This window comes from Artibeus jamaicensis, unplaced genomic scaffold (genome assembly GCF_021234435.1).
Source record: "Artibeus jamaicensis isolate MK-2021 breed Jamaican fruit bat unplaced genomic scaffold, CSHL_Jam_final contig_354, whole genome shotgun sequence".
Classification (NCBI taxonomy): Eukaryota; Metazoa; Chordata; class Mammalia; order Chiroptera; family Phyllostomidae; genus Artibeus; species Artibeus jamaicensis.
In genome coordinates, this window is record NW_026521803.1 from 39,453,585 (window position 1) to 39,524,549 (window position 70,965).

The 70,965-nt window shown below is 43.4% G+C and overlaps 3 protein-coding genes across 5 annotated transcripts in view; all 3 read left to right on the forward strand.

The window, feature by feature from the left end:
* Positions 1 to 4,664, forward strand: part of SERPINB2 (serpin family B member 2) — an 11,480-nt gene extending 6,816 nt beyond the window's left edge. For both annotated transcript variants that reach the window (XM_037156390.2, XM_037156391.2), the window contains exons 4-8: positions 1,123 to 1,251; positions 1,759 to 1,876; positions 2,564 to 2,706; positions 3,297 to 3,461; positions 3,782 to 4,664. In XM_037156390.2, the coding sequence (XP_037012285.2) occupies positions 1,123 to 1,251; positions 1,759 to 1,876; positions 2,564 to 2,706; positions 3,297 to 3,461; positions 3,782 to 4,186 (960 nt within the window). In that variant the 3' untranslated portion in view covers positions 4,187 to 4,664. The remainder of the gene's footprint in view (positions 1 to 1,122; positions 1,252 to 1,758; positions 1,877 to 2,563; positions 2,707 to 3,296; positions 3,462 to 3,781) is intronic.
* Positions 4,665 to 11,413: 6,749 nt separating this feature from the next.
* Positions 11,414 to 26,462, forward strand: SERPINB10 (serpin family B member 10). 2 transcript variants are annotated; one of them, XM_037156431.2, is made up of 9 exons: positions 11,414 to 11,552; positions 11,715 to 11,802; positions 15,227 to 15,403; positions 16,710 to 16,775; positions 17,395 to 17,532; positions 18,508 to 18,625; positions 22,153 to 22,295; positions 23,937 to 24,092; positions 25,920 to 26,462. In XM_037156431.2, the coding sequence occupies exons 3-9, from the start codon at positions 15,236 to 15,238 to the stop codon at positions 26,322 to 26,324; spliced, it is 1,194 nt and encodes a 397-aa protein (XP_037012326.2). In that variant the 5' UTR covers positions 11,414 to 11,552; positions 11,715 to 11,802; positions 15,227 to 15,235; the 3' UTR covers positions 26,325 to 26,462. The 2 variants fall into 2 exon arrangements, with proteins under 2 accessions (XP_037012326.2, XP_037012325.2); XM_037156430.2 differs by having other exon boundaries at positions 11,414 to 11,802.
* A 2,656-nt stretch (positions 26,463 to 29,118) lies between these two features.
* Positions 29,119 to 42,836, forward strand: SERPINB8 (serpin family B member 8). Its single transcript, XM_037156433.2, has 7 exons — positions 29,119 to 29,244; positions 33,727 to 33,904; positions 35,174 to 35,311; positions 36,740 to 36,857; positions 38,631 to 38,773; positions 40,627 to 40,779; positions 42,313 to 42,836. The coding sequence occupies exons 2-7, from the start codon at positions 33,737 to 33,739 to the stop codon at positions 42,715 to 42,717; spliced, it is 1,125 nt and encodes a 374-aa protein (XP_037012328.2). The 5' UTR covers positions 29,119 to 29,244; positions 33,727 to 33,736; the 3' UTR covers positions 42,718 to 42,836.
* Positions 42,837 to 70,965: the final 28,129 nt, after the last annotated feature.

Below are 70,965 nucleotides of genomic sequence, written 5' to 3' on the forward strand. Positions count from 1 at the left end.
TCAATATTCTGTGGCCCCACCACTAAGAAAGCACAAAGCCAGAGCAGAATCTAGACTTCCTGACTTCTAGGCCAAGACACTTCCAAAATTCCATTAACCCCTCTGCCGCTAGTTGGGTTTGTGTAATTTATTCTAAAGCCATGGCAGAGGAGACCCCAGGAGTACACTTGCATGAAGGCAGACTTCCAGAGGGGTAGGGTAAGGAGTGACAAATAGCTGAGGAATGGAGAAAGTCAGGCTCAACGACTTCCTGAGAGGCCAATGACCTTTGGATATCCCTCCCATAGCCCTCTGTCTATCCATTTATTATCTATCTTTCTGGCTGTCTATCCATCTATCTCAAGTAGCATTATGTTTTCTCAATACTGCATTCCTTAAATACCAGCTACGCAGCTAAATTATAGGAACTGGACATAGGTATTCTTCTCCTGGGGACACCTCCCATAATTACACTCCTGAGTAAGGTTATGGGAGGGTATCTCCTGCAGCTTCATTCTTGGGACCACTGATGCTTCATCCAGCTGTTACCCAGGGGATTATGGGTGGAGGTGGAAAGGGCCCATATATGGACGTTCACCAGGTGTCTGGAGACAGCTGGCAGTCATCTGCAGGGCTCTGTCTTCGGCTGTGACTGAGCCCCATGTCTGTCATCAAGTTCACAAACATTAGGCTATAGACTGGAATTCCCCTTTACTTTCGTGGTTTTCTAAAACCCGTGTTTCCCACTGCCTTGACCACTCCCTTCATTATAAAAGAAGTCCTCTTCAAAGTCATATGAATTTTTAAAGAACATTTGTAAAGGAACATTTTAATATAATAAAAGTTCCTTAGAGACCTTCAAGTTTAGGAGACAGTAACAGGAGCTTCCCTTTCTTCTAGGATGTTGGCTACTTCATGGTCAAATCCAATCAATCCATAGGTGAAATATGAAACAAATAAAACATTACCTTGTTAGTTTTGCACCATTCCCACATCAAGAGTATTTCCTCAGGGATTCCTCTAAAGTACCAGAAAAAAAAGTATATAGTAATACAGCATTTTATTGTTGCATAGGAAAAAATGCCATTGCTTGAGAAATGCCTTCCTGTGTCACATAAAGAGGATTCTTCCCTTCTGTTCAAGGCACAGGAGGAAGACACGATCCACTCCGGCTTCAGCACTCTCATCTCTGCCATCAACACACCCACGGAGGGTTACATGTTGGAAAGTGTCAATAAGCTGTTCGGAGAGAAGTCTGCAAGATTCAGGAAAGTAAGTAAACCCCGTCAATGAAACAGCAGGGCCCGGAACCTGCAGTGAGGTCACTTTCAAAGCTGTTGTCTAGGATTCACACCCACTGGGAGAGTCAGAATTGCACAGGGCTCCCTAAGGCCCCCTAGGGCCCTGGTCGTGGCAGGTGACCCTGTGCTTCTCCCTGTTGGTGCTGCTACAAAAGCCCCACTTGCAGGGTTGTAAGTCAAGATGAACAAAACTGACTCCCAGAGCCACTACCTGCAGCCAGCTCCCTCTGACTTAGTGTCTATAATGAGAAGCGCGCTGGGGGCAAAGAGAGTTGGAGCTTCCATGTACGTGTAGGGAACGGGATCCACTGAGGGTGTTTAACCTGTACCATCTCCTCTTTCAACACACGATCCAGCTTCCACCCCTGCCCTGACCTCAGATGCCCCAGTCTTGACAGGAAGCCCATAATTTACACTCACACCAAGGCATGTTCAATAGACCTTCTACGTAACCTTCTGCACTTTTCTTGCTTTAAAGGAATACATGCAGCTCTCTAAGAAATATTACTCTGCAGAACCCCAGGAGGTTGACTTCCTAGAATGTGCTGAAGGAGCCAGAAAAAAGATTAATTTCTGGGTCGAGACACAAACCAAAGGTAAAACCAAGGAAATGTTTTCTGTTCTTCTTTCCACTTAGAAAACTCTGATCTATTTTTTAAACCATCCTTGAAGTTAGCCCTTCATCCCTTCAAATTCACTCAAACTGAGTTATTTTAGTTAATGCAACCTTATTCTTGTTTAGCTCAGTGGTGTTTTAATTGAGGTCTACTAATAGAAGACTTGTGTTCAGTACTCAAATAATTGGATTTTGTGTATCTCATCAGTAAAGAATGTGAGAGATGGCAGCTGTTTTCAAACATAGGAAATATTGGTATTGAAATAACTGTGACACTTGGTCCACCGTAGACCAAAAAAACCACAATTTTCTTAACTTCTGGGATTCAAACACCATTTCAAGCAATAGTTTTGTGTCTTGATTTCTTAACTCCCAAAATGAAAAAAAAAAAAAAGCACATGAACTAAGTTCTATAGAATTTAGAAAGATTTTTGCTCCTTTGAAAGCAGTTAAACTATTTATATCACTTCTTCATTTCCGTTCTGCATTTTTAAACCACTATTGTAAAATACCCACACAGTGCTGCCACAAAAGAGGCAGGAAAAGGGAAAATTAACAGAAGTGAAAGTAAAAACAAAGCGCCTAACTAGAGCACACGCGAAGGTTCTCTTTCCGCATTGCGTGGAATGGCCATAAATGAAACCTAAACATGTCATTTTTATTGTAGGTAAAATTTCAAACTTGTTACCAGAAGGTTCCGTGGATTCAGGGACCAAGATGGTCCTGGTGAATGCTGTGTACTTCAAAGGAAAATGGAAAACTGCATTTGAGAAGAAATTAAATGGGCTCTATCCGTTCCGTGTGAACTCGGTATGAGACCAGGCAGATTCTCCCAACGTGTATTGTAGGCTCTTAGACAAGACAGAGAAACAATGACTGGAGACCACTCATTGATGCTGCTATGGGATGTGCTAGTTATAAGTTATGGATATCAAATAGTTGATTGACTCTTTTAAGCGACTGAGTATCACTCAGTAATTTTATGAGGTCATATGAGTAATGGTGAAAAACCATGGACCCTGTGCTTAAATTCTAGACTCCAGTGTAGGCTCTACCACTTACAAGCTACAACCTTCTGCATGTTCCATGAATTCCATTTTTTAATCAATAAGACTTGGTTAATAATGATACCCAACTCAAAAGGTTGTTGTAAGGATTTGGTGAGATTTAGCAGAGTTCTTGGCCCACGATAGGTACTAAGCAAATGTTTTAGGGGTATTATTATTGTCCATAATGGGCGTAATATTGAAAAGGATGATAAGGATGGAGTACTGTATACAAATAATTTATTTTGTTGATTTTTTAAACACAAAAGCAGAACCTCTTCTCTTTCATGTCTAATTGTAAATCTCTTGACATCTTAGTATTAACTTTTCTATTTTACTCTTTGATCACTTTAGACTCAGCAGAAGCCGGTACGGATGATGTACTTGCGTGAGACGCTGAACATTGGGTACATAGAGGACCTAAAGGCTCAGATTCTGGAGCTCCCTTACGCTGGAGATGTCAGCATGTTCCTGCTGCTTCCAGATGGAATTGCGAATGTGTCAACTGGCTTGGAGTCGGTGAGCCATTCCAACTCTAAGTGTTCTAGACTTCTGGGCCTAAACCTACCTTTTGCGATGAACATGTCTACACCTTAGGGAATGGTGTACAATTATTTACAGATATTTGTGTGAATTAGTTGATAGTAAGTGTGGCATGTCTGAAACTTTCATTCAAAATCTTAAACAAACATGTTCCCTTCTTGCCACAAGTTGACCAGTCTTTTAAATTTTTGTATCACCCACTGTGCCGTCACTGATTTTAAACATTACATGTAGAAGTTGTTTGCCTTCTCTTCTAAACACTCACTGGTTATTTTTTTTAATTTTTGGACTTGTAGCTGGAACGTGAAATAACGTATGACAAACTCAACACGTGGACCAGCAAGGACAGGATGGCCGAGGATGACGTTGAGGTCTACCTCCCACAGTTCAGATTAGAAGAGCAGTATGAACTCAAGCCCATTCTCAGAAGCATGGGCATGAACGATGCCTTCGTCAAGGGCCAGGCCAATTTCTTGGGAATGTCAGAAGAGGATGACCTATTTCTGTCCGAAGTGTTTCATCAAGCCACCGTGGATGTCAACGAGGAGGGCACTGAAGCAACTGCTGGCACCGGGGCCATCATCTCAGGGAGAACTGGCCACGGAGGCCCACAGTTTGTGGCGGATCATCCTTTCCTTTTCTTTATAATGCACAAACCGACCAGGACCATCCTCTTCTTCGGCAGATTCGCCTCACCGTAAAGTTGGAAGGTTCTGTTTTTATACAGGATTTTGCAGTGGGAGCTATAAGCCTCAGAATTGCTATTAGCACCAACAACTTAGGGACTTTTTCTATGTATTCTGTCTTCCTCAACAGCCTACACTATGCACTATACAGAAATAGCCAGACAGCTGTCAATCATAACATTATACCCCTATTAATTATCTGGTCTCCTAAAATGGGAACTTGTATTATTTAGTACTCCCTCTTAGTTTATCTTATAGCACTAAGTGCTGTTGTATTATTTATTATTTTATATAGTTTTTTTTTTATTATTGCTAATAGTCTATTTAATGTGATTGAGAGAGACAGGTGATTGGTTGTTTCTTTCTAAGGAAGTGCATTTATTTGTTTTAATGAGGAAGGATATTTAGGTGTTTTTCTATCCCCTTATAAGATAAAAACCCAGAAAAAAAACATTGAACAATAAACAAATATATATCATGTAAATTTATAACATTATGCATCACACAGATGTGTCTGTAACTGATGTGAAATTGCAAATATATAATAAATAAACATGTTTCCATGCAACCATTTGTTTGCTGTCATTCCAGTAGGTCTTTGGATCACAAGACCTATTATAGCTTGGTCCCCAGGAAGCAGGCACTGGGCTCATTTGTCTGAAGCAAGAAAACAAGTCAGAACAAAACAGCCAAGGGGATGAGTGCCCCTCCTACAAGGAGCCCCACCATTGGGGTAGAATTGGGCTCTTGTGAAGTGGTTTAGAGCTACCTTGCATGGCTGCAGAGGGTGTAGCAATTCTCAAGGACAGTCTGAGTCAGCTTCCTCTGCACACTGGTGTTTAAACCTTAAGAACATCAGGAATGAATGGCAAATCCAGTGGTCTGGACACAGAATCAAGGTCATAGTCGTTGATTGGAGAGTTCAGAGGAATGAAATGGACTGGTAACACAGCAGGAGGGTGTTTACTTCAAATTGCACTCTACGCTTTGAGTGGGTCAGAGGCAGACAGAACATAATTTAAGACCTAGGAACTAAGACACCCCAAGTTTGGGGGGTGACTGAACTGGCTGGAGAGTTGGGCTGCAGAAGCGTGGTTGGATCCTGGCAATGGGTCGCAGGCACCAGCCTCCCTGTGAGGAAAGGAAGGCAGGGGTGGATGACCTACAGAGCTTAGTGGCTAAGTAGGCGGCCTCAGGACTTTGAGCATCTGCATCCAAGTCTCAGTTCTGACACTTACTTGTCATCTAACCACGGGTGAGGAGTGGTGCTTCTTTATGCTTCTTCTCAGCATAAACTAGAGAAAACAATGCTCTTTTCATAAGGCTGCTATGATGGGTAAGTGAATTCGTGCATAACAAGCAATTACAAGAATTCTTGACATATACAGTATTTAAAAATACTAGTGATTATGATTATTATCTTTGTAAGTAATAAACTACCTCTAGTTTTATTTTCTTACTGTCAGCTGGCGAAACATAAAATCCCAGAAAATTATTCAGTGGAAATTTTTAAGGCTTGAACTGTGGTTTATTTTCTCTAACTGAGACATTCTTGAAAATTAGGGGTTCTTGCTTCATGCATTCCCCACTTACTTTGTAGGTTCATTTGTCGATGTACTTCCATAATTCATTCAGGAAGGCAAAGAGAAGCAGCTTCCTGAACTGTTGTTTGTTACCAAACAGCCAGTGGGGCCCTGTTGCCCACCGGCAAAATTCTGGAGGCATAGGTTTGGTGATAAAGGAAAGAACTCTTCTTTCAAAAGCTAGGCAACTTTGGAGTAACAGCTTTCCTCGAGCATTAGTTAGTTAAGCCTATTAATTAAGGTTAAACTCTTTAACTCAGAAGTTCCCCTATCATTCCATTAGTTTTTAATTATCTTGTTTCTATTGGATTAGTTTACAAACTAAAACATAAGATACAAAAGCTGCACAATTTTGGAAGAATGGCAGGCTTCTGCCTCTGAGCCTGTCCCCCTAGAACACCCAAAGGAACATAATCCTGCCAGGCCAGCCCGATCCTAGGCTGCACCCAGAGTTTCTTCTCCCACCCAGATTACCATCCTTTGGGAGACACAGGCAGCTGCAGCCCGATCTCCCAGGAGTCCTCGAGGAAGCGAGCAAAGAGCCAGTCCCTGCCCTCCTTTCATTTTAAATCTTCTGGACTGTTTTCCTTGCACTCTGGAGGCGTTCAGCTTCTTAGCTTGTTTACCATTGCCTTGGGTAATCTCCTCCTACGGCCCCTCCCTTTGCCTCCCCAGTGATCCGATCAGATGTCTCTGTATCACTGTGAGTCTTTTTTTGAGGGTGGGGGAAGCTTTCTCTATGTATGTAGGTATTTACTTTTTTTTTATTGTATTTTCTCCATTACCATTTGTTCCCCTTCTATTGCCCCCCATAATCACCACTCTGTTGTCAAAGTTCACGAGTCCCTTTTTTTTTTACTTAATCCCTCCACCTTCTAAACAATGCCCCCCACCCCAGAAATGTCAGCCTGCTGTCTATGTGTCTATCTCTATTTTGCTTGTTCTTTCAGTTTGTTTATTAGATTCCACATATGAGTGAAATCATATATTATTTGTCTTTCTCTGACTGGCCTATTTCACTTAACATAATGTTCTCCAGGTCCATCCATACTATCACAAGAATAAAATTTTCCTCCTTTTTATGGCTAAGTAGTATTCCACTGTATAAATGTCCATAGTTGTTTTATCCACTCATCTGAGAATGGGCACTTTGGCTGCTTCCATATGTTGCTGATTGTAAATAATGCTGCAATGAACGTAAGGGCGCTTATGTTCTTTCAAATTTGTGTTTTGGGTTTCTTCCGGTAAATTCCCAGAGGTAGAATTGCTGGGTAATTAGGCAGTTCCAGTTTTAAATTTTTGACATATCTCTGTACTGCTTTCCACAGTGGCTGTGTTGCAGAGCTCACCGAGACTAAGCGAGCAGACCCGGGCCCATCCACGTAGTGCCTTGGTGAAAGATCCAACAATGAATGCGGGAACGAGCAAGTCTTTATTCACAACATTTCAACCCTGGTGGGGCTCAGAGCACCTCGGCTCGGAGCCCTCTTTTCCCAGGAGACCCATCACTTTCCATGCTCCCCACCAGGCCATGAGCCAGAAATTGCATAAGTTTCCCAGGTCCTTATCTTCAGCCAGCTGCGCAAACAGTTCTCCAGTCTCTCTGGATCGAAGTCACCATCCCTACACAGAAGCTGTCTCCTTCAGGGTCTGGGATACGTGACCATCAGCCTCCATTTTAACAGTCTAGGAAGGCATGTGTTGTGTTACTCTGGATCATGGTGAAGCTCAGGAAAGGCACAATTCTTAACCGTCCGGGTAAAATCCAGGTGTAGAAGGATAGGATCTTGCAAGGAAGTCCTTTGTAGCTCCCCAGGCTGCCTGGCCTCCTTCCTCACTATAAACTACATCCTGCTTTTCTTCCCCTTTCTAAATTGAGTGGCCAGGACTGCTTCTCCTTCCCAGGCCACATGGACAAAGAGACTTTTCCTTCCCCAGCTGCATGGTTAAGAGCCCACCGCTGCGCTGCCCTGCTCTTGAGTTTAAATCTTCACCCTGCTTCTTCTCAGTAACCCCATTTCCGACTCTTCCCACAGTTGGCTACCTGTGTTAGTACTCTGGTTTCTTTAGCCTTTCTCCACTGCCATTGTTAGTCTGGGCAAGCGAGGCCCCATGATGTAGCGGAATTGTCTCCCTGTTCTCCTTCAGGCACAGCAAGCCCCTCCAGCTACCTCACGGGTCCAAGTCATGCCCATCTCCCTGGCTCCGAGCATCTGCCACAGCTACTTAATTTAACCCGTCTATAAAGCTAGCCAGCTGTTACTGATATGCAAAGTAACTTTTAAGGGCTATCCTCCACTTCTCCCTCCCCCAAGCAACAGCTGTTGGGGGGGGTTGGGGCTTCTCGGCCTTCACCCTGTCCTGAACCTCCGTCTATACCCATTACAGCTGCACCAATTTGCATTGCCACCAACGGTGCAAAAGGGTTCCCCTTTTCCCACATTCTCACCAGCACTTGTTGTTTGTTGATTACTGATGATGGCCATTCTGACTGGTGTGACTGGTGTGAGGTGCTATCTCATTGTGGTTTTAATTTGCATTTCTCTGATGATTAGTGAGGTTAAGCATAGTTTTGTATGCCTATTGGCCATCTGGATGTCCCCTTTGGAGAAGTTCCTATTCAGGTCCTTTGCCTATTTTTTAATTGGATAGATTTTTTTTTTTTGGTGTTGAGTTTTATAAGTCTTTAGAGATTTTGGATAGTAACCCTTTGTCAGATGTGTAGGTGAATATGTGCTCCCATTTGGTGGGTTTTCTTTTTATTTTGTTGATAGCTTCCTTGGCTATGCAAAAACTTTCTAGTTTGATGTGGCTCCATTTGTTAATTTTTTCTTTTGTGTCCCCTGCCTAAGGAGATATATCAGATAAACTATTGCTACAAGCCATTCCGAGACATTACTACTTATGTTTTCTTTTAGGTTATGGTTTCATGTCTAACATTTAAGTCTTTGGTCCATTTTGAATTTATTCTTGTGCATGGTGTAAAAAGTTGGTATAGTTTTCATTTTTCTGCATGTATCTGCTCAATTTTTCCAACACTATTTATTGAATAAACTGTCTTTGGCCCATTATATATGTTTGCTCCCTCCACCGAGTATCAACAGATTCTGTTAGGCTGGATCTCTGCAACAGCCTCCAGCTCGCCCCATGGGTAGCCAGGCTTACGCTCCCCAGGCTGAGGCAGAGTAATTCCTGAGGACAAGGTTCTGGCTTCTTCTCAGGCTGCTGCCATTTGGAGAAGTGTGCTCTGCCCTGGTTTCTGCAGTATGAGGAGTGAGTCAGCACAGGGGTCCTGGTGGCTGACCTTACAGCTCTCTCCCCAGGGCCTCCAGCCCCAGGCTGACCTCAAGCACTTCTAGTCCAGTTTGTCCTCCTTTTTGCTGGAGCCCAGGTAAGTGGCTGTGAACAACATTCTGAGTGTTGGCCCTTTAAAAGGCTCTCAGTCTCCAGCTGTCTCTCTCTGGCAGACAGAAACCCTACTGCATCACACAGGGGGATGTCATTTGGGTTCCCTTTTTAGTTCTGGTGCTCTAGGTAAGGGAGCCTAGCTTGGTGTTAGATCCTACACTTTTCAGGGGGAACCCATGGGCTGCTCAGGTATCCCTCTGGAACTTCAGCTGCCACATATGGGAGCCCGGCCAGCCCTCTCGAGTCTCTGTACTCCCTACCAGTACTTGTGGTGGTGAAGTGGTTTCTTCTGTAAGTCCTTTTCTCTCCAGCTAGAGTGCAATTGCTTATTTGGGATGATTTTTCTATAATTCAGTTGTAATTATGTTTTGGTCCTGAGAGGAGGTTAGTGTAGCTTCCACCTACTCCACTGGCAACTTGGTTTCCCTGTTGTGACTCTGAAAATAGCCATATTTCATTGATTATTGAGTTAGAATATGCTGTCAGGGTCATTCTTGCTTCTTTCTTTCTTTTTTATTAAATAGTGTTTTTTGAAATGTCTTTGCATTGAGCACTTTTTAAAATGGTTTTGAGAAATTAATCTTGTTCATGGGTAGATGTTCCCCATCTGGAAACTTGAGTCTTCCTTTCAGGTCCGAGAAGCACTCAGTCATTGCTACAGACCAAATGTTTGGGTCTCCCCTGCCCCTCATCCGTATGCTGAAACTCTAATCTGCAGTGGGCAGTGGTACATGTGGGCAGGGCCTTTGGGAGTTAGGGTTAGGTTAAGTCATAAGGGTGAGTCCCTATGATGTAATTAGTGCCCTTATAAGGAGATGAAGGGAACAGCTCCCTCTCTCTACCAGGTGAGGACTCAGAGAGGGGGGGCAGCCATCTGTGAGCTGAGAAGAGAGCTCTCACCAAGAACCCAGCCACGCCAGCACCCTAATGGCAGACTTACAGGTTCCAGGACTGTCAAAAATACATGTGTGTTGTTTAAGCCTCCGAGTCAATGGTAAGCTGTTATAGCAACCCAAACTAAGTAAGACCACTATGATCCATTCACTCAGTTGTCTCTGCCCCACCCTACCTACTTCCTTTTTTTGGATTCCTTTTAGAATAGTATCAGTTCACCTGGAGTCCCTTTGTTTCACATTTTTTGCATACTTAATAAATAAATTCATGTAGTATAAACCACAAATATCATAGAGAGATTAGAACAAAAACTCTCCCTCCTCTTCCCCATTCATTTAGTGCTTCTGCTGAAATCTCCTCTAGTAAGTAGACATAGGGGATGCCATAAATAACAATATCAGACAAACAAATTTATGCTAATAATATTGTATTGTTAACTTGGAATACTATTACCTGCCCCACCCACCCAAAACAGGCATCAAAATAATGCACAATCATGTTTTTCTCTACGTAGGTAAACTATCTTTTTGTAAGGGTTTTAATCAAGAGATAAATGGGAAGGAATCTGCAGAAGGTTTGAGGGAAATGAATAAAACTTAGTCAGTGACTTTAAAGAAGATGAACCAATTTCTTGGCTGGTTCAGCAGCATCTACCTTGAAGCATTTAATGCATGATGACCAGAGTGTCTTCACGCCCTGCAGAGTTGCAGCTCAAGTCACCCTCTGCGGGACTGCGGCCTGTCACCATGAACAGGCCCTCTGTTTAGAGCTTCCTGTAATACTTTCAGCTAATAATAGGCCGAGGCATCCATGGATAATATCTGCTCAGCACATGTCTGGCAGGCACCATAGAATTTCCGACCACAAGTCACAGTCCCTAGTGAAATCCAGATGAACGTTCTGCTCTGGGCTCCACACCAACCTTCAGATATTAAACTCTGAGCCAGTACATGAGAACGTATGTGTGTCTTTCTTTACACATGTTAGAGGAAATTGGCAGTTATTTTAAAACATAGCACAGCACTCAGGGAATGACTTGTTTATGACTTGTTTTGTTGTTGTTGTTTTTTCCTTTGCCTCTGTAAGCTGCTTCTTGCTTTTGCACCAGAAGTAAGGGTATAAGTGACAGACCACCCCTCACCCTATGTAAGCAATTGCTCCCCGCTGATCGGGGTCCAGAATTTGGAGACTGCCTCCTCTGGATCGGCACGCGTAAATAAAGGAAACAATCACTTCCCTTCCTCCAGTGTTCGGCCTGAGTTCTTCCCGTAACACACAGAGAAAAATAAGAGCCGCACAAAGGGAAACATACTGATAGTATTTACTTTCATTGACCAATGTTACCCCACTCATTGGAAGCTTTCTATTTTTTTCTTTTTAAGGGCAAGCACTCTAATCGCTGCCAGCTGGCAGCCTAGAGAAGTGATTGAGCAAGGAAACTGTGAGTTATAATTTGTCAGAATTCAGGTCTCCACATGTGGACAGACATGGAAAATGTGGGTATTAAAGAATTCAGGCAAAACCTTTATTAACTGTCTCTCTTTGGATTCGAGGTTCTGGCCAAGATAAACCAGAAAGGCAGAGTGTCCCGGCCTGTAACAGGGAATCAAAAGGGTGGGGCTTGGAAGAGGGAGGTGCTACTTTTTTTTGTTTTTTAGGTTTCTACAGTTACAAGTTACTTAACTCCACCACCATTTCTTACTTGAGGAACGATTTTCCAATTCTGCTCCAGGGGAAGAAAACAAGGTATTTAAATACTTTTTTTTTGTTTAAAAATGTTTACTTATGTTTTTTTTCTTTGTTGCAGTGCTTAGCTAAATAATAAATGATCGAGACTCCCTGAAACAGAAAAAATAGATAGAGCTCCATCCCCCAAGAATTCTGTGCAAGTCAGAGAGATTTAACCCTTGGCTGGTTCAGAGTTTCTACTGGAAAGATGGCTAAGGGAGGGGAGAACATTCATTTCCAAAGAAGTTAGAGAAATACATAGTTTTACTAGGATTGCAAAATTATGAATGGAGTTTTTTCTAGTTACATTTCTAAATCTGTCAACATAGGTAAACAGAAATAGAATGTTCTCGGAATAACTGAGCCCAAAGCTTTTGCTTGAATTTGTTTCCAGTCATTAACGTGTAGATATAATAGCTCGACTCTCTATACCCTGTCCCACCCAGCACCCTGTTCTGGCCACCATTCCATGAGCCATTAACTTGCTTCTCTTTCATGGAACAATCTAAGTCCCTACAGCCCCCCAACCTTACACTAGGTGCTTGTTATAAAACACCCCAAACTATTACTTCCCTCAGAAAGTGGCGTGAGGTGACTATAGACATGCTGGGGGTGGGGAGATGTCACATTCTGATGCGTGCCCCTCCGTGAGGTCAGTGACAGCATCAGGGTCATCGGGAATTTGAGGAGCTTTGGGTATCCTCTTCTGGAAAAGGGCAGGGGACTCCTTCCTCTGCCCTCCTCCTCCTCCTTCCTCTTGCTCCCTCCCCCTGTCCACCCTCTTCCATAACCCAGTTCCTCTTTTTTACTGTTAAAATCTTAGTGACAATGATATCCAATGACAAAAGCTATTGTATTCAGAGTCCAGAGAATGGGATTGCAGGGATGTCTGCTGCTGGGTTGCTGGGCATTTGAGTCAACTCCTTGAACCTCTCTGGGCCTTGGTTTTGCAGCTGATAATATGAGGCAATTGCCATAGAGGCGCTCTGAGGTTCTTTCACATTCTGATATTGCAGGAGTGTGTGTCTCTACACCGAGGCATTTTGTTGAAAGGCACGATCATTTTCTTATTTCCATAGTTCTCCATCTTTACTCCTAAACCCCTTTGCAGATTGAGCAAAGGAGCATTTCATCCTGGAAATGGCACCGTAGGCTTCTACTTTAGGGATTTATAGTCTTCCCTTAAGAAAAAAAATTGTTCAGCCTTTATACAGACAAATTATATCCTGTTAAATTTCATCCTAAGATATTGCATCCTTAAGGAAACCCTTTCCACTGTTGGGTTAAATTTTACTAATGGCTGTCTCGGCACTTCTGTAAATTTCTTTAAAAAAAAAAAAGGAAAATTTTCTGTTTGTATGTGGGCTAATATATCTGGGCTACATCTGATATGTTAATGATGGTATTAGTGAAAAAATTAATGAAGCAAAAGACCACTGCTTCATAACTTTCCATAAAGAAAACTGTATGGAAAAAGTTTTAACTTCACTTTCTATAAGAACTTAGTTCTTTCACTAGAGAGAATTATCGTTTTCAGGGATTTGTTAGGAGTAACTAAATTCCAAAATAATTGCAAATAGAAAGATAAAAATCCCAGACTCAGAGATAGTAGTTTCTCCTCTTCTTCCTTCATGGTAAGTATGGTTTGGCTAAAGACCCAAGAATTTTCCATATGAATGTAATTCATGAGTTCTAAAAAGATAAAGTTTTAATAAATAGGTAGCAAACAAAGTATTATTTGAATGAATATCACCCCAAAAGAAATAAGGAAGTTATTTTCGAGATGGCATGAATCTGATAAGAAAAAAATATTCACAGGCAAGTTCATTTTATAAGGATATAGAAGTACTACTACACAGACTTGTTTTTTCCTCTTTAATCAAACAGTGTCAGCCTAGGATTAGCATCAGCTTCTGGAATAGCCAGAGGCTGTAACAAGGGCATGAGTTAGAGGCTGGGAAGCTATTTTGTTAAGTATGAGCCTGTGGCTAGAAGGGGCTTCAGCTGTATCACTTAATCCCCATCGTGATGAAATCAAGGCTTTGTCTACGCATGCCTCTCCCTTGATTCAACTATTGGACTAGAGAGAAGTCCTCCTGGCTTTTCTTAAGTTCGAATTCTAGTTTTCTCAGACGGTCAGGTGAGGCCAGTGGAAGGCCCAGTTCTAGACAACTCTGGCACTAATAGGAGGTTCTAGGCCTCCTATTTGATTTACTTTTCATCATTTAACCAAGTTGAGAAATTATTTGGCTATAAAATGACAATAAATTGAACTTTTTTTTTGTTTGTTTAAAGTAGAGACCTGGTCTTAAAAGACTTAAATGAAAATGTCAAGGTAACTAAAGTTGCCATTTAGAAGTTGAATATGATATCAGAGAGAAAGGGGGGGCGTGCTTTGAGTTCTCTTGTGTATGAAGACCAGTTTCAGAGGGTCTCGAGTGAGTGAAAATAGAAACAGAAGAGTCTTGGTTTCTCTATTTCTCTGAAAGGATTTCCCACTAAATTGTGCATGATTTTGAGTTTAAGTAGATTAAGAAACGGTGGCTAGAGCCTAAACAATGAATGTGATAACCAAGTATTTACAGGGCTTTCATTTTGTGTGCAGTGCTGAGCTAGGCTCTGGGAGACGTTTGAAGTAGTGTGAAGAACTTTTGCTCTGGAGGAACTTACCCTGCAGTTGGGAAGATACAGCCATATCAGAAGAGAACAGAACTTGTGGTGTGATAACCACAAGTACATGGCAAACACTGTGTCAGGGGACTTCAGTGGCAGACAAGTTCCTGTGTACCCAACGGGTCAGGAAAAGCTTCCAGAGAAGAAGAGAAACTTGGTCAGAGTTTGATTTCAATAGAATAAAGCTCCATAAAAGCATTCCAGAATCCAAGAATATTGTATGTAAAGGTGTAAGGCAATAAATAAGGTTAAAAATGGAAATATGGATGAAAAAGTGAGTGAGAAAAAGTATGAAGTTGAAAAGATGCACACTTATTTCTCACTTACCCTGTCGAGTCAGTGGCTGTGTGGTGTGTTGAACAGAAGCACTGGCTGTAAGAGTGAGGGGCCCTGGTCCCACTGCCATTTCTACTGTGACATTGTGACACCTCATCATGACCTGCTGAATGACTGGAACCCAACTATTCTCTGATGTGCATTAGCACTCAGGCTTGAAGCAATTCTCTTAAACTCTCTTAACTTGACTTTTCTAATACGTGAAATATAATGTTGGACTAAATTTTTTTAAAGCCCCTAACTCCATTCAGTTCTTTTGAATCTAAATGGGCTAAGATATATTTTTGTGATTTCATTGAAGGATAATTAAAAAATAATATATAAGCTAACTAACTCTTTTACAAAAGTAAAATGAATGGAAAAGATTATTAACATCTTCTCTCTTTCTCTCTGCACCGCACCCCCCCCCCCCCCCCCCCGTTATTTTTCTTAGATTTTCCCAATGGATTCTTTAACAAAATCAATCAACCAATTTGCTCTGGAATTTAGCAAAAAGCTAGCTGAATCTGCTGAGGGTAAAAATATTTTCTTTTCTCCCTGGGGCATCTCAACCTGCTTGGCTATGGTGTATCTGGGCACCAGAGGTACCACTGCAGACCAAATAGCCCAGGTGAGTGGCAAAGCTGTCACCCCTATTGCCTAAAAGCAAAATGTCTTCTTTATCTTTTATTTTCACTTTTCTCCCAAACTCCAAATAGCTCACATGTTGCAACCATATTCTCTGAAATAAAAGGTACACTGAAAAAACACTCAAAAAAAGTTTTCTAGGCCATAAAAAGGAGTCTGGGAAAGGAAGTCAATTTGCTAGGAAAATCATTAAGGACCTGTGTTACAATTTGCTGTAAGTATCCTAAAGCATCCCCCAAACACAGCATCCTGAAAACACGATGCGTGTATGTGTAGCTGTAGACAAAGTGCATAATAAAATAGCAAAACACGTGTCTCTGTATGCTTGTGTAAACATAGCATATATATGTGTGTGTTTTAAATAAAAATAAACACAAACAAATAACTCCAGCCCTAAATCATATGACAATGGGAAGAGCAAATAACAGAATTTCCACCCAAGAAGGGGTCTTCTCTGCCAGAGATGGAAAGGGGAACAGCGCATAATTCTGAGTGAGATAAGCAGAATATCAATTCTGTGAGTTTAGGCCCAGGATATCACCCTTATTCTTGTCAGTCACAAGATGGTTTAAAACAGCAACGACAGAAACCTGGCTAAAAATTAATTCTTAAGAAGCTTAATTACTTACATATTAGACTTAATTTTAGATGATTCCAGTTGGAAGCTATTCCCAAGTGTTATAAATATAACGCTTGCCCGCATTTGATTGAATATTTATTTGAACGCGGACAGTTTCATTTTAACCTGAGACTGAGGAGTGGCCTATGCACCCCTTTTCCCACGGCCAATGGTCCCTGTTCCGTCACCACGGGGCAGCACAGCTTTGGTCGAACACACTGTATTCTTCACTGCCAGGTGGGTCCAGGGTGTGCAAGGGGGAATTATTGCCTTATCTTCTACTGTTGTGCAGTTCAGGGGAAGCAGGGATGCCCACATCCTTCCTGTTAACTTGCAAATGCCATGCTGGGGTGAAAACAGAGGACATGTGTCCACATGTCAAGTGGTGAATATCCTCTTTCCCAACATTATCCTAAATGTCCCATAAAAAGTATTAAAATAAGGAGTAACTTAAATCAGACTTTAAAAAATTTATTTCAAAACACCTCTTGACTTGCTGTCCTAGGTTCAGCTACCACACCATTAGATCAAATCAGAGCCCCTTGGGCTCACCCATTACACGTTCTGTCGCTATAGGAATGACTGACTTGTATTTATTGAGCCGTGTTCCACACGATTTGTTGTCTGCCAGTGTGCTCACATGTTGTCTTTTTTGGGGGGGAAATTACAGGTACTTCAGTTTTACAGAGATCAGGACATCAAATCTTATCCTGAAAGTGAAAAGAAAAGGAAAACGGTATGTGTCCACCTTTTGGCATCTCTGGGCCACGCTGGAAGGAGAAGAGTTGTCTTGGGCCACACGTTAAATGCACTGCAACGTGTAATCACCCAAAAAATCTCACGATGTTTTAAGTAAATTTAGGATTTTGTGCTGGGCCACATGTGGCCCATGGCCATGGGTCGGACACCCCTGCTTTCTATCTTAATATCCATTTGATGATTAAGGAGAAACTGCTTTCAGCACCTGCAGGATTGTGGTTAATTTAAGCAACTTTTACTGGGTAACTATTCTTAGAAACATACATGAAAATTATAGAAGCATTTTTTCATAATACAAAATAGCTACACTTTTTGGAAGGGTCTTTTTTTCCCCCTGTGTTTTACTTTTGTGTAAAGAGAATTTTGCTTCCCTTTCAAAGCTTTCAAAATTGTTTCTGCTTTTGCAAACTAAATGGAGAGAAACTGAAACCCTCAATTACCTTTATGTTTAACATTAGAGAAAACATTTTTATCTACCTTAGAATTGATTCCAGCATTTGTTTACAGTACACCAAATCATTTGGTTTAGGTTATAGGTTGTGCTGATATAAGTAGCTTTTGTTCAAAGTCTGTATTTGACTGATCCCTTTTCTTAGGACTGCAACTTGGGGAAGGTTGAAGAAATACACTCGGATTTCCGGACACTCATCTCTGAAGTCAATAGTCCCAGTGATGCCTATATACTTAAAACAGCCAACGGGATATACGGAGAGAAAACTTATCCATTTTATGATGTAAGTGCAAATATGTTATTTAAAATTGATGGGAAAGAAAGAACCATGTGAGACCATTCAATTAACTCTTTGCATGTTTCTCTAGGGATCTCAGGGTCAACATTAACAAGGTCAGCATTTCTGGTAAACAGTCATTTAGACTAACCAATATGTCTAATAATGAAAATCGATAATCGGTTTCAAACCAGGTCTAGGATCAGATTTTTATACAAAGTGATAATATATAAGTTTGGTTTATATGTTCTCTATGTCAACATGTGTTTCATGGGCAGTGGAGCAGGACATGGGAGCGTGGACATGGGGTACGTCTGAAGGAGCAGAGGGCGGTGTTGGTCCTGGGACTGTGCCCGAAGATGGTGTAATTGAGAGTAAAGCCAACCTTGGAATCAGACAAGGCATTTCCCATCATGACTTTAGAGACTTTGAAAAGACTCTTAACATGGAATAATATAAACTTTGCCCCCCTTCCCATGATGGGAACCCCATAGTGTCAACCATGACTTCATCCTCAGTTCAGACTCCAGGGCTCCTCAGAGGGGTCCACCCAGGGCCAGGACACTCACTGACTTCCCTCACATCCATCTATCACATTTTTGGCACATCTTAGAAGAAGCAGGAGGACACAGATGTCCAGTGGGCAAAAAGCAAGGACATTGGATAGGATGGAGGGGTAGCAATAGACACAATAAAGTTATCTTCAGACTTCAAGCAGTGAGGGCAGAGACGTGAACAGTAGGCCTATCTTTCATACCTGGATTTCTGCATGGCAAGTCAGTGCCCAGCCAAGTTTAAAGAGGTGTGTGTGTGTGTGTGTGTGGTCTTTGACCAAAGCCCAAGTGGGGGAGAGAGAAAGGAGTATTGGGCATGTGTGTGGCAGCAATTGTTTTTCTACCTAGCTTTTTGATGATCTACATTGACTTGATCTCTCAGTTTTGGAAATGCTCTGCAAAAGGATATTTTGCCTGTATCTTTCAGAAATATTTAGAAGACATGGAAACATACTTTGGTGCAACACCACAGTCTGTTAACTTTTTGGGAGCTTCTGACCAAATCAGAAAGGAGATCAACTCTTGGGTGGAAAGCCAGACTGAGGGTAAGCTTCCCCCGAGGTGTCCAGCAAAGTGCTTTGTCTAGGCATCATTTCATTGCTGACACTGTCCCCTGTTACTGAAATGAGTGCTGATGCTTAATTTCATCTGCCCCTCCCGCCAGACTCAAGGAGCCCAAGCACAAGAGCTCTGTCATATTCCGGTTTTAGCTTTGAATCGCTCACACATCACAGGCCCCCTCACTGTCGTTGTTTGGGACATTAATGTTCATTGGAGTGAATTGAGGAAGTTGGCAGCCCTCAATCCTCAGTTCCCTTTTCATTGAACTAACGACTCAAAAGTCAAGGTGAGGCAGGAATGACCATGTACTTATTCCAGATTTGGATTCATCTGAAAGTAAGTCCTATTTTTTAAGAATTAGAATTAGCTAGCGTTACACTATTCCTGTTGGCATGATGACCAGCTGGGAGTATAGAAGAAAAAGCATATTGTAAAACTCAAATTCCACATGGCGGAGGTGGAAGTAAGAATAGGAAGAAGCTGAACTAGGTCGCTGGGCTCGAATTTTTAGCCCAGTGCCTACTATGTCAACTGAAAAACCCTACCGGGGGGGCAGGCTGGGAGCAAGCATCTAATCTGCTGTCTTCACACCCAGCAAAGGCTTTCAGAGTTGAGAGCAGACCTGCTGTCTGATGCTGAGCGCATAGCTTGGTCCGTGCTTCCCTGGGTAGATGGAAACACACTGGCGCTTGACAATTGTCTACATCCCGATGTCAAACTCATTTTCACCAGGGGCCACATTAACCTCCCAGTTGCCTTCAAAGGGCCAAATGTAATGTTAGGATTGTATAAATGTAACTGCTCCTTAACAGTTAAGAGAGAGCTTGGTGCTGCCGCTGGGTAGAAACAAGGTGCTGAGCGGGATAAAACAAGGTGGAGGGCGGGATCTGGCCCACGGGCCTTGCGTTTGCCACCTGTGGTCTAGATGACAGAGCTGTGCAGGAACTCCTGCTGGATGACCACTGTGCCGTGAATCTGCACTGCCCAATTTGATCCGTGTTCTATCCACATTTGACCAGAGGTGACTAGAAATAAGGCTAACTCGACCGAGGAACTGAACTTTTACCTTTAGTTCATTTTAATTAATTGAAGTGGAAGGAGCCAGGTGTGTCTGGGGACTATCGTATTTGACAGCACAGAAGATCTGTTTTAGACAAAGTGAACAAACACTTTAAGTTATGAGGAATGAGTAAACTCCAGGTTACGGTCACCATACGGTCAAAAGACAGGACGGGTGCCTTTTGAAAAGCCTCTGTTGTCAGCACCCATCAAGGAAGAGTGCCCCCCCACTACACTCACCCTGTCATGGTCAGGGTGCTTTATTAAGGCCCTGTCTTGTGCTTCCCACAATTCATTCCTCCAGCTGGTCCTGCCGACTCTTTCTCAGAGGTGAGCCTTCCAATGAGGGAGAAAGCACGAATCTTCCTGTGTGTTCTTTTACATGTTGGACACACATACCTGCTATTTGGGGCTATGCAACCTCAGTTTAAGTGAAGAACTGATCAGCTGTTTCAGTCACTCTGACTTTGTTGAGGAGAGTTCCACGTGTTCTTATGGAGAAGTTGCTAGCAACTCTTTGGCGTGACTCGGTTCTGTCTGAACTATTCGAAAGAAGCTTCTCTCCTTACTCCTTCAAACAGGTCTCTTTGCAAATCATCCTGTGGACTGCTGGGGGCTTACCTGGCATTCAGAGTTGAATTCTGAGAGATAATACCAGTCACATGCTGTCATGTTTTTTTTTCTGACTTGGTTTTGTCATAGTTTTTAAGTCTCTAAAAAGTGAGGGGTGGAGGAGGCAACTGTCTGCGTATTTTATTCTCAAAGTCTGTCACATGCTGGGTGCGCTGGGCACTCTCAAGCCACAGGGATATGTGGCCCCAGGACTTGACCTGCATGTATGTGAAGAGGGTGTCCAGTAGGTGGCACTGCAACTCTCAAAAGGGTCCTAAGATTTCTGAGAAGAGTCCATTTGCTCTGTGTTACTTTGAAGTTGTACGTAAGTACATTTTATATATACTTTGTCAAAGAAATTAACAGCATGGACGTGAATTCAACAGGCTAGGCTCCCTGAAAACATATGAACCCAGAGAACAGTGCAATAAGACTTCAAACAACTTGATCTCAATCAACTTGGGATCAAGCTGTGTCAACCTCAATCCTCAGTGCATCTCCTACAACTCAATCAAATGATGGAATAATTAACTTAGAACGACACAGAGGTTTAAAAAATAAAACTTCTGTGCAAAGGAAAATATTTTTTAAATGACACAGTGGGACTCTTCATGTTAAATCAGAGAATTTTTAAATGAAATTTAATATACTGTCTTTATTTTTAAAAAAATATTTGATTTATTTATCTTTAGAAAAAGGAGGAAGGAAGGAAGGGAGGGACAGAGAGAAACATCGATGTGTGAGAGATACATTGCTCAGTTGCCTCTCTCATGCCCCCTACTGGGGACCTAGCCCACAACCCAGACATTCGCCCTGACTAGAATTGAATCAGCCACCTGATATACTGCCTTTCAACAGATTAAAAAAGAATACAAAAGATGTTTCAGAAAGTTTTCACATAGGCATTGAAAATCATATTTAAATTTAATTTCTAAAACCAAGAAGTCTGCTTTACGGGGGATGAGTGTTTGTTTTGCTTTGAATAGACATGGTCAAGCCACACCTTAGATCTACTGAAATCTCTAGAAATGCTGCCCTTAGGACTTTTCAGTAAAGCTGCACATCCATGTGCAGTGTGTGGCTCAGTGGGTTTGGTGTCTTCCTGCAAATGGAAAGGTTGAAAATTCAATTCTTGGTCAGAGCACATGCCTGGGTTGCAGGCCAGGTCTCTGGTTGTAGGTGTTTGAGAGGCAACCGATCAGTGTTTCTCTCTCCTATTCATGTTCCTGTCCCTCTCTTTCTCCCTCCCTCCCCTGTCCCTAAAAAATAAATAAAAATCTTAAAAAATAAATAAAGCTGCATAGTGTTTTGTGAGCCACCTGTGTGAAGAATGTAGCAGCTGAGGGGTAAGCTGGAGGGTCACAAGGGCTGGTTCGCATCTCTTCAGGGATTAGGATTTGACATTTTTTTCTTGGAAGACCTACAATAGCAGTACTCTCACAAAAACGCATAACCTAAATATCACCCCAAGGAAACATCAGACCAATGGACTGATGGACATTCTTACAAAACCTTTTCAAAAGCATCAAGGTCATAGAAGACAAAAGTTGACCGAGGAACTGTCCCAGATTAAAGAGGACTAAGAGGAAAGGACAACTAAATGCAACTTGAGATCTTGGGTTGATTTCTGGTCCAGAAAAATAAGTTATTAGAACAACTGATAAAAACTGAATGAGATCAGTGACTAGTATTCTGTCAATGCTAACTGGGTGGTTTGGATTATTTGTGGGTATATATATCATTCAACAGTATTTCACAATCATCACTTTTATAAGTGTGGCATGTCGCTGCAATATAACATTGGAATACTCCATTTGAAACCTGTCTTTTGTTCTTGTAGGAAAAATCCAGAATCTCCTACCTGATGATGCAGTGGATTTTACAACCAGAATGGTTCTGGTGAATGCCCTTTACTTTAAAGGAATCTGGGAACATCAATTCTTAGCCCAAGACACCACGGAGAAGCCTTTCAGAATAAATAAGGTAGGAACCTTGGAATAATCAGTATGAATTTTCACATGGCATTGTAGAAGGGATTCTATGGTAAATTTACCCCTCTTCCTACATATGTGCTCTTATAAAGCATGGCTCTTACTAGAGCATGCATGGCTGAAATGAAAGCCCCTGGTTCCACCCCACCTTGAAATCCCCTTTCCATTGTTTTTCTTTGAAAATAGACTATTCACATACTTTATCACTCAGAACCTGCTACAGCTAGGCTAGAGAAGGTAGGGTAGCTATTGCATTTGTTTCCCAGGTGAGACATTCTGCGTGGTACGTGACTAATTTAGAAGTCTATCATAATCGTAACCCCTAAGTCTTCACTATTGAGTTCCATTCTTAGTTCTACTAAGCCTATACTCTCTTCTACTCCCCACAAAAACAAATAAAAATGTTAAAATCTCACCTCTTTCATGAAGCTTTCTCTCTGTGTTAGAACACAACCACTTGTATTCTTTAGAAACCTACTCCAGCAAAAACAGAGATGGACATAAGACGACAGATATCTCCTAGCAGCCACGGGCTGGAAGGTCATGAGACTTGAGTGGAAACGAGGATTCAAATGTTGTCAGGACTCCTTCTCTATCTTTTCAATGGTTTCTCCCATCATTCTTCTCAGGCTGAAGTCTAACTTCCTCTTCGTCCTGATCTACAATGGCAGAACCCGGCTACTCACAACACTTCCTCCATTCTAGAGACAGTCCGACAGATGTCACTCCAAATTCCTAGGAAAGGAAGTGATAGGCCGAAGTTTGTAAAGGTTGTTTGGTCCTGGGGGGGGTCCGCTCACACAGACAGTGCTGCTGAGGACCGACGGCTGCGATCCCGCAGGCGCGTGGGGTAGGCGGTTCTCCGTCAGTGGGATAACGATGGGGGAGGGATGCGGTGTATAACCCGACAGGCCAACTAGAAATGAGCTGCATGGTCACCTTACTATCGTCACCAGGAATTTTTCAGTTGCAAGCAATAGAAAAGCATTCCAAACTGGCACCAGTACAGTGTGAACTGTGTTAGCTTTGACTTACGTAAATAAGAGCAACTCGCATGTGTTGGAATATGGCACCTGCAGAGTCTCAGAACATAATCTCAGTTCTCTCGCTCTCTCCCAGAAGAGGTTTCTGGTTAGATCATTTGCTTATTTTAAAAACTGGGTGGTCTGTTTCATTACCACCGAGTTTTTTTAGAGTTCTTTATAAATTGTGCATACGTGTCCTTTATCACATGTGTTTTGCAAATATGTTCTCCTAGTCTACTGCTTGTCTCCTCATTCTCAGTGAATTTCCATCTTTATGATACTGAAAATCTTTCTCGAAATGTTTGCATTTGAAGTACACACCTTATTCAGTTCCTGAATCATTTTTACTTACATAGTTTGCATAAGGTTATGTAATTTTTGAAGTATTTGATAGAATTAGCTTGCTATGATATGTACATGTTGCCACAATAATGTTAGAGAATGAAGCTCCCATTTCCCCTGTTACTGGTGTTATCCAGTAGAACACATATTTCCAGAAAATGAGGTCTGAATAACTTTATTCAGCACTTAGCAGGGGCCACCAATTCTGCCCCGGTGCCAGACGCCCGGGGACATTTTCTCAGTGCTCCGCTACTTATTTTCTGTAGACCACAAGCAAACCCGTGCAAATGATGTCGATGAAAGAAAAGCTTCCCGTTTTTCACATAGAAGAGCCACCAGCCACCGGCCTCCAACTCTACTACAAGAGCCGTGACCTCAGCCTGTTCATCCTGCTGCCGGAAGACGTCAGTGGGCTGAAGCAGGTAAGGAGTCTTCTGTCTGCGGTGAAGATGGTCCCGGTGCTTACCTCCGTGTCTCTGTGTAGCAGGGCTGCCCCATTCTCTAATTCCTGTGGAGGAAGGCAACCAGCGTCCTCTCTGCCCTAGGCATTCTACCTTCACAGTGTCATTTCAGCTTTGCAGAACTCCGTGAGGGTGACGTTACTTACTATTCCTTAGAAAGGTTGCGTCCCTGCTAGACACTTGTAGCACGGGGTGGCCACACAAACAGCCATACGAACAATGGATACAGATAGCCTTTGTCAGTCACAAAGCTGAGCGGGCTCATCATAACAGTCTTTCACTGGGTCTGGGTCTTTCCTCTCCCTCTGGGAGGACCTACCTAATGGGAGATGAATTTTGTAATCACTTGCATTGATGTAGCATTAGATATACCTTTTAAAACATTATGTTTACTTCCAAAACCTTCAAAAACTTTTTAAAAATCAAGGGAACCATTTTCAGGAGAAATAGGCGATATAAGCACTATGTAAGTTGCCGGTCTGCCAAATTTCTTTGAAGCCGGACGTAACTTTGGTCAGACGGCATTCCCGACACTCTGCATGTCTGATGGGACTTTGGGCTCCCTGCGGCAGGTGGCCTGTCTTTCTCTGCACGGTGCCTGATGGCTCATGTGCGCCGGACTTTTTATACTTACACGTTTCCGCGGCCTTTCTAGTGTGTGGAAAAAGGTTTCCAATGGTGTCATAAAATTGATGAAACTGGAAGGATAATGAAAATAGGACCGAGTGTGGGCACCAAACCAGCAGAGCCCCACCCGACAAGATAGACCTTCCTTCCCAAGTGAGCAGATTCCTGAGCGGAAGAAGGTGTCACATTGTAAATGCCCATCGTTTACAAGTGTGTCATTGATGGCAGTACTTTGGTCTAGAAAACTCTCCGGGCAGCAACGCACGTGCTTTAAAACAGATTATTCAAAAACTCAAACACTGGGTTTCCCCTCACACGCATATCTGTATAAATACATACATATCTATTTGCTTAAAAATTTTTAAAATAAAAAGAGAAATTACCATCAAAACCAGTATAAAAATGTCGTAACTCTTAAGATTTGGGTGTCTTTTTCTCTTTCTATCTATCATCTATCTATCTATCTATCTATCTATCTATCTATCTATCTATCTATCATCTATCTATCTTTCTGCATTGTTTATGGTTACTAAATTCATATTTTTGTGATTATAGACATCTAATTTTGCCTCAGGTTTTGTTTTCAAAGAACTGTCTCCCATGTTCATTAAAATTAATGGGTTTTGTGCCCTGACATACAACGTGTCCTATAGTGTATACCTTCATGAAGACGTGTAAATTATATTTATTTTGATTCGAGTGCATAGTTGATATTTTGTGTATCATCGTAGAAGTACTTCCATTTTAAATCAAGATGGAATACTCTTGTATCTTGGAAACTGTCCATCTGAAAAACAAAGATTCTATAGGTCCGACCACGTGAGGGATGTTGTGATGCAAAGAATTTCTATACGTGTGTGTTTTGTTACCCTGGGAAACGGGAGCAACCGTAACTCATCTGTGTCATTATGTAGAACTCACTTAAGCAATGCTTGTCCCTCCACTTTTTTTTTTAGTTTTTTATTTAAAAAATTATTTAGTTATTTTTCAAGTACAGTTTTCTGTTTATTTCTCCCATTCTAGCCCACCCCTCCCCTGTGATCCCCACCTCCCTCCCATTTCCATCGCCCTTAGCTATCGTCCCTGTGTCCTTTATACTTGTTCCTCTAAATACCGACTCACTTCGGAATTGCCGGCTCTTCCTTGGTTCCACACCCGCAGCTGGAGAAGGCCGCCACGTTCGAGCAGCTGGGCGAGTGGACCAGCGAAGACATGATGGAGCTGTACCACGTGAAGCTGCACCTTCCCAAGTTCAAGCTGGAGGAGAGCTACGATCTCAAATCAGCCCTGAGCAGCATGGGCATGAGCGACGCCTTTGACCAGAGCAAGGCTGACTTCTCAGGGATGTCGGCAGGGAGACAGCTGTTTCTGTCCGAAGTTTTCCACAAGTCTTTTGTGGAGATAAATGAGCAAGGGACAGAGGCTTCAGCGGGGACCGGGAGTGAGGTGGGGTTTCGATCTAGACCCCTGTCCATTGATTTCAATGCCGACCACCCATTCCTCTTCTTCATCAGGCACAACAAAACCAAGTGCATCCTCTTTTACGGGAGATTCTGCTCCCCCTGAGCCCACATCTGTCTCATGATCCCAGGGATGGGATGTGCTTTTCACATCAGAAGATGAGAAAACAATTCTGATAATAACTAGTGTGTAGTCCAGATCTTTTCCACATTTGAATATTAGCAAATAAATCTTGAAATAATGCATTCTAGTGATGTCATATCATTATACCTAGAGAGTATGACAAATTTTATTTTTATCACAAAACATTTTGTCTTTTTTTAAAAAAGATTTTATTTATTTATTTTTAAAGAGAAAGGAAAGGAAGGAGAAAGAGGGAGAGGGAGAGAAACATCAATGTGTGATTGCTTTTCATGCGCCCCCTACTGGGGACCTGGCCTACAAACCTGGGCACCTGCCCTGACTGGGAATTGAACCAGTGACCCTTTGGTTCACATGCTTGTGCTTAATCCACTGAGCTGTACCAGCCGGGGGTAAACATTTTTCCTTAATGTTACTTTTATTTACATTTCAGAAATACTATATTATTCAATTGAATGCCTATTATAATTCTTGAGCTGTTGGTCATTGTATTGTCACTTACATTTCACATATATTATTTAGTGAAGGGAAATTTTTATGAAGGCAATATATTAATGAACAAGGATTTTTCAGGAGTATAATTTTGATAGTTCATTACTTACCACTGAAAAACGAACTACCCCTTTCCTGTTATCTAAAAAATACTTATTTTGACATTAATGGAAAAACTATTGAAAGGCAAATGAAATCTGGAATTTACTTAACAACGATGTACCAATGTTGTCTTCTCAGTGTGAAGCAGTGTATCATGGTCACGGTAGATGTTACTGTCACCAGAAGGGGCCGGGACCAGGAGCAAGGTCGACCGTGGTGTGTGGGTTCTTGACTTCATGTAAGACAGATTTCACAATAGGAGTCCAGGTGATTTTGAGAGTATGTTTATTAGAGCTGGGAGCAATGAAACAAAGGAAGGTCTTAACATAGAACAGGGGCGTCAAACTCATTTTCACTGGGGGCCATATCCGCCTCGAGGTTGCCTTCCAAGTGCTGAATGTAATTTTAGGACTGTGTGAATGTAACTACTCCTGAACAGTTGAGAACTTGGCGCTCTTGCTGGGTAGAAACAAGGTGCTGGGCCAGATAAAACAAGGTGCAAGGCTGGATTTGGCCTGCAGGCCTTGCATTTGCCACCTGTGGCTTAGGGAAGCAATAGGAGAGGGCCTAGGTAGGGCTGCTTGACTCCCTAGATATTCTGTAGGAAAGAAGTGAGCCCAGGTGGGGCTGCAGTTAGCTCACTGGGAAGTCAGGGGAAATAGGCCTGAGAGGCAGGTTCAGGGGATGAGCCCGGGACAAGCTGCCCCTGCCCACTGCTGCCCTGGCTGCAAGTTTCCTGGGGGCCCTCAGAGTTCAGGAGAATATTATTTTAGAGATCAATTGTGTCACCGTAGGCTGCTCTTTGGGTCTTCATGTAATTAAATGGAAGAGTGGATCTGACCCCAACAGGGCATAAGCGAGTGAGAGACACTGTGTCTTCTGTGTCAAATCGTGGTTCAGTATTGTAGAATTTTTAAAAAATGACTTTATGTCTTAGTTCCAAAGATGAAACTAAGACACGAAGTTCCCCTGTGGGGATTCTGCTGCTGGCGCTTCCCCTCCGTAGGCCAGTTCCAGCTGGCCCACGCCCTTGGGGCAGCCGCTCCTCGGTGAACCAGCTCCGGCAAGTTTCTTTGCCATTGGCCGTGGCACATTCCCGTGTTAGAACCTGTCCAAAGGAGTCTGAACCTCAGCCTCCTGGGTGAGGTTGCTGGAGGTCAAGGAGCCTCTTCTTTGTGAATGAGAAGTCAGCTATGTTTCTGAAAGAGCTGCCTCCCCGTTCACCACTGTATAGGATGATCACTTCAAGAAACTCCATTTGTATATTTTCCCATCGTCAGATGACTTTATGACTCAAAACGATACTAAAATTCTCATGTATTTGCACTTAAACTTGGAAGGATAATTTCGAAACTTCATAAAAATCTCCCAAACAGAAAACATTTGGTGAGCCTCAAACTGTTACAATATTAAAAACACAACACTTACAAAATTGGCTTGCAGAAAGAACTGAGTTTCAAGAGGATAAATAGTTTTTTACTAGTGAGATTTTAAACTGGAAATCTTTCCATAATTGGTATGTGGATTGAAAAAAAACAAGTATCAAGATTGAGTAAGTACAACCAAAGAGAGCTTTATTGCATTTGAATCCACTCATTTCCTGAGAAGCTTTTCCTTCTGAGCCAGCAATACAAGTTTAGAAATAAACTGAGCTTAAAACTGGGCCTTCAGATTAACCCTATTTCAAAGCCTTTAACTAAGGTTAAATCAAACACATGTTGAATTACACTGGTCTCATTAAATTTTAAAATCGTTTTTGTAAGCACAAAAATATATATTTCCAACAAAAATTTTTTCTTATTCTTTGTAATGTCTCTTTATGTGTTTTAGAGTGTTCATCATGTATTGGTATTAACATATGAACACACATAAGTTCACATAAGTGGCGGGGATGCTCAAAGATTGTTTGGATGGGTGTGAAAAGTTTGGAAACAAATGGCTTTAGGAGCCAGTTTTAGCCTCTGGTTTTGCTTTTGGTTAATTTACAAAGCCAAGTCCCCATTTCCAAACTAAACAGGACTAAACAGGAGTTCTGTGTATACTAGCCCAGGAAAATGAACCAATCCCGCCCTGGGCAGCATGGTGGGCGAGGCTCAGGCTCCTCCCGGGCGCCAGGCTGGGGATGCGGATCGGTTGGAGATGGCATAGGCGGGTGCAGCCTTGGGCTGCGGTGAGTCATCGGCCGGAAGCCTTGCTCTAAATCAAAGCGGACGTGAAGCATCCACCAAACTGGACTCAGCTCTGACAACCAATCGGAGCAGGAGCAGCAGCGCCAGCAGGAGTCTCCCAGGTACAGGGGTGATAGGCGCTCGGGTCCTCAGGACCCTGCTTACCAGGAGCTCGGGCGGAGCGCGGGATTGTGCAAGGGAGAGAAGGAGGCGGTTGGCAGACGCTAGAGGAGGAAGAGGAAGAGAGGACTAGGGGAAAGGTGGAGGGCTGCCATCCGGCCCGACTGCTGCTGCACTGGGGTCACAGTGCCCACCGGCGGCGCGGTCCGGGGCGCTAGGGTGGGCGTCCGCCTGGACAAGGGGTGCAGGACCCCAGCGCGCAGAAGCGCAGAGACCCTTCCTGGATCAGAGGGTGGTCACGGGTTGGGAGAGACACTGGAGCCTGCTGACGCTTCGGCGTGGCCGTTGCCTAGCAGTGAGGGAGTGGCCGGCCGAGAAGGCAGGGCGGAGACATTGGGGAGGTGAGTGGGAGGAGCCACAGGGTGCAGGTGAGACAGTGGCGCTCTAATTGCAGCCTGGAATTTCCGGGGAGCCTGGGGCGAGTTCTGAGGGTGCTGGGAGATGCCACCTTGCCCACAAATGTCTGTCCCCCGCCTGTACCCTGGAGCTGCAGCCCCTGCTCCTTCTTGTTGAGGCTGTTTCAGACCCAAACTGCCTCCGGCATTCACTACCTCCAGGCTTCCGGCCTCCCTGAGCCCGACACAGACACCCTCCCTGCTCTCCCAGGACGTCCCTGATGACTGGGTGGCAGTCCCTTCCTTTTTCCTCATCCTACCTGCAATTATTGGGCTTAATTTCAGTTTCAGCTTTCCCAGAAATGGGAATAACTTTCTTGTCTTCTGCCTCCCCCCTGCCCTCTGAGTAATGAATGCCATGCCGTTTGCCTAGACTCTCCTGGAATCAGGATGCTGTGGGCTGTGTTTGTTCCCCGCCCTTGGTGTGGTGTGTTCCACATCTTGCGTGGAATGCACACCTTCCCCATTCCGGGCTGGCTCCTCACATAAACTTCCTGGGGTTCCTGGCCCTCGTCAGCATCCTGAGCGAGCAGTCTATTAGAAGATAAACTGAGGCATATTTAGAAATTCAGGAGTTTATTCGAGCAAGAAGTCAGTTTGAACCCAGCAGCATCAAATCTAGCCAATAGAAAGGACCTCTGGGATGCTGTAGTGAACAAAAGGCTTTTGTAGGCGGAAGAGAGCAGGACAAGGAAGTTATTGCAAAGTTACTGACGTTCCTTTGGGGACAGCAAGGGCCTGTCAGGCAGGCAACTTAACTAGGGCTGATCAGGTGATTCCTGACTGACAGCTGAAGATGCCATTTCTGGGAGCACTGACACTGTAATTTTGCCATGTATCTCTAAAACCCCCATGCATTTCTGTAAACCATTTGCTTAAAAGCCATGCACAACTTTCCAGCCCGTAGCTCAAGTTCGGACGTACAAACCTGGCATCAGGGGCCCATCCTGTCTCACCACACCCTGTCTCTCGGCAGACACTGCACGGACCTTCCCTGGCCCCACACAGACACACCCCTCTTCGAAGTCCTCTGCACCTGCGGATCCCGCAGCCACAGCCTTAACTAAGTCTTGCTCCCTCGTTCACCACCACACAGAAACTGCTGCCGAGGCTCCCAAAGTGGACTGCTTCCGCTTCCGCTTTTGTGGTTTTCCTTAGCTCCTTGCAGACCCTCCTGCTGCGGAGTGCGTGGCTGGCTTGAAACCAGGCATTTACATCTGCATTTACATCCGCGTGTCTCCCCGCGGGAGGGAGATCCCAGTCAGGAAGTACGACCTTCATTGTTCATTTCCTTCCCCAAAGCGATATGGGGGAAGTTCCACATAAGTGCTCGTTGAACAAATTCACTTTGGGATGTGTGTGGGGGGAGGGGAGTGGAGCAGGGAGTTGGCAGAAGGCTTCCAAAAAAAGGAAGATGCCACACACGGAGATGCAGAAGGCGTGCTTTTGTCGATGACTCGGCCACTTTTACTGTGGGACCCGAGGGCAGTAGTAACTGTCCTGACCTTGTCTGTTCACCTGTAACAGGAAAACTAGTTTCATGCCAGTTCCTTTAATTGGCTGGAAATCTGACTTTTCCACATTGCTGTGTTTTTTATGACGCAGTTACATCGTGGCTCTGGCCCCCAAAGGTGTTATTTTGTTTCATATTGAAATTAATTCCTTTTTAGATTCATGGGGCAAGGTCCGTTTTGTTTCAAGTTCCAACCCTCTCACAGCTTTAATGGACAAATGAGCCGGGGCACCCAGAGGAACTTCAGGAAAAAGTCATTCTGCTACCCGGTTCCAGCCCCGGTAGCTCCAGGGTGTGAGCTGGCCTCATCCTCCGGGGCCCTTGTGTGTGCGTGTGTGCCAGGGTGTCACTGCTGTGGGCAGACTCTGCTCACACACGATGACCCAGGACCTGGGTGTTGACAAGGAGCGGAGGTGAGGAAATGAGATGAAGGGGGAGGAAAATGGAAGGAACCGAACATGGAGATTTCTAATTAAGAGCAGTTAATATGTGAAGTTGAACTTGATGTGATACTGCATTAAGTTCATCCCTTTGCCTGTTTGGGCAGGACAGTAATACACAAGACACAAATACACACACACAGAAACAGACCATATATACACAGATGCACATACTCACACATACCTACACACAGACAGACAGGTGCATACACACGCTCACAGTCACCAACCTAAGCTCATGCCTGCCTCACTCTGAGTTCAAGCTCTTATGCTCAGTTAGGATAAAATTCAAATTTATTTGAAAATGATTTGCTAAAATTATAATAATTAATAAGCTGCAATAACTTTTGAAGCTTCTACCACCTGCTCCACCCCCGGGCCTGGGAGAAAAGGCACTATCTTCCTTGAAAATGACATGTTTAAAGGGAGAACGCCTAGGGACTTGAGAAAGAGTGTTCTGGGTTGTAAAAAAGGAGAGAGGCTTTTCAAAATATTACCATTGGCAAGGACCAGAGAAAGAGTTTACAGTGACAAGTTGTCTGGAGCAAATACTCTAGGGCACAGGCGGCAAACGCAAGGCCCATGGGCTGAATCCGGCCCTCCACCTGGTTTTATCCGGCCTGGCGCCTTGTTTCTACCTGGTGGTAGAGCCAAGCTCTTGCTTAACTGTTAAGGAGAAGTCACATGTATATAGTCCTAAAGTTACTCTTGGCCCTTTGAAGGCAACCGCGAGGCTGATGTGGCCCCTGGTGAATGTGAGTTTGACAGCCCTGCTCTAAGGAAAGGCAGACTCAGGCAGAGGCAGGGAGAACAGGTTGCTGACTCGTAGTCAAGCTGGGGGAGGTCAAGGTCGGCTTGGTCAGGCTGGATCCAAAATTGGTGCCTCAGATTCGAAGGATCCACCCGATGACTGGGATTTGGGTCATATTTTGCAGACCTGCTGGTGGGCTCCCTTCTCAGCCCAGTTTCGGCAACTCCAGTGAAAAATGGTGCACACTTTTGGAGGCCCCTGATTCATAGCAACTTTGGTGTCTTCCCAGTGGCCCCTGTGTTAAGTCAGACCATCCCAGACAAACCCTTCCCAATCCATTGAAATCCATCCAGCTGACAGAAATGGCATTTTTATTTACAGAGAACTGCGTATAGTTCATAGAACTTGACCGTGGTTAATAAATTGTGCAGGGACACCACACTGAGGGCAAAATAGCACCAACAAGGGGTTTTGTGTGACGGTGAAGACTTTCAGCTCTGGACTCAGCTGTGGGTTCCAGCCCTGCCTTCCTGGAGGACGGCCCGTGGGACCAGGGACAAGCCAGTAAATCTTAGCCTCCTGGACTGTGACATTCGGTGGCCCCTGTGCTGACCTTGCCTCTTGCTGTGGGGAATAAATGAGACGAGATATGTAAATTGCAGAGAACTGTGCATGGCACAGAGACGTGTTGGCTGTCCTCGCACTGAGGGGAGAGCCAGCAGGTCTAGGAGGGCGTCCTTGCCCCTGCAGAGGTCCTGTGGCTGTGGTGGGACCAGTCGTGAGTGCTAGGATTGGCTGCATTGTGAAGGAACCAGCGTATTAGTTACCTGTCGATGCTTCAACATGTTACCACAAATCGGGAGCCTGAAAACAACAATTTGTTATCGGGCAGTTCTGCAGGTCAGAAGTCCAAAGTAGATCCACAGAGTTCCTTTTTTTTTTTTTTCCTCTGGAGGTTCCAGGACAGTCTCCTTGCCTTTTGCTTGTGTTCCTGGGTTTGTGGCCCCGCATCATTTGGTCTTTGCTTCCAACACTACATTTTCTCCTGTGATTTTGACCTTCCTGCCTTCCTCTTATAAAGACCCTGTGATTACATGAGCCCGCCTGGATCATCCAGGAGCATCTCCCCATGTCATGATCCCCAATTCAATCCCAGCAGCAAAGTCCCGGGCGCCCCATGAGGGAATGTAGTCACAGGTTGGGGAATTAGATGTGGACGTCTTTGGGGGTGTGGTTATTCTGCTGACCACACCCAGCATCCGGGGGACTAGGTGATGAAACAGAAGGTCCAGCTGATGTGCTTCTGTGTTTTGTCTTTGACACAGACCTTCTCTGATGGATGACCTTGGGGAAGCAAATGGCACCTTTGCCATCACCTTATTAAAAATGCTGGGTGAAGAGGACCACTCACGGAATGTGTTCTTCTCTCCCCTGAGCATCTCCTCTGCCCTGGCCATGCTCTTCATGGGGGCCGAAGGAGACACCGCCACCCAGATGTCCCAGGTACGTGTGCTGTCACAAAGGAAGGGCAGCTTCCTTTCTCTGCTTGCGCGGAGCTGGTCTTTTCCTGTCTTTCCCCCAGATGATGAAGACCTGTGTGGCTGGTAGGTGGGGGTGGGGCACGGTGATGGACACAGGGCAGACACAGTCGAACAGGTAAGTTGTATAAGACGGGGAATCTCCTTTTAGTGTTTATAGGAGAAATCATTACTTTATTTTCTCTAGATAAGGGCATCAATGTGTTATAGCAAACTTGTACCTTTAATAAGTAAGATAATTATAATCCTGTCTCATGAAAAGGCTGAGGATATAAACTTTGGTATAGTTGTACTTTTTGCTAACATACTTCCAACTGAAATATAGCTATGTAAATGAACTTTTGGACAAACATGCGGTTTCTAGTGTGTAATTGTGCATAAGTGGATGGAGGATGCCACAAAAATGTGGACTATATCTTCGGGCGTCCTTTAGAGGGAAAATGTAATCCGACTGACCTGACATGGGTTATGTGTGCCCTCAGCTCCGCACAAAGTAGTGGATGATCCTTTAGGGAAGGAGTCCTTCACCTCTTTGTGTCTCAGAGTCTTCGACTGTCTTGTGAAAGCATCCCAGAAAATCTCATGGGCTCGCTGCATTGCCAGGAGTGTCAAGAAGCACATCCACTGTCTACAGTTGAACCCCCTGTGGCTGCTCCTTCCAGCTCACGGATGGCCTGTGGCTTTGGACTGGGTTGGTGGGTGATACAGGAACAGCCTGAATTCCCACTCTGGTCTGACATGTAAAACACAGTCTGGGCTTGAGAACTTCTGTAAAATTGCCGATGAGACATTGTCATGTTTATTTCTGCTCATTTTTGTAATTCCCAGGTCAGGTTAGATCCGTTCTGGTCACCGGTTTGTTCTGTTCTGTCTCCCTCCTGAGTTTTCACATCCTGCCTTCCTGGCCTGTGTCCATCTGGAAGGGCAGTAATTTATACCAGTGGCTTTTGCCTCTTGAGAGCATTTGGCAATGGCAGTTTTGGCTGCCATCACTGAGAGGCACTGCTGACATCTAGTGGGTGGAGGCCAGAAATGCTGCAAAATATCCTGCAACGCACAGGACAGCCCCCATAAGAATGTCACTGGCCCCGATGTCGAGAGTCCCAATGTTGAGGAACTCTGCTAGCCCGTTAAAGCCAACTCCTTTTGGGATAGGATCTTCTGTGATGTTCAGCGCAGAGATTTTTTGGAGGAGTAAAATGACAGTGTTAAAGTCAGTGTTTCCTCTGCCCAGGTGCTTTGTCTGAACAAAGTGGAAGATGTCCACCAGGGTTTCCAGTCACTTCTCACGGAAGTGAACAGATCTGATACTCAGTACTTGCTCAGAACCGCCAACAGGCTCTTTGGAGAGAAGACGTGTAATTTCCTTCCGGTAAGTAGTAACTCTCACATCGATGAAAGAAATTGAAAATACGATAGAAACTATAAGGGAACAGAGATAAATTATAACTTGACTGCCTTAAAAGTGTACAGAATGTTACCTCTGTAATTATAACTTTGACTTTTACGATGGCTTCTGCATTATGTCCTTTTCAAACTGTTACTGGTACATTCCGCCTGAACCTCAATCTCAACATGTCCATCCTCCGGCACCCAAACCTGCTTCTTGCCCTTGATCTGAGTAGTTTGTATTGGTTGCAGCATATAATCCCAGAGTCCCCTAGTCCATTGAAAGAACCTGCTGTGATTCAGTAAGTGAGGACCACAAAATGATGCTCCGTAACATGTAGAGTGATGCTCTCCTGAGATGAATGGAACCATCAGGGTGAGCCTCCCATCTTCTTGGCTGGCGGTTCCCAGGCTGCTTCTGTAAGACTCAGGTACCTCCTGTCCGGCCTGCTAGTGGGTGCTACTCTGTGGAGGTCGCCTGTTCTGGGTGTAAAGTCATTGGAGATAATTCTGGATCTTTCAGCTGGCTAGGTCTTCCAGGATAAGCATGAGTGATTCCAGGAGTCTCCTGGTTAATTGATGTTTGTTTTGAACATCAGCCTGATCTTTGAATAGTGTAACTGGGGAATGTTGAGGACACAGGGAACCACTTTCTACTTTTCTTAGTTGTTCGGCTCTTCTCTGTACATCTTTCTTCTGTAGAAGCTAAAATACTTGAGAACAGGAGATGGGTGGAGGATAGGCACCAATTGCCAGGCACACTTTATCTGAGACCAAGTTGTTGTGAGGTGAGTCTTCTTTGGGATTGAGTATATTGGGTACAAATCATTCTTGATTTAACCCCACCCTACATTTCATAGCTCATCCCCAGTCCCTTATATTCTCTCTCTCTGTCTCTCTCACACACACCCATCCAGGCCAGTCGCATTGCACTCCTGCAGGACCTGTAGGATTTCTTGATAATCCAGTTCTACCATAGAGCCTCCCAGTTAGAGAATGGGGCTGGTGCTGGTGATGCAGAAATTAGGAAATCAAACAAGAAAATCAAACACAAAGTCCAGAGGGAGTCTAAGTGTTTGATGGACATTTACCATGGGCCCTTTGGCGCATGCCTGTCCCCATCCATGTTCTCGAAACATCCTGTAACTCACTGTGTGCTTACGTCATCTCTCTTCTCTGCCTGGGAGCCACCCCAGGTCTCATGTCAGGACTTCACCCCGGTGTCCAGCATGGAGGCCAGGCTCTGGCCCAGTGTTGGGGGCCTGTGCATTTTGTTAATTGTGTGAATGAGTCTTACAGGGCAGTGTGATCTGTGCAAGCAGTTCTGCTAGAAACACTGTCAGAAAGAGCGGATGTTCCCTCAGCACAGGCAGCTTTGCAGCGGGGCCAAACTCAGCACCTCTTGTTGCAGGCCTTTAAGGAGTCCTGCCAGAAGTTCTATCAGGCGGAGCTGGAGGAGCTGGCCTTCGCTGACGACACGGAGGAATGCAGGAAATGCATCAACGACTGGGTGACGGAAAAGACAGAAGGTGGGAGGTTTCATTTTAGTAGACTTGGCGAGTTGTGAAGGACAGGGCAGGAAGTGGCTGGAAGTGTGGCCTCCATGGTGCTGACACTGTGACCCTGTCACCTGGTTGTGTGTGCTTGCTGTGTTTTCAGAACAGCCATGCAATTTCATGATCTTTCTCGGGCTTTACCAGATCCCAAAGGGGTGGCTTCGAATAAATAGTGATCAACTAATAATAAAAACTGCCCATAAGGATCTCAGATGCCCTCCCTATTGGACTGTTCTAGAAAATCCCAGAAAAATGCTTCCTCTTGGGAGCCCTGGTGATCTTCTGTCTGGGGCGGTGACCCTTGCTCTGCCCTGAGGACAGAGTGACATTTGATTTGGGTGGCAGCTGCGAGAGAGCCACCTCTCATATTACCTCCCTGTGGGAATGGAACAGCTCTGCTTTCCTCCTCGGCCCTCTCCTTTGTCACAAGATTGTGGCTACATTTGCTTTCGGATCGTGACACTCTCTGACTTTGCCCTAGAGTCTGCACTGTGCCCTGGCTGGTCCATGTTCCATCTCAGCAGAAAGAGGTCTGCCCATCCCCGCCCGAGTTCGGAGAAAAAAGGATGTGCGTTTAAGCACTCTAAATAGCTAACCTGTAATTTAGAGACTCCCAGTATGATGGGGGTAGTCACTCTTTCTCCCCGTGCCCACCCAGCACTCATTATTCCATGCGCTGAATCTTTAAGGCGTACCTGCTGTGTCTCAGGCAGCAGCAATGGTTCCGATGATATTGCAAGCCAGTAACATGATGACCCTCCGGAGGGAAGAGCCTTGCAGGGTTTCCTGTGACCTGTGCGGTGGTCTCCCACTCTCCAGCAGGTGGAGCTGTCCTAAGTCAATGGGTTAACCAGCATCTTGGCCACATCGCTCCTTCCCACACCTGATTCTTCCTGTCCTCAGCTGCTCACAGTTTTCCTTCCATCAGGCTGACCATCCACATGTTTTTACAGAATACTAGAGCTGGGGGTATTCTGGGAGTGACCTTGTTCCCACTTGCATTGGACAACTCAAGTTCGACCCCTTCATTGCATCCCTCTGATCTCTTTGCCCCATTCACTGCGTTCAGGAAGCCTACCTTCTCCCATGGCCGGTCTATACTTCCCATTCTTTGGCAGGCTCTCCTCACCTAGGTGCAGTTTGAAGGTTGGCATAGAGCAACAATTTCCAACAACCCTCCAGACACCCTCAAGTGTTTCCTGAAGCAGCAGCTTCCAGGAGACACTTGGCAATGGTGGGAGACATTTTTGGTTGTCACAATTGGGGAAAATGCTGCTGGGGAGCCATCTGACAATGCATAAGCCAGTCCCCACAACAAAGAATTATCTGGCCTAATACGTCAATAATGGTGTGGTTGAAAAATGGTATGATGCTCAGGTTGAGAGGCTTACAGGTAAAATCAAGGCTTTTGGATTATTTTCTCAGCTTAGTTACTTGCCACCTAGATGACCTTAGCAAAAAAAAAATCAGGCAAATGCCCTGAACTTGAATTTCTACATCTATAAATCTAGGGCAAAACACTAGTTGACCTGCCTGTCTCAGGGTTGTTGCTTCAGGATAAATAATACCCTGTGTGGGTGCACAGCCTGAAACACCATTGCCCTGATCCATCAGGTGGACAAAAACACAGGATTCCAGCCTGGCTGTCAACAAAGCCTCAGTGTCCCAGGTCGAGGAGATATTTTTGTAAAGGAATGATTATTCTCCCCACCAAATAGCCACAAACTTCTCTGGTGTTCTTTACAGGTAAGATTCCAGAGATTCTGGGTGTTGGCACAGTCAGCCCACAGACCAAGCTGATTCTTGTGAACGCGATCTACTTCAAAGGCAAGTGGAAGAAGCAGTTCGACCGGAGGTATACAAGGGGGATGCCCTTCAAAGTCAACCAGGTAAGAACAGAGATTTCAGGTGCACCATTACTTCTTAAAGTCACCATGCTGGGGGAGGCTGTGAATGGAGAAAATCAGTAATTTATTTTACACTACCTTGATTGTTAATCCATGCCTGAATGTGTTTCATGCCCCCCCATATATGTTATTGGAAAAGAGAGGAGAAAAATGAAAATAATTTTTCTGTTGCTAGTTCCCTTTTTTTTCATCCTTGATCCAATTGACCTTCTATCTCTGGTCATATTATTGTGTTGAAAGAAAGTTTCTTCTAAGCCTTGTAATTATGGCTGTACTGTTGTTGCTGGTGAAAACAAGCTCTTCTGCAGGGTTGAGAGAAAAGAATTTCAAACGGCACATGTGTGGAAAAGTTTAAATGTGATGGCAAGACTTCACTAGGGCCAAAGGAATTCATACTCCCTGAGGGATGTAGAGGACCAGCAGGCTTTCGCCGCAACTGCCATGATGCTCCTATCAATCCTCCATATGTTTTCTTGTTTTTTTGGTAAAGAACAAGGTGCCTTGTAAACCATCTAACCCAAATCTCTGATTCTTTTTCAGCCTGAGTGGGGCCCTCCTCCCAAGCAATCCCTTTCCCAGACATACTGGGGTTCCATGCCCTCTCTCTAGTTCAATTACCTTTCCGGTTTCCCCCAGCGAGGCTCGGAGTTGAAAGGCAGATGTCCCACCCAAATAAATCTTATCACCAATCACATCCTCCCTCACTTGTCTCCCAAAGTGCTTTCCCGTGACACTGCAGGTCCCCCATTTCCACCGGCAGCACCGTCACCAACTGCATTTACTCAGATTCCTTCTAAAACGTCAGTGACAATGGTGACTATTGACTGTCACTATTGCCTTAGTGACAATGGTGACTATTGACTGTGCTTAGACAACTCTGAGCACAAGGAAAGGGGTGTTAAGAGATGTAAATGTTGACTATTTATTTTGAACTTTTTTTTACTTTAAAAAATACAAATTGTATATATTCAAGGTATGCAAGATGATGATTTGCTATACACAGTGAAATGAATAAAGCTAACTAATATATCTCCCCACATAGCTGTCTTATGGTGTATGTGATGAGAGTCCCTGAAATCTACTCTTAACAAATTTCCAGTACTCGGTGCAGTATTACTAATCATAGCCATCATGCCGCACATTAGATATCCAGACATTAAAGCCTTACACCAGAAGTACTTTTCTCCATTCCCTGTTGCATATAGCAATAGCTGGGGTCAGTGGCTATTAACTTGGAATTCGACCTTTGTCAACTTGGTAATAGCCTATTGCACAAAGACTTAAAAGTCTGCAATATATTTGATGCAAGCTTTAAAAATGGTAGAGGCTACATATCTTGTTCAGTTTCCTTCTCCAAGAAAACCAAAGCTGTAAAACCAATTATATAATTGAGCAACTTTTGAGAATAAAGGTCTAACTCCCTCTGGCCTGTACATTTTCTCTACCCTGATCATCCAGCCCAAAGGCCTGAATACTAGTTAATTCTCCTCTCAACTCAGAAAAATCATTTTTAATTATAAGGTCTCTGGGAGTGCTTCTTTATGCATTTTATCAAAAGGGAAAAAGCACCACTTCTTCCAAAAATAATGAGAGAGTTTTATGTCTGTCTATATTTGCCAATTTCTTCTCTCACCTGGTTATAATTGATCTGCAGGGGCATGAACATGTTATACTCAATACTAATGTGTAATAATGAGGATTTTATATCTATCAGCATGAATGCACAGAAGTAATAATCCTCTTATATGTACCTAGGGGTTCTGTGAAACAGACATACTTTTAGGGACTAGTGCTCTTTTTTCAGTAATCCGATTTTAATTTCTTGTTTTCATTAGGAGAAGAAGACAGTGCAGATGATGTTTAAGCAGGCTGAATTTAAAGTGGGCTATGTGTCGGAGGTGCGCAGCCAGGTCCTGGAGCTGCCCTACGCAGGGGAGGAGCTGAGCATGCTCATTCTGCTGCCTGATGAAGACACCGACCTCTCAGTGGTGAGCCCTTGGCAGTGGAGCTGAGTGTCTGTGGACCCAGCCTTAGCGCCTCTCTTCAAGTCCATTCAACAGATAGCGTTTGAGGAGGTGTCAATATAGGGTTGTTACAAAGAGTGCTGGATGGACACCATTGCTTGTCTTAGGTGGAGACGTGTATTCATTTCTATTGAGTATATATCTAGGAATGGAATTGCAGGTAAGGACAAATGTTGATGAAGCTAAGAAGACAAGAGTTCCAAGAATATGAGCTTTGTTCTTCATATTAGGGACTAGTTGAGGGCCTAATAACTAATGAATGAAAGTAGTGGAAAAGGATAAGGATTGATCCGGGCAGCCTTTCTCCAACATTCGTATGCATTCGGGTCTCCTGGGGATCTTGCTCCGATGCCGATTTTGATTCTGGGGGCCATAGCCTGAGAGTTTTGCATTGCTAACAAGATTCCAGGTGATGCAGGTGCTGTTGGTCATGGACCACACTTTGAGTAGCAAGAATCTAAAATACAGGAGAGGGGTTTACCTTAGACAGGAGGAGAGAGCCCTCTTTCCAAGACAGAAAAGGGATGGAGTTCAGGAAGATGGTAGGTTTATAAGGTGGGAGGTGTAGGACCAACAGTGTGCTGGTCGTCTGGCTCTCTGAGGGTGGAAGAAGGCCTCTTATGTCTTGTGCGCTGTTTTCTTGCTGTCAGTGCTCCCACATGGCTAAGTCTAGGTTACCAAGAGTTTGATGATTGACTCTCACCAGGGGTACAAGCCAGTGCCAGCATGCCAACGCGCCGGATGTGAGGTTCCTGATTTACCTGGTTTCTCTGTGGAATCAGGAAGCTATGGGCATAAGTCAAGGATGAGCTCTGTCATGGCTACTTAAGAAGAAAATCAGGGGAGTGTAGGGATAGAGGTGACATCTGAACGGCTCTCAGTGGGGAGGGGATCTCACCTGGGCTCCAGGTGGTAAGGAGAAGGAAAAGAAGATGCAATCTCCTTCTTTTTCTTTTATTTTTTCCTGTGGATAAATAGAAAGAGTCTTGGAGGTTTGGAAGGTCTCCCCAGGGCAGGCAGAGGGCAACCAGGGTGCCAGGGGCAGCAGGCCCCTTTCTGCTCTTTTTTCCTCAGCAGCCAGGCCTTCCTTGCCCTTTAGACAAGCCCTGATTTTCTCTTTCACAGACTAGAGTTCTGGGCCTTGCTCTGTCTCACCTTTTCAATAATCTCTCTAACTCACAGTGATGTGTATTGCAGGAATATAATCAATTGGTCATGACAGTTTTCCAAACTAAAAGACATTTGAAATGAATGTGGTACACATGGTTTTAAAAAAAGCCCTCTCTTTGTCTCAGGTATTTTCTAGCTATTTTACTTTTGTTTCTATAAAACAGGAAAAGGATGAGGATTTGAGGGAAGATCTTGGTCTGTTTACAAGAGAGACAATTTCTGTAGACTGTCCCTTACCATCTAGTTGCTTGTCATGGGGGCAGGGGAGGAGGAGCACACCAGGTTGCTGTCACCTCTATTTTAGGATTTGACTCTTTGTTATTTTAGGTGGAAAAAGCACTTACACCTGAGAAGCTCACAGCCTGGATGGATCCAAAGACAATGACTTTGGGTAAAATTCAAGTTTTCCTTCCCCGATTTAAACTGGAGCAGAGCTATGACTTGGAGCCTGTTCTTCGAAGTTTAGGAATGACTGATGCTTTTGAGGAAGCCAAGGCAGACTTTTCTGGAATGTCAACTAAGAAGAACGTACCGGTGTCCAAGGTTGCACACAAGTGCTTTGGAGAAGTCAATGAAGAAGGCACAGAGGCGGCCGCGGCCACTGCCGTGGTCAGGAATTCCCGGTGCGCCAGGACGGAGCCAAAATTTTGTGCAGATCACCCGTTCCTGTTCTTCATCAGGCACCACAAAACCAACAGCATCTTGTTCTGCGGCAGGTTCTCTTCGCCATAAAGAGGGACCATTGTTACAGGCGCTTCTTTCTTTTCAGTCAACCTCACCTCAATTCAGATTCCACATGACTAAATTGGTGTAGTGGTCTGAATGCCAAAATAAAGTGTGTATACCTTGGATATCTGTGGATGTCTTGACCCAACATTACAGAGCCACTGAGAATAACTGAGGCTTTAGATATGTGGAGTTTGGGGAGGAGAAGGCTATGCTTGTTCTGGAATGTTTGGGGAGCTCCGCCCTCTCACAGACTCCGCCCGCACCTGCCCATCGTAGGATGGCCATCTCTCCTCCAAGTCTGTGCCCATTGTGGGCATCTTTTGGAGCATGTGAAGGATTCATGTTCCTTGAATCAGCCCTCTCTGTGTACTTCCATCCTGCAGTGACTCAAAGGTCATTAAGGTGCCCTCCACCCCTGCCAGGCTCTTCCAGAGATGCCAGTGTCCAGGTGCCCAGCCCACAGAGCCAGGGGCTGGTGCGTCAGAGTGAACAGTGCAGCCAGCCAGGTCTCACTGACAACTGCGATAGAGTCTCTCCAGTCAGCATCACACAGACAGCCCTGCATGTCCACATCTCACACAGTCCCTTACGAGTTCACAGGCTCAGCGCTGAGCTTGTGGACTGAGCCTGGAGCCAAATCTCTGAAACACACCCAGTCCTTTCCTCTCCCTTTGCTTCTCTTTGAAACAAACACAACTGAGAAGGAACCCCGACCCAACATTTCTGAGAAGCAGTGGCTCTCTAGTCAATCACATGTGGTCATGTGGTTCAAGTACCCCTCTCGCTTAAAAACAGACCCCCCTTTCATTTTTTCTGATTAAAAAGAATTTGTGTTATGGCAGCAATTTGGAAATTGTAGAAAAGTATAAAAGGAAAATTTGCCACACACAGTTCTGCTACTGGCAGTCCTTAACTTTAACAACAATTCATATCCTTCCCTGTTCTGTGTATGCAAACAGAGCTGTATAAGCATTTCCTTTTTCCATTTACTTTTTTAATTGCATTTGTTCAAGTATCATTTATCCCCCTATACCTCCTCTACCTCCACCTCTCCACCCGCCACAAAGTTTGTAAACATTTCCACACAAGTGAATGATGTCCTTCTGTATCTTATTTCTATCCTTAATTACAACCTACTCACAACTATGTGCTCTTATCCTTTAGATCTGCAGTAACATTTTTATAGTAGCTTCTGTTCCCATACATATTGTTCTCTCTATGCTGTTAATGCAATTCCATCTATTTGTCTGTCTTTGACCAAGCTGCACTGTGTTTTATTAGTAGGCTTTGTAGTGTGTCTTAGTTATTTATTTCTGCAATAAGAAGGGCTGTCAATATTTGCAGTTTGATCTTAGATGTCTTTGGCTTATGAAACTTTCTATCATGGTCCTCATCTATTTTCTTCTTATTTTAACCATCACAATTTCTTATATATTTCAAATTGCTTATTTTTATCCCTATTAGCTTTTTTTATTTTCTTATTTAAATGGTTTGTCTACGAAAGAGTTCTGCTTCAAATGTTTAGGTTGGGCAATTTTTTATAGTGTTTTTCTTCTTCAAATATCTAGATTTTGGCTTGTGGGTTCAGGTTGACCTTGGGTTATCAGATGTGGTCTGCCAATAAAGGTTGAGCAAATCTTCAAAATCAGACCTCTGTGTGTGTGTGTAATCAGAGAGACAGTCTCATCCAGTCTGGTGACCCACATTTTTGGTCAGTCCATCAGGAAAACCCCATGGTCAGAGTCGAAGCAGTAATGCTCCAAGGGTACTCAATTCACACCTGTTTACTTCAACTTCTCACCCCTGCCAGGCTGTTTAAATGCACTAATATAACCTCAAGGATGCTAATACAGATGGCACAGGCTGTGGAGTTAGGGTTTCGTCCCAAAGGAACAAGGCCAAGGCAGAACCCTGAAACATCCCGTCCCGCCTACCTTCTCTCCGGAGCCTGCAGGTGTCTCCTTTGCCAGATGGCAGGCAAGCACTGCCTGAACACACACGTCCCGGTGCCAGTCTGCCTCCCGTGGTTGGCTTGGCTGTCTTGTTGCTTGGTGACTCTTAATTTGTTGTTATTATTTGTTTGATTGATTAGTTCTCAGAATCCTTGTTTCTCTCCTGCCTGTAATTTCTCTAGAGCTGAGTTTTGGGACGAGAGTCAAACTCCTGCTTTGTGCCCTCTTTGCAGGCAACCAAATCATTTTCTTAATGATGTTTGAGCCGCTATGTCAAGGCAGAAAAAAAGAGGTTGTTTTACAATTTACTCATAGGCCTCTAATAAATTTGAATTTGCTCTTTAAAAATCAGAAATTATGTTTTATAGTCTCCGGATTTTAAAACATCTTTAAATACCAGTGTTGGCAAAGATCAATAGCAACTCTTATACAAGGCTGGGGGGAGCTGAAATTAGTAAAACCAGTTAGAAAAGCACATGTTAAGCATTTGTAAACACTATGACTGGATATTCCACTCCTGGTTAGAAACCTTAGAAAAAATTTATGTTCAAGAGGCATGCAAAAAAAATGCTCCTAGCAACATTGTTCATCATAGCAATAAAAAATGTAAAAAAATAGGGAAAACACTGAATTATTAAAATGAATAAATCATGCTGCGTTCCTGCAGTGGGACCAGGGTCATTGCCTCGTTCCGCTCTCGGGCACCATTCACAGAGCCAGCGCATGTTACACAGCACATAACGTTCCTGGTGTTTTCTGGAAGTTGTACAAATTTGTGTGGAATACCATATATTAGGAGAAATAAATTAATCACAGCTACCATTATAAAACAACGCTGACCAAAAATAACAAGTGTCAGTTGCATTTGCATAATGAGAAGCAATAGGCAAACTGATCATTGTGCTGCCTAGAGATACATGCATATAATAAAGCTACAGAGAAAAAAACAAAGGAATTAAAGCAAAATATAGAATAGCATTAAATCCAGGGCAGGGAAAGAATGTAATGAGCTAGGTCAGAAGGGAACTTTAAAGTTATTCATGATAGTTTGTTTCTTAAGCTGGGTAGTGGATATTAGATATTTATTCAATTTACTATTAACCTATAAATATACATCTATGTAAATTCATTGCATTATATGCACAATACATTTAGCAATGACAAGAAATTTAACAAAATAATGGATAAATCATGGCATAATATGCATCAAGAATCACAATCAGCTAAGAGAGGTGAGATTATATATTGCAAAGTTAAGAATCAAACTAAATATAGCTTTCCTATTAATGGACAAAATCCTTTAGATTGGAAATGAAAAACAGTATCTTGCCTAATGTGGATTTCAATGAACATTTCTCAAACCAAGTGACCCAAAATACGAATGTGAGCTGATAGGCCAAGATGTCTCAGACACACTGGAAAGAACGGCAGTAGTCAAGTTATGAATATCAGGACAAGTAGCCTTTAAGGAAATGGATTAGGTGCAGTTATTTGATATAGAAAAGGATACGATGCATAGAGAAGATCAAATTTATACTTCAACATGTCTCTTTCAATACCACATGGATGAGCACTGACGAAGTAAATCCTACAAGTTGGATGAAAAAGTTCAGTATGGCACTGTACTCTGAGGCCCACATTTGGACATCTTCACACGTCTGTCATTGTTACTGTCTGCACAGGCTTGCATTTAGCTGTGGCATCTGTGCTTTTTTTACTTTCACATATTATGATGTTATAGTGTTGAGTATAGTTGTCATTATTTTTCAGATTACATTATTGGCATTGAAAAAGCTACTGTGAATGTCAGAAATGATTGAAGTGGAACAGTGATGTGGAGTTTGATATTAGAGAAGCAAATTCGTTTTTTAGATTTTGTTTTGTTATTGATTCTAGAGAGAAGGGAAGGGAGGGAGAAAAACAGGGAGAGAAACATTGATCAGCTGCCTCTTGTATGGGCCCCTACTGGGTTGGAAACCTGCACCCTAGGCATGTGCCCTGGCTGGGAATTGAACCCATGACCTTTTATTTTATAGCTGAAGGAATGAGTGAAATTTCCTATTTTCATGCAAAGCAATGACCCTAATTTATAGGAGCGAAGAATAGACAAGCTCAAAAAGCTGTGCTGAATGATTACCTACCACGTGCCAACAGCAAAATTTGCAGAAAGTGTTAGCAGCTTGGAAGGAAATCCCACAGACAATAGCGCCGTGTTTGCTTCTGTTCAGTGGTGTTTGGCCATCCCCACATAACAAAGCTCTTGATGGCACAACACGCAATATTTGATGAAAAACATGAGCATCTGTGGTGTGCGGCCCCATAACGAATAAAAAAACTCAGACTCTGAGGGTGCTTTAAGGCTATTTTGAAGTATATCTTGCAAATATTTAATTTTACTTATGAACAAGAAGAAAATATATTAAAATATATATCTGAATATATAAAAGAACTCTACATATTTATAGAATAAACATTTAATTCAAAGACAGCATTATGTTATAATTCAATTGCAGAGCTTTTATTTCCTTAGTGAAACATGAAATAATGCGTTTTAGAGCTGAGGTCATTTTAGCTGAGCATCAGTATTGGTCGTTCTATAGTAAACCAATGATTAAAGAGTTTTAATTTGAGGAGGAATACACTTAAGCTTGCAATTTGTAAAGATTGTTTGGACTGCTATATGGAGAATCAAATAAAGGGGGCAATGGTAGAAACAAGAAGCCCAATTGGAAGATTATTTAACGGTCTTGACAAGAGATAAGGGTGTTCACACTAGATCAGTAGAAAAATATACATAGGGAAAGGAGTATATTAGAGTCACCTTTTAATGAAGAAATCAGAGGTCTCAGTGTTGGAGAGAATGTGTTAGCAAACATGTGGTGGTGATGAGGGCAAGGAAAGTTACTGAGGGTTGGGGTGACCAGTGGGGGACAGCTGAAGGGGACTAGGGGTAGGAGGTCTTAGGCTGGGACCAATTGTGCTATCTTGAACTTGTTAGCATCGAGATTGCTGTGCCATGTTATTTCTTGTTATTTTATGGAGAGCGCTTCCTAGCTGGGTCCAGAGCTCAGCAAATTGTTTCAGATGGATGAAAGCCCATGGAAGAGGCTGGAAAGCAGGGGTCCGGGGAGGAGACAGTGTGGGGTGAGTGTCCTTGGAGTAATCCTCGGAGTAAGCCAATTACTTCAGTCTTAGCATACCCGACTCTTCTCTCCTTGACGGTGTGGTCCCATTTTATAAATTACCCGTCGTCTTGAGTCCTGTGGCGCATGCCAATATATTATCTTTAGATTCTGCAGGAGACGGTTCTCGGATTGTCTTTCTCCGAGGATTCTTCATGCTGTTTCTTCCTCTTTGATCTGAAGGTGTTTAGCTCTACAGGCCCCGTGCCTTTCTCTAATTTTTTGGTACCTATTCTTAAAAAATGTGCACTCTGTTTGTGTGAAAGGTACATTAAGCTGCACAGCCCCAAGACCTTTGCAGTTTCTATAAGGTAAATTGTCTGAATGTCTCACTTATTGACTGATCCTCAGGGCGTCTTATACTAAGCAGTGTTGAAAGAAATCTACTTTTCGGGTTTTCTATCTTACCCCCGAAATTCTGCGGGCTTCAGTTTCTAGAATGCGCCATGCCTTCCCCAGCTCTCCATGCCTTTTGCCAGAATTTTTTTTGGAATTTACAGGGGTTTTGTTCTCTATCACATGTCAGACAAACCTAACTGCAGACTGAATCTGTAGTTGTGGGGGTGGTCGTCTATGGTAGGGGGCACCTTCCTGCAAATCTGTGGGGGCACAACACAGAATGGATCAGAGACAGCAAGACAAATGAGCAGCCCCAGTCTCTTTGAACATCAGCCCTCAGTAACTGGGCACAGGTGGATGCGGAGGTAGAAAATGTCAGAAATTGGCTCCTTGGATACTGAGAAGGCAGTTGCTAACAATTCAGAAGTCACTAACTAGTTATATGACCTTGAACAGGTAACTTAACGTCCTTCGGGTTCAGTGTCTCTTCCTGTGTAACGTTCAGGGGTTTGGGCAGATGATCCCTAAGTGATTTCCAGCTGCAACCGTCTTTAAGAAGCGTGCAGCACAAGCCTGTCCCGGGCCCTATGCTTTGCTCTCTGCATTGTGAGTTTTCGTTAGTTTCTGAGCTTTCGTTATTTCAAAGATGACTTCTGTTAGAAATCTGAGTATGCTCTAGTGTGCTTGTTATACTGACACCTTTTTCATTTCAGCTCAAGATTTCGATGATGGTTGCCAGTGAGAGCATCGCCAAATAAAACCATGTTTTCTGTGCTCACACTTGTTTGATCTTCATCTTTGTCACTGCTATTTGTCTCTTCGACATGCTTCAGTGACACTTCTTTCCCCCTTGTGGCCTCTGAAGGTTCTCTCATCAGGATTAAGGGCTTCATTCCTAGTTCTCGAGGCTGCTGCTTGTGCTGGAGAAAGGGGTTCAGGCAAGCCTGCTGTGTGAACCAAGGTCTCCGCGCCAGCTCCTCTCCTCCCAATAGAAGTGACTACACAGTTCAATTAGGGGACTGTGATTCTGAGGAAAGGACTCCCACGAGGCTCTGCTCTGTGGCTCCCGTTGCCTTCTTGCTGCTGATTGGAAGTGGGCTTCTTTCTAAGCCAGACCCTCTAGGCCTCCCTCTCAGGGAGGCCTGGGAGTTCTGGGCTTGGGGGCATGCGGGGGCAGGTGGGGGCAGCGGTGAGCTGGCCTCCTGGGAAACATAGCTGATGACTGAAACGCACCACGAAGCCTGTCAGCTAGGAGAGCCTCCCTTACCGAGCTTATCCAAAGGGCCAGAAAGCTTTTCTGAAGGTGCGTAAAGGAAGCAAGCATTCTCTGGCGCTGAATCAAGACACAAAGTAAGTGCGTTTTCTGAGAAAGAGGCTTGAAACCAGGGTTTCCCCCCCCCCCGCTTTGAAATCAAGATTGTTCTGATTGAATCCGGGTTTGTTCTAGGAAGCCAAGGATCTCTGATACTCTGCTTTCAGGGGAGGTTGAAGGATGATTTCTTGTGTTTAGGTAGACATCAGAGAGAGAGATCAGTGGTGATGGATGTGAGGGATAAACACATGTTATTGTTGAGAGTGACAAGCAATGGAGAAGGGGTTTTTTGGACAGTCAAAAAGACTCGGTATTTGATTAGGGAGGAACTTTAGGAGTAATCTAGACACCACTCTGATTTTTATGAAATACAGGAACCAGAGAGCTTGCATGGCCTGCCCAGCACCCTGCACATCACCTTAAGCATTAGTTTTGGACTATTTTTGAATGAGGAGTTCAGGAGCAGAAATCAGCAGTGGTTCTGAATGACGGGTGTAAAAGGAGAATGGTAGGCATGAGACTCGACTGGAGTCATTGATGTCTCTTGTCCACAACCTGCTCTGTCCCTTGCTGTAAGTAAGCCCTAAGACTTCACCATTACGAACAGGAACGGACAGCCATCTCTGCGCTTCCTTCTGTATTTGTAGAGTAGCATCCACCGAGGCACAGCAGGAGAAACCTAGGCTGCATCCTCTTTTCCACCTTTCTGGTGCCTCCGTCCTAGTCACTGCAACACTACCGCCCTCCAACCCTCCCCCGGTTCTTCTGGGCGACCCTTATCTACTCCCTCCTGAACGTAGTCTTTATCAGGGTCCTAGTTTTTAAAAAGTACATTTACAATATACAGGCGATGTAGTGTAGAACTGCACACCTATATAATTTTTTAATTTTTATTTTTTTCTTTATTTTTATTGTTGATAGCACTGCCGATGTCCCCATCTGTGCTGCCCCCCCGCCCCAGACCCCATCTGCTCTCGCCCTGTCCCCCTTCCCCTGACCATCATCACACTGTCGTCTGAGTCTGTGTGTTATGCGTGTATGTTCTTTGGCTGTTCCCTTCACCTTCTTTCATCCAGTGCCCCTCCCTCTTCTCCTCTGACAGAAGTCAGTCTGTTCCAGTGTCCACACCTCTGTTTCTATTTTGTTCATCAGGTTTTTTTTGTCCCTTAGATTCCACACATAAGTGAGCTCACATGGCATTTCTCTTTTTCTGACTGGCTTATTTCACTTAGCATAATAATCTCCAGTCCAAAAACGAAAAACATTTCCTGTAAGATCGGGGATAACTAATTAACCAATACCCACCCCAATAAATTCAATTAAAAATAAAAAAGTAAGTATATTCATATCATCTCCTGTTTTTCCATGACTTTGTGATAAAATTCAAACTTGTTTGAGGAACGTGTCTTTTCTGATTTGTCCCCTCACTCATTCTGTATTCTTTTCCCTTCCTATTTCTCCACACTTTTTCAGCTGGAGTGAACCTGGTGCTTTGATGAATATCCCACACTGCTTGGTATTCTCGTGTCCGTGGGTATTGGTCAAACAGGGTGCCTCCTCTCTGCTTGTTGTCATCCTATGGAGCACCTTACCAGCAGGAAACTTCCTGGGTGGCCCCAGGTAAAGGTAAGACGGGAGGCGCCCAGCTCTCTGTGACCACAGACCCACTGCCTGCTCCACCTGAGTTCAGGCCTCTCCATTTTAACGATGGGAAAAAAATCTATTAATGAGAGGTTTTAAATAATGGGCATTGAAATAATTTAAAATATTCACACACCAAACAGACAGCAGAGCAGGACTTGACCTTTCTGGTTGAACCCTCCCTTCGGTACCCAGCATGATGAGCAGCTACCTTTGTAGAATGCGAAGGTCACACTGCCCAACACCCGCCGCCTCCTGACTTCCAAACAATGTTCGCTTATGCTCATGGTAGTCCATACAGAATTTCTCATTGGACTCTGAGTCTGTCCTGAAGACAAAGACAAACTTTCCATTACAGAAGCACTGGTTGTGATTATAATTTTAAAAGCCCCACCCATTGAGAGCCAGATTCCAGATACGATGCTCACAGAAAGCATTCTCCCAGGCTGTAATTCCTCTCAGCTGTTTAAAAAACAAACTAAACATAATGCTTTCCAGTTCCATCCATGTTGTTGCAAAAGGTAGTAGCTCCTTCTTTCTCTCTGCAGCATAGAATTCCATTGTGTATATGTACCACAATTTTTTGATCCATTCATTTACTGACGGGCACCTAGGTTGCTTCCAACTCTTGGCTATTGTAAATTGTGCTGCTATGAACATTGTGGTGCATAGGTTCTTTGAAATTGATGTTTTAGGATTTATAGGATATAATCCCAGCAGTGGAATTGCTGGGGGAGCTAAACAACAAAACAAACAAGCAAACAGAAAAAAAAACCAAAGACACTGAAATAGAGAACAAGGGGACAGTGACCAGAGGGGAGAAGGAAGGGAAGTTAAGGGGAAAAACGGGGAGGGATTTGGAGGAACAAATAGGAAGGACACAGGGATGAGAACTAAGGGGGGTGGAAATGGGAGGGAGGTGGGGAGCAAGGGGTGGGGGAGGCTGGGAAGGGAAAAATAGACAAAAAACTGTACTTGAAAAATAACTAAATAAAATTAATTTAAAAAAAAACCAAACTAAAAACATTTCCAACCTGATACCACTTGGTGTCGCTATTAGTCTGTTCACCAAATGATTTCCTTTTCATGTATTCTTAAACGATAGCCTGATTATTTGAAAGAAATAGTTTTGGGCTAAGCTGAAATAGATCTATCAGAATCAAACTAAATTTCTTGCTTTTTAATATTATTTTTGAAAACTTAACAGTAATCAACTTCAGGTTTATTTCAGTAGACACATTTCCGCACCAAAAAAATCTCTAATTAAAAATAAAAAGCCTTGGTTATTGCATCCAACTCATCTTGGTGTATTGAACAGAAATAAAAGAACCAGAAGGAGTGGGAGAAGGAGAAGGGACAGAAAATAAGTAGCATAGATGTAGGTGGAAAATAGATAGGAGGAGGGCAAGAATAGTGTGGGAAATATAGAATCTAAAGAACCTGAGACACGTGGTCATAAACTAAAGGGGGGGGCATGGTGGGGGCGGGGTGTGCAGGGTGGAGGGGAATGAAGGGGGAAAATAGAACTGTAATGGCATAATCAATAAAATATACTTTAAAAAAGAACCAGAAGGAAACTCTCAAAATGTTGTCAAGGCCAAATTAATGCAAGGTGAGTTAGAATATTTAGAATTGATTTTTTTCAATTAGTTATTTAATTATTAGTACCATTCTGGTTTTTATGGTGCTGAAGATGTTGTAAGCACTTGGGTCCATTGAGGTGGGTGAAAAAATATATTGAGTACGTATCATATGAATATATTTTGTTAAGCCATTTACATGTATAAAGTCTAATCATCTTCATCATTATGGCCATTTTAATTATTTAATGTTTTTCAGCTCACAAAGCATTTAATTAATAACTCCCATGAGGCAGAGAGAAAATATCAAAAAAATATCCAGGGAAACCATGAAGATACAGGAGAAACTTCCATGAGTTATGCTCCCTGTTATTACTGATTTATAAAAGGGTACCAAAATTTATCAGACGCATCTTGATATATGGTTGCACATTGCTCCTAGTACTTGCTAAGTTCTTCAGCTTCTTCATGGCTTAAAGAAAACCACATCAATAATTAAGATGAAAAGAAACTGAGTAACTGTCTTCAGTTATTCAGTTCTAAGGATTATAACATTCGTTGAAGATCAAATATCAGCTGTATGAAGAATCAAGGCCAGCGCAGATGTGTGAAGGTTGACTACATCATGACTACCAAATCTTTATATTAGTACAGATTCTGCCTTGAGGACTAGACCTGCAGAGCGAACTGCCGATTGGAAATTGTCTTCTAGGTTGTTGTCCAGATTGCCAACAAATTTCAAGTAAAGGTGTTTTCCATGTCTGCATCTGCAGCACCCCAGCCAGCCCCCAACCTCGTTTGCCCTCTTGATTCTGGTGGCACCATCATCTACCCTGTTTTCCAAGCCAGAAGGCCCAGAAGTCATCCTAGACTTCACCTTCTCCTGCCTCTTACATCCAGTCACTCATGTCTTCTTATTTGTCCTGTGGATACTGGTATCTCTCAGTTTGTCTTCATCTCTCCACCCCACAGCCAATGACCTTGCTCAAGTTCTCGTCATCTCTCTCAGAAAAGGGCTGTTTCCTCACTCTTGCTCCAGGTTCTGCTCTACTTTGTTCTCCAGAGTGTTAGAATCAGTGAAGAAAATCTGATCACGTCACACCTCTGCTCGGAGCTTCCCAGAAGCTACCACTGACTACAGGATAAAACTAGAAAGCCTTAGCGTCTGCCCCCGACCTAAAGCTACAGTACTCTGTTAAGATCTGTGCTATGGCACCATTGAACTCCCCAGACAGTACTCAAGGAATTTTGGTTGAATTAATAAGGAAGCAGTGCAATTTGATAGAGAAGAGACTTGCACCTCAACACCATCAATTTGTCACATTGCCACTGAAACTTTTCTGGGGAGGTGTCCTGAAGTTTCTGTTGGGTTCAAAAATCCTCAAAAGTGAATGATTAAATAAATGTATGAATGCATGTGGGAAGATTTGGGAGTATTAGATTTATTAGTTTAGACATAAATTTTTATCTAGCTGGCTAAGCAGCTTCAATACGCAGAGGTGAATCCTTTGTTTAGAGCCTCGGGTACGGGCAGAGGATGCTGTAGGTACCCTGGACTTTCTTCACCAGGTAGCTTGGGCCCATTGCTGGGAGAAACTCTTGTTATTTCTGGGGGCCGTCCACAGCTAGATAACTTGGGGTAAGTTAGTCTACTTCAGTTCCGCCCAAGCAAAGTTAAAAGAGCAACATTAGCCTACACCACAGGCATGCTAATAAGTGCATTTTTCCCCAAAGTGCAATGTACAAATTTTCATTACTTATAGGGCTACAATAATAGTTAATTGTCCCTAGTTCTCCTTGTTATTTACTGCCCACTCAAGCAAAAGATGTTACTGAAGGGACCGAGGCAGGGGAAGTTGCAAAAACTGCTGATGTGCCAAATAAGTTGCCAAGGTAATAAAAACGTAATCAAGACTGCAGAAGACCTTCTGATTTCCATCCCAACTAATCATTAGAGATTCTATTGCAAACTAATTTTCTTATCTCTTATCTCCAAGTCAGCGCCTCTGCCAAGGACTTAAGGGCTCAATTCATCATCTCCCTTAACAGGTACCTTGCCTGCCAATGTGCCTTGGCTCTGGACCTACCCAACTGATTTAAAGCAAAATTGATTCTGACTCAAAATATATGTGCTCTGGGTTTTAAATTCAAATGCCTAAATGCTGAAGTAACAGACAATGCAACACTTACACCATGGATATGCAACTCTTGTTCCCCCAGTCTCCTCTTCTGAATGACCAATATCGCTATCAGAATCAACCAAATGTATCACACCACCAAAGACCCTTCGTTTCTCTCTTCTCCAATCAGGACTTGAGCAGGAGACAAGACAAAGGAGACTTACAGGATGAAGAGTCTATAGAACATCAGAAATCAAAGCAGTTTACCAAGGTTTGTATCTCAGATGATTCATCTTCGTCTTTCCAGTTACTGGTCCGTTGACAGGACAATTACACAGTATAGACAGAGAAACAAATCAGTAATGTGATTGAATTTCTCAATAAAGAAAAAACAATTGATGTTTGAACTTTTAGACATTAGAAAGAATGTAAGTAATGATTTTGCAAATGAGAGAAGGGAGACTTGAAAGGGTGTTCCCAAGATGCATAGTTAATGCTGCAAACAGCTGTAAGAGTTGAAGGGGCCGTTTTAACTTTATCTGGAAAACAATATGCAATCCAACTTTTATTCTAAATAAAATACTAGTTTATTACATTTATGTGTTGAACCACAGGCATTGACATCTTTGTAGGTTCAGCGTATTGCAGAATGCCATGTATCAACATATTCTAACATAAACTGTGATGATCAGAGAACATGATTACTTTATAGAAAAACCACCTCTGTCATGTCTCCTTAAGTCTGCCATATTAGCCTTGAACCTGAAAACAGCCTTACAGGAATGAGATTTAATACTATGCAAGGTGACATTGTCTTTATCTCTCCATATCATCTGTGTCTGATTTCCTGCCAAGCATGTGGGCGTAGGTTACTATCTATTTCAATAATATGAAGATAATTTTCCCAAACCTGTCACAGTCTGACTCCCTTCAAGGCTGGGCCCAGTGGGCAGAAAGTCAAGGCTGGACACAGCCATCACCTTTGTCAGTAACTGCAGAGTGAGGCGAGGCCAGCTCCCGGCAGGCCGGGGACAGGGTCTAGTGAATAATTCATCAGGATGGCCGCTGGCTGGGGAATATCCTTCTTCTACTGATTACTTGCTTTGTATCCACCCATTTATCTTCATTAAAGACTTTGTTTCCTCTCAAATAATTGTCTCCAATTTTCCCACTTAAAGATATCTTTTCCTCCGGCTTTGAGGTTTTAGATACTCTTCCTTCCTATCCCCAATACCAATATGAACCGCAAATTCCTAGTACGATGGAAGTTTAAACCCTAAGATCACTCACACTACTGGGACATAACCAAATGTCACCGTGTTCAGTCTTGACATCATTAGCATAGGGTCCAGACTAATGGAAATCAGACTTCAGACTTCTGGTAACTATTCTGACCCTTCACTCAGAGACGTCTTCTTTTTGAAGGTAATTATCAGTCTCCTCTTGCCAGGGGAAGTTTCAATGGACGTAGCTGAACTTCTAAGTAGGTCACTTAAAACTAATTTTTCAAGCAAATGTTTGATTTTTCACATTCTAAAATTATGAAAAATGCATATTCATAGTTAATGTAAATCTTATTGTCCTTCTCTCTGTATTTCTATGGTATTGAGGAAAAACAAAAAAGGTTGTTTTATGTTGATCCTTGTGCCACGACCTTTTTGCCATGCCCTGAATTCTAAACTTATGATTTCACTAATAATATAATTCATGAAAAATTACTCCCTAGTAATTTCTGAGCTCATTCTTTCTAATCTTTTTTTCTGAAGATGGGTCCATCATGTTGCTGGTATCTAATCTCCTATAAGAGTTTTGAAAAATCATTGTAAGTTAATTAAATTTTGTGACTAACTTACTTAACAGCCTAGGGCATTACTCATTCAGACCTATTGCTGAATATACGTCCATTTTTTTCTAAGCATTTTCTCACTTTTCTTTGTAAATAGCAATTTTACAAAGTCTTCATTAGTTCCTAATGGCTCAAATTTATCTTCTTCATTACACCTGCTAAAGACCAATTTCAAAATGAATTCATTTTCCCTGCTATTTGAGAGCTGTTATTATATCTTATGTTCTTTGTTTATTACAGGATTTAAATGATTCCAGTATATTTTGCCTCCGGTTTTGAGAACAGCTAAAAAATCCATTGTGTGTATTTAGCATAATTTGGAAAATCTAAAATTAGGCATTTTGAGGAAAAAAGATTTTTCCTTCATTAAAAGAGTTATGTGATAACATTTCATCTACATGTTGTGAAACGTCGAACAGGATTGGCTACCGAAGCGTCTGCCCTCCTCCGCATCTGTTTGTAGCACGTCCGACTCCTGCGCCAACCCGGGTGGCAGACTCCAGCATCCTCAGTAGGTGAGTTTTTCTTACCACCTACCTCAGACATTTTGCTCCCAAGTAATGACAGTTTAATTCTTTAAAATTCACTTAGCAATTCTTTTGTCAAGCTGGAAAGTTTTTATTTAGTTTTTTGCATTTTAAACTTTTTTATCTCCTTTGTCTCTATTTTAATATTTGCATTTAAATGAAAATGTTAGACGTTACATATTTTGAATGAGACACATATCGGCAAAATTGTGCTTTTACTTTCTCTCCTCTTACGATTTTGTACTCTGTAGGGGGCAGATTCCGAATACGTAAGTCTACCTTCGCGTGTGAGTAACAGTCTCCAGAAAACCCCAATCAAGTCCAGGTGTACTCAATAAGACTGAGAACAGTGCTAAAAATGGCGTCAAACATCAGGCGTTTAAAAACAGAACGCCAACACGCAAGTGCACAACAAAACGTATCCTTTTCCTATGTTGATTTCTACCTCCCAGAAACTATGAAAAGGGAATTTGGGGCCACTGTGCATCCTGCTTCTCTGGCCGCGCCCAATTTCAAGGGTAGGCTGATGGTCCTGGATGTTACTGGATGTGTGTCCTTCCCTCGTGGGACCACTGGCTCAATCCCTTTTGGTGGCAAGTCAAATGCAGGTCCCACCTGGTGCTTCTGCCAGAACACCCAGCCCCCCTCTGTTTCCATTTTCACCAGCGACTTCCCACACAAGCCTGCCCCCCTGCCCACCCAGCCTTCCTCCTCCCCTCCCCTCCAGCTCCCTCGGGCCCTTTCTCTTGTTCTCAGCCCACAGTCCCCCTGGCAGACAGGCGAGTGGTCCAAACTTTCCATCTGGAGGCGCAGATTCTGCTTCCCTCACAGTTTCTCTCAGAATTGACAGTTTCACTGAAAACAAACAAAAAGCTTCAAACTACAAACAAACAAACAAATACAACACTATCTCGCTTTCGCTGTCGTTCAGTCACAGCTGCTCAAGGCTCAACTTTCTGATGTGATTTAAAACCATCCCACATGGACAAAACCAAGAGCTTGTGGGGGAGCAAGGGAGGGAGGTGGGGACGCTGGGGGGTGGGAGGGGAGTGGTGATGGGGTAAATGAGGACAACTGTAATGGAACAACCATGAAATAATTAAAAAAAATAAAAAGTGAATAAAATAGAACTGTTCCTTCCTGTTCCTCATGCTGCCACAATCTCCTCTGACCCATTCCTCAAAGTCCAACTCTGTAGGTTGACCCAGTGCCAGGGACACTGAGTCACAGAGTCCTGACTGCACGAGGGACTCGCAGACCCAGGTCGGCTGCGTCCAGGGTGTCATTCTGTCCCCCTAGACATCACCCGTCCTTCTGTTATTTCGGTGGAGCAGCTGAAGCTGCTCGGTGGAGAGTGGTGGTCAGTTCTCACAGGGTTGCTGGTGAACGCTCGCTTCTTCTCCCTCAATTTCCTGGGTCTGGGCCCGGCCCCACAGTGTTTTCTTCTCCTCCTCCCGATGCTCCTCTGGAGCTCCTGAGGATCAGGTAGCCTACTGTGCATGACGGCTGGTGACCACCTGGCTTCCAGGTCAACATTCCCAAACTGCTCCCAAACTGTGGGGCTAGAAATCCTGGGTGACTGTTTACAGTCATGCAAGTCACAACCGAAGCATTTCATCTGGGTGCTCAGGAAACCTGGGTGTGCAGGAGGTGGCTCCCGCTGCCCTCGTTCCAGAGCAGGTAGGTTTCACTCTCCCAGTCAAGGCGGTGAGACTTGGCCTGTTGAGTCTCAGTGCTTCTCACAGGGAATCAGAGCGATTCGTGGAGAGGGCGGCCCTCCCCGGACCGTGTGGAAGGCCTGCGTGGCCTGTGAAAGGTGTGTGAATCCCCATTTGATGGCAAAGAGCATGCCTAGGTAGGGTGGCATGCCGGGATCATTTCTGGCTTGCTCTGAGCATCTCAGAGTGGCTGGCACATGTGCTATTTCCACAGATGCCAGGTGGGACGTGGGTCAGGTGCCCTTTCATGCACACCCTGTCTGCACACGGTGTGCAGGGGACACAGTCTGACACGGGGAAGAGGTGTTTGTGAAGAAGCAAAAAGCAGGACAGGATGCAGACCAGAGGCTGATGCTGCGGAAACAGTGTGTGATGTGATGGAGGAGAAAGCTGGTCTCCACAGGAAATATATCCTGCTCTGGGTGTGATCAGAAAAACCTGGAGTCGTTCTAAAGCATGATGTCATGGAAAAACGGGTAAGTTGGACTGGTGTGAGGATGCGTGGTGGTCTACTGGGGGCAGCTGGAAAGGGGGGCATTTTGACCACCCATCGCCTCTGAGCCATCCCCACCCCACCTCCTGGCTGCAGAATTCTAGCTTTGTCAGTAGTCGGTGAGAAGAACCAGAACTGACCTCTTGAACCCAATAAAGTTGCTCCTGCTTATGTGTACCCCTCTTTCCTCCACATTCCCAGAGACGGTTTACCTCTTGGTACAAAATGTGGCTTGTGGCCCAATTCCACACAGACCGGCAGAAATAAGGCCTGCTTGAGTGTGGTTGGTAGGGTAAGAATATGGGTGTAATAATTTATAGGTTTCATTTGAACATTTCACCTAAAATGTCAGATGGTGCGCTTGAGTGTGAAATTGTTATGTTAGAGAATTAATGCTTATGATTTTGTAGTAAAAGATTTTGAAATAAAAAAGGGGTGTTCTTTGTGCCGGACCCTGTATACAATCCAGTTGCCCTGGCACTTTGGCCATGCCTCTAAGAATGGCTGTGTGTGTAAGTCAAGGGTGGCAAGACTCTAGAACGTTCCGGCCCAGGCTCCTGCTTATGCTGTCATCACACCGAGGAGAAGGATTATTCTCTCTCTCTCTCTCTCTGGCATCGAGAGAAACTCTTTCCAGGCCAGAAATTTAATGAGTCTTCAGTTTCCACAGCACCTGACACCCCGGCCACACGTGTCGGCGTGGCTGTAATTGAGTAGGGCATGAGCCTGCAGCGCTGACCACACCTTCCCTTTTCTCTCAGGGCAGGGACACCAGTCACACTGACCCTTTGCATTTAAAGGGGCCAGGGAAGCCATCCCATTGTCTAGCAGGGGGAAAAAGGCATTGCTACGGAGTGGGAATTGGAGTTCAGAAACATTTAATCGAAGTAGAAGATGCGTGATCATTTGCTGTACTGCTCCAGACCCAGCAGGGAGTAAATCATTAAAACAATTGGTTCCTAATAGCTTTCTTCTTGTGCGGTGCTTGCCAAAAATGATCCACCACAGCATATTGTGAAATAATACACGAGGTTTTTATTTTAATATTTTATGCTAGCAAACTCATGTCTCTTTGCACGGACTCTGTCTTCCCAAAAATCTTTTTGAATCTAGATTATTAAGTGAAATGGATAAGTGAGCTCTCTTTTATTCACTAATAAAAAATGCAGAAACTGGCAAAAAGGAACATTTGTAGCTTCAATCATTGCTGAAGCTGGGCTCTCAACTGGTTTCATCAGAGTTGAGTTTTTCTCCATTTCTGGGTCCTGCCTTCTATTTTCTATTGGGTAGCCTTCATTCTTCGATTTCATGTGGTGGCCCCCAACATTTCTGGGCTCACACATTTTTTTGATTGATGTCCACAGATGCAAGAACTAAATTCTTTTCCAATTGTCTCAAAAAGAGCCTTATGCTGTCGATGGACGGACTAAGTCACACGCCCAGGCCTCCATTCATCGATATCCATGCGTGAAGCGCTGTTGAATCAGGCACAAGTCACGTGCCCACCACCGCTGTGCGGGTGGATGGAAAATGGGGAAGATGTGGTTCTCCACAGAAAGTGCCCCCATCACTGCTGGGTGGAACGAGCACATTGCACAGTGGTACCAGGAAGAATGGGAGCTACTAAATAACAAGGCTCTGCCCTTCACAGCCTTTCCCTGGCAATCCGATGCCTTCTGCACTCTGCCGGAATTAGGAGCCTGCCTTTGCAATTCTGTGTCACACATAACGGCATCTAGGTAAGGGTGGGGAGATAAAAGAAAAATAACTTTACAAATGCACAGAAACACAAAACAAAGCTCACTGGAGCAGGGGCGAGGAAGGAGGTAAAGTGAAAATCCAGTCAGTAGGGCACAAGCCCGGGGCCAGTCGTTCTGGCTGTGGTGGTCCCAGCCCTGTTTGCTGTGCCCCAGGCTAAAGGTGAGGACGACTTTTGAAAACGTCTCTTCACTCTGAGCACATCTGTTTGCCCGAGGGCCCCACGTCCCGGGGAAGTGGCTTTGACAGGCTCTCCTACCAGCCTCACTAACAGGCGCAGGGCCATGAGCAAGGCAGCGATGAGCCTGATGCCCCAGGAGCCCTGTCGCCTGGCTTCCATCTCTTATGCGGCGGCAGCTGGTTGGCAGTGTTTTACCTGCGTGATCATCGGAAACGGAGATGCGTTCTGAGCAGGCGTCTTGCACTGCAGGTGAGTGGTGGGAGCGGATGGGCCCCACTGAGCTGAGGACTTGTTTTGCTTGTGACTGTCTTTAGCAATTCAGTATAAAGGGAACACGCGACAAAGCACAGTGGGACAGGGAGGGGGGCGGGGGAGACAAATGAGGCCCCAGTTCTATCTGTCCCGCCCCCTCTCGGGCTGCAGGACAGGATGACTGCCAGGCCTGCCTTGCTGGCTGATTTCTGTCCTCGCCTGTAGGAGGACATGCCCAGCCTGGGGACTCTGTGGACTGGAGGGAACAGTGCAGACTAGGGAGCTGGCTGCCAAGGCTGACCGGCTCTGTGACCTTGAATGAAACCCGTGTCCCCTCAGGGGCATGTCGGTATACATGTGTAACCATTGACTGAGTGATGGCCAGTGTGCTTCCCAGCTCTGAAATCTTGTCAGTCTTTCAGCTGGATCTCAATGGCCCTTCATCATCTTTGCACTCACGTCCTGGGCACTGTGCTCCACCGTTACACATGTGATCTCGCCCCATCCCGCTCCCTGCACAGACCAGGATGCCCTGTCTCAGGGAGGTTGCGTGGCTTGTTAGAGATGACTTCGCTGCGAAGATGCAGAGCCAGGAAGCAGCGCCAGGATCCCTTCCAGTCCAAAACTCATGGTGCCTACTCGAGGAAGGCACTTTCTCTGCCAAGAATGGATTTATTTTTTCAATTCATGCATTAATTTATGAAAATCTTTCAGTGAAATGTATCTGAATCAAATACAGATTATTATATTATTGAACCAGAGACAGTTGGCTCCTTTAACAATACCTGTTAGTTTATCTGTAAAAGAAGTGTAACAATACTATGTGTGCCCTAATTTGAGAAGTTAAATTAGATGGAGTAAGAAGTGTGTGGAAATTAGCTCTGATACATTGTTGACACTAAACAACTTGCAGTTCTTTTCTCCCTTCTTGATTCAACATGGGTAAAATCCTAAGAAAGGAGGATATCCCTTTGATATCACTGCATTGAGCAATTGCAGTTGGGTTTCTAATAATATTTTATTACAATTTGTAAATGAAAAGATATAAGACCAGTAACAAGTTCAGCCTGAAATCAAATACGGCCTAGACACGACCCTCAAATCAATGGCAAAGAATCTGCTGAAAGATTCTATTTATTCGCAGAAAGCCCTGAGGGTACCAGTGGAATGTGAAAGGAAGCCAGAGTTGACCGCTCAAGAAGAGAAACAACTTCCCAATAATTTGAGCTGTTCAAAGAAGGAACAAACAGCCCTGGCTGGTGTAGCTCAGTGGATTGAGCATGAGCTGCAAACCAAAAGGTCACCAGTTCGATTCCCAGTCAGGGCACATGCGTGGGTTGCAGGCCAGGTCCCCAGTGGGGGCCACGTGAGAGGCAACCACATGTTGATGTTTCTCTTTCTCCCTTTCTTCCCCTCTCTCTAAAAATAAATAAATAAATCTTTTTTAAAAAAGGAACAAACAGCCTCGGAAGACAGTGAGTCTTCTATCACCCTAAATCACAGGAAAGAAGGAGGTCCTTTGTGGGGGTGTCGTACCTGAAGACCTTTCAGGGCTCTCTAAGTACTAAGACTCCGTGCTTCAGAGATCCTATGATTCTGTTAAGATTTAATGGAAGTTACAGAGGAGCCAAATACAGAGGATGTGTTAGTTATTTTCTCATTCATTTAGGGGTGTGTGTGCATGTGTGTGTGTGTGTGTGTGTGTGTGTGTGTGTGTGTACACCAGGACCTAGGCTGGGCAGCAGGGACAGAAGATGAATAAGATACATTCCTTAAATCCCTTCCCCATGATAAGCTAATAGTCTAACAAAGAAGAGACACATGTAAAATAGAAAAAGCAATGCAATGTGACTGATGCTCTGTTAGAAGACTGCATAAGGTATCATGGAATGTACAAGTGGAAGTAATCAGCGTTTGATTTTTGGTTTAATCGCCTATTTTCTTTGCTAGTTTGGCCTCATCTTTCATTTTGAACACTCTAATTCGGTCCCCAGTTTTTTCTGAGCCAGCTTTAGATATCTGCTCTGCAGATTGCAGTCAAGGAGGAGCAATGCTCCTCAACATCACCCACATGGCAATTGTCCTCCTGCTGGGGAGTCTATCTGGAGGCACGAGCTGAGATTTCGCAGTGATGGTAGTGGTTGGAATGATGAGGAAGGGTGAGCTGGACCTGGGATGCGAGACAGACGGAGAAGCGAGAACTAAGCAAGGGGAAATGGGGGCAGCTCACTGGGCTGTGGACACACTTGGGCTGTTTGGTTTCCATGGATAGAATGTCCTGGCTGCGAAATGGCACAACTTTTCGGAAATGCAAACCACAATTCCGAAATCACTACGCCATGTCAAATGTTTTTTAAAAGTCTAGAATGAGCTACCACTAAATAACCTGAGAATGTTGCACAAACATTGGAGTTAGTCCACAGCCCCTCTTCCTTCACCTCTAGGAACACGTATCCTTTTTATCCCTAAGACTTACAGAGGGTGAGTGACTCGTCCAAAATTACTCAAACTTTAGAAATTAGAAACGAGAGGTCCTGTTTTTTTCAAAGATCACGTTTAGCTGGATTGCCCTTATTCTATTTCTCTAATATAAAGAGAACCCACTTCTAGGTGGGCTGAGAGAAAATGTTCTAATGTAGCTGCCACTGGGGTGGCAAAGCTGTGGACTTTACACCATTTCTCATATTCTGCAAAGCATGAGGCATAGACTAGATTAATAACACACACAAAAGAAATATGATTTTGGGGGCTGCATTTTACAAACTGCATGCCAAAACAAAACAAACCAGTGGTTTCCTAGTCACTGGGTTTTATCAGTAAACACAATTTTGTGGTAAAATGTTTCAAAGATGAATGGGAGGGAACATGACAAACACATTTCACTAACAATAACTTATCTGTAGTACGAGTTAACTGCTTTTAAATGATTATGGAAGGTGCTTTAAATGGGTCACACTAAACATAAATCAATATCCACACCTCCAATCTTTTTTTTTTGTAGTTACTAGAGTTAAGAGACTGTCAAAGTACTTTTAAGTTAATGCGTGACTAGAGGGTAAATAAAGAGCAAATCTGGTCATTTTGATGGGTCATCTGTTCCAATTTCTTGTGTGATGGTGGAAGCTCCTATTTGGTATTCAAATTGACTTTTAAAATACTTTTGCATTTGTTATTACTAAGGTAATTAGTATAAAATTTAGAAAGGGCAATTAAGCAAAGAGAGTGAGAAAGAATAGAATAAAAATCACCACCAGAGGTCACCATTGCAAACATTCCCCGCTCTTCCCCCCCCCACACACACACCCCCCCTCCCCCCGCCCCCATGATTTAAATCAGAACTTCCTATAGGTGGGGTCTGACCCTGGCTGTCGGGTGAGGTAGATCACTGACAATAGCAATCTTTTGCCTTATTTTTGAAGCTCTCAAAGGCTGTCAAAGTTTCTTCGACATGCCTTGGATGTGAGGAAGCTCTGAGCACTGTCCATCATGTAGATGAAGGGATGAAATACAAGGTCATGTGATGTGAAAATGGACAACAGTCTACGTGGGGGCCCAGCTTGTTCCCCTTTCATGGCACTGAGGTTATGCAAGGTTCCCACGTGCAAGGTTTTCTTCTGGGGCATCATAAAGGTTGTATTTCAATGAGGAGCGTGTTGGAGGGTAGCCATAATGATAAAGGGTGTTCTCCTTATGTATGGCAAAATAAAGAGCATAGCTGTTATAGTTAAAAGTCACAGCTATGTGCTTTATATACATTTCTGATAGACACATTCTCCTTATTGCTGAATATTCTTTTAGGTGAAATGGAGTCATCTAACTTTAGGTTTTCTAGCTCTTGCTCATTACTGTGTGTTAGAAGGATATGAAAACTTTTAAAGTTGCCCTTTAAAAAAGTAAGTTTTTTATAAGCAATATGGGGAAAAGTGGGTTTTGAAACTGTTGGTCTCAGCATCAGGCATTGACATTTGTGGCGGTTTTGCTGATGTGAGCAAGGTCTTCTGACATTGTTTGGTTGATTTACATAGAAGACTCCATGATCAAAAGTGGGCTTTTGCAATATGGTTAGAAAAGGGGATTTTGTGGAGTGTCTGATAATTTTGTTCATGAGTCTACTGACACCCACCCATGAAATTATCATCATAACCAAACTCAGCAGCTATAGCGGTGGCCACCCAGATGGTGGGGAACGGCGTAAGGACCAGAGGAGGCTGGGATCTGCTGTCTCTGATGACCTGAACAGCATCATAGTTGCTTTATTAAGTCTACACCATACACAGCAATGTTACCGTGTTGAGGGCTTATTATAATCCTTTTCTTAATTAACTAAATCTACAACCATGCCACTTGCTTTTTATCAATACTTCTTAAATGCTTTATAATCCACCAGAGTTCAAGAATGAAACACTGGGACTTTAATCTTAGCCTGTGCATGGTATATAATATTTTCACATTGTTTCTTGAGAGCTTTAAAAAGTAGTCATGAGGTTTGAGTATATTAAACTAGGCTTATTTTCAAAAGCCCAAGTTCTAATTTCTTTTCACAAGTCTCTTAAGAAGCAAGAAAATTTTAGTTGAATCCAAACAGCATCTTTATAAATATAAAACTGTCTGTGAAATTATGAATGCCAGTAGTAAAAAAAATGGAATAAATATAGAGAAGTAAAATTAAAAATGAAGAAAAATAATTATTCTTTACCTTCCAAAGAAGTGAAAGATGACTGAGAAAATTTAATCAATAAAAATCTAATGAATACTTGAAAAGTTATTAGAAGAACACCAATAAATAACGTAGAATCATTGTCAATAAACAATATAGTTGTTTAAAGTAGTCTATATATATACACACGCATAACAGCTATAAATTATTCATTGGTAAACAATTTATTGAGTACCTAAAGATACCAGTGTGAGAAGCACACTGGAGAATCTATAATAACAATAATGATGATTCTAATAGTGATAGTAATTATCACTTATTGAGAGTCTTTTAAATGGCATGCACTTAAAGTCTCTAACACAAATGCTCATATATATTTGCAGAACAGGCAGCTAAATTCTAATCCATTTGTCTCAAAAGATGTTCCAATAATATCATACTACTTCTCATAAAAGACATACAAGATAAATCTGTTTTTCTTCAAATATCACAAGTCATACAAGGGATGTAGACTTAAAAATGGCTACAAAACACTGTAATAATTGCTACAATGCAGATATATCTATAACATAATATGCATTAGGGAGAAAGGACTGTCTCATATGGGCCATTCATAGAAGAAGTGATGGTGTCCACTCTGTGTTATATTAAGAGTAGGAGTTCACTATACAAAGTACAGGGAGGTATGCAATTAAAAGGAGTAGAAAGCAAAGCATCATTGCATGAGAGAACGTGCACATGGTTCTGAGCCTTTGCACAGAGAGAATTTATATAATTGACAGGGAACTGAGGTAGAAGAAAAAGCAGGCTGATAGCATGAGGAAGATATTATGCTTTGCTAATGAGTTTGCATTTTATTTTGTAAGCAGTGGGGAGAAACTAAAGCTGGGTATTGACACAATTAAGTTTGTCTCGTCAAATGATCACCTTAGAAGCTTTGTGGAGAACGGATAAAAGTATGGAGAATGGTTGGATTATTACAGACAAAAAATAATGAGAGACTCATCTAAGATAATCACATGCAGTAGAAGTGGGACAGCTGGGAGGGACGGTCAGAAGTTAAATACAAGGAGATCCACTGGGACTTCTGACCAAGGTGGTGGGTAGGTAAATTGGTACTCCAATCCTCCCACAACCTCATCAAAATTACAACCAAACTACAGAACAACCATCATTCAGAACTGCCTGAAATCTAGCTGAATGGAAGTCTTACAACTAGGGATTTAAAGAAGCTGTGTCAAGACCGGTAGGAGGGGAGAGATGCAGCACAGGCTGGTCCCACACCCTGTGTGGTGGTTTAAAATGGGGAGAAAGATCTCTTGCTGTGGAGGTCTTCCCTGAGGAGTGAGGGTTCCCAGCCCCAGACCAGGCCTCCCAGCCCAGGGTTCCAGTGCCAGGAAGAGAAGTCCTCATAAATTCTAGCTGAAAAGACCAGCAGGGATTGTAGTTGAGCAAGACAGAGGGCTCCTGGAGTCCCAGGCAGTCCCTCTTTAAGGGTCTGTGCACAGACTCCCTCACACTCACTCCCTCTGAGCTCTCGCACTGAGACAGTAGCTTGAAAGGAACCAGGGATGTATGAGGAGGAACTAAATTGTCTGGCATCAAGGTGAGAGCTGGTGAGCAGCTTTCTGCTGGATGGAAATGATGGCAGAGGCCATTGCTCCTTGTCTGAGATCTTGCCCTCCCACCACCCACCACACACAGATCTGGAAGGCAGGTACCATATCTGAATATCAATCAACCTGGTTTACACCTTTTTTCCTGCCCTGGTAATTCTCTGAGACCCAACTTGTGGGTCCACTCAAGCTATTTCCAGTGGCTTTTCCATACAAATGGCCTGTCTTACTTCATGCTTTAGAATTCCCTAAAATCTCTCAAACAAGTAGCATCTGGCTTCTGTGTACCCCCAAACCTCTTGATAAGTGGCCCCAGGCTTGACTGGCCTTGGTTTGCAACTTGGCCTCTCCTAGATACCTCTAAGCCCAGCATAAGTAGCAGCCATCTGCAGATTGCTTTGTAGCTTGTGCCAGGTGACCCCAGATAGGGAACAGGTGGTGGCTCACCTTGACCCTGGGAGGCCCCAGAGCCAGGGCACCTGGTGGACACCTTCAGACCACACTGAATAACAACTCTAATACTTCCACGAGTCACACACTCAAGGGATGGACTTGGTGAGCACCATAGTCCCCCTAAAGCAAGTCCTGCTCTGTGGGGTTGATTCCTGCACAGTAGCTCCTCCATCGTAGTGACAGACAGTCCTTGAGCCAATCGGCTTGGAAGTGAATCACTCCCAGTGATACCAACAATAATCAAAGCTCAAATACAACAGGAAAGTGCACACAGCCCACACAGGGGCGCACCTAGAGAGACTAGTTTGGGTGATGGGGAGGCTGTGTCATAGGGCCCTGCAGGACACCTACGGCACAAGGCCACTGTAGCAAATCTGGGAGAAGTAGCAGCTCTATTTAACACATAAAAGCAAACATAGGGAAGAAGACAGAATGCAGAGACAAAGAAACAGATCTCAAGTGAAAGAAGAGATATCCAGGAAAAAACTGAATGAAATGGAAACAAACAGACTGCCAGACACAGATTTCAAAAACAGTGGTTATAAAGATGCTCAAGGAACATAGTGAGAACTTCAATGACATGGAAAAGGAATAGAAACCATAAAAAGGAATCAGTCAGAAATGAAGGATACACTAACTGAAATGAAGAATAAATCACAGAGAATCAACAGTAGAATAGATTAGGTAAGAATCAAATCAGCAATTTGGAATATAAGAAAGCAAAAAACACCCAATGAGACTAGCAGAAAGAAACAACAACAAAAAATGAAGGTAGTGTAAGAGGCCTCTGGGATAACTTCAAGCACACCAACATTTGCATCATGGTGGTGCTGGAAGAAGAAGAGAGTGGGCAAGAAGCTGAAAACCTATTTGAAAAATTAATGACAGAAATGTCCTTAACCTGGTGAAAGAAATGTGCATGTGTGTGTTGCTAGCATAAGTGTTAAGGCTAACAACACTTTTTTTAGTATCACAAATTTTAAAGTTAATTTTTGTCTTCATTCAATCTTTTGTTTTTGTTCTAAATTCATACATATACTGTTAAACCTCATTTTTTAAAATTCTATCTGTCTGAAATTTTGTAGTAAGTATGTGGCTGGTTGAAGTTTACCTTTGTATTACCTAGGTAAATTAATGGGGCAGACATGTCTCAGGGGAATATTTAATGTACTGGAAACAAGCCATTTGCAAAGCACTTTAATTTCAACCACCATCATTTTGGTGTTTTAACTGCAAACAACCTATGCAACTATTCATTAGAGACTGTCCAAGCAGGTCTTGTTAATAGTAACATTAACCTTACGTGTTTATTTTAAAGTAGTAAACATGTGTTCCCTGGAATATTCTAGAACCCACGTTTTCAACTCCTACAAAAATATTCCTCAATGAGAATCTGAATTAATGAAATTTCATTTTTTTCTGTTCTTTGTAAAGAACCACTTCTTGCAAGAATGATGAAATGTGTGCTTAACTGTTGATCAGTGTAGCAACTTTATAAAAGTATTTAAACTTGTGGTGTGGCTCAATTTCTTCCTCTGAAACATAGCAATGATTTAAAGGGGGGACAATTAACCTCTTCCTTACTAGGTGTAACATACAATAATTTTTCTCTATAAGGGGAAATAAAGGAGGAGTTAGAATCATGTATAGTTCCTTGGGGATAAAATGCTGTCAATTCTGGGTAAAGGTATATACTCCTGCTATATTGTAAAGAAAATCTTTACAAACAATTCCATTATAACTTTAAAAAGAGTGAGAAAGACCCACTGAAAATATGTATATTAAAGCAGGTGGCCAGTGGTTCTGGTGTGAGTGACCAAGTAGAGGGTGATGCTACTAAGTTTGGGGACATTGGAGATAATGGAAGCTTTGGAGGCGGGTAGGAATAATGAGCTCAATTTTAAACATGTTGGATTTTAGGTGGTATGCTACATGTCTACATTACTTAAAATGTCTAGTAATGAGAAAAATACATGGATGTCTGCAAAAGAGAGGATTTGTGGTGTTATGAGTAATATAGGTAGGTAGGGACTTAGTCTCTGGCTTCAAAGTGAGAGAATGGTAGGAAGAGTGGATGCTATAGGTAGACACCAGCATTTAAAGGGGATGTAAAGCATGGTGAACTAATAGAGAGAATTGAGAAGGAGCCAACATGGAGGGGGGAGAATGATCAACACAAAGACTACTTATTTAGCCATTTTTATGTGCCTAAACTATGATGAGTGGGTATGTGAAGAGGAAGAAGCAATGGCTTCTGTCCTCAAAGAGCTTGCAGTGTAGGATTGAAGAAAAGGATTTCAAAGAGGAGTCCACTGTATCTAATGCTGTAGGAAGGTACAGCAGGAAATGCATGGAAAGTTATACTTGATTTGGCCATTGGGTAGTTGGTCACTGCTCTAGAAAGAGCAGTTTTGGTGTGTGTGGGGGGTGGTGACGGCAGTGGGCAGAGAAGTACATGTGGCTCAATTATCAAGGAGTTTAGCTATAAAATAAAGGCAAATGGTGGGGTGATAAATACAGAATGTGGGGGGCATAATTGAGAGGGTGATTACTTTTAAGATGGGAAGATATGTAGAAAGTGTGGGTCGGGGAAATAAGGAATAAAGAAGAAGATGAAGAAACAG

What these genes read in the sequence shown, in the direction of transcription:
- SERPINB8 (XM_037156433.2), top strand. Translation starts at nt 33,737, where the DNA reads ATGGATGACCTTGGGGAAGCAAATGGCACCTTTGCCATCACCTTATTA. An exon ending in GGTGACGGAAAAGACAGAAG is followed by an intron (nt 36,858 to 38,630) that starts GTGGGAGGTTTC and finishes TGTTCTTTACAG; the next exon opens with GTAAGATTCCAGAGATTCTG. An exon ending in AAGACACCGACCTCTCAGTG is followed by an intron (nt 40,780 to 42,312) that starts GTGAGCCCTTGG and finishes TTGTTATTTTAG; the next exon opens with GTGGAAAAAGCACTTACACC.
- SERPINB10 (XM_037156430.2), top strand. Translation starts at nt 15,236, where the DNA reads ATGGATTCTTTAACAAAATCAATCAACCAATTTGCTCTGGAATTTAGC. An exon ending in CTGCAGACCAAATAGCCCAG is followed by an intron (nt 15,404 to 16,709) that starts GTGAGTGGCAAA and finishes GGGAAATTACAG; the next exon opens with GTACTTCAGTTTTACAGAGA. An exon ending in GGTGGAAAGCCAGACTGAGG is followed by an intron (nt 18,626 to 22,152) that starts GTAAGCTTCCCC and finishes TTGTTCTTGTAG; the next exon opens with GAAAAATCCAGAATCTCCTA.